The sequence below is a fragment of the Psittacula echo genome (genome assembly GCF_963264785.1).
Source record: "Psittacula echo genome assembly, chromosome: 22".
Classification (NCBI taxonomy): domain Eukaryota; kingdom Metazoa; phylum Chordata; class Aves; order Psittaciformes; family Psittacidae; genus Psittacula; species Psittacula echo.
Window position 1 is genome coordinate 255,297 of NC_137758.1, and position 68,170 is coordinate 323,466.

At 53.2% G+C, this 68,170-nt stretch overlaps 6 protein-coding genes across 13 annotated transcripts in view; 3 read left to right on the forward strand and 3 right to left on the reverse strand.

The window, feature by feature from the left end:
- The first annotated feature begins 725 nt into the window (after window positions 1-725).
- On the forward strand, window positions 726-26,606 carry HIPK1 (homeodomain interacting protein kinase 1). Of its 6 annotated transcripts, none has more exons than XM_080633084.1 (17): window positions 726-1,045; window positions 1,748-1,827; window positions 2,210-3,287; window positions 8,542-8,665; window positions 10,854-10,973; window positions 11,670-11,756; window positions 12,297-12,481; window positions 12,723-12,885; window positions 13,256-13,478; window positions 14,322-14,443; window positions 15,813-15,947; window positions 18,481-18,623; window positions 18,793-18,975; window positions 20,190-20,405; window positions 20,699-20,937; window positions 21,292-21,428; window positions 22,145-26,606. In XM_080633084.1, exons 2-17 carry the CDS (start codon window positions 1,761-1,763, stop codon window positions 22,628-22,630), a joined length of 3,708 nt encoding a protein of 1,235 aa, XP_080489210.1. In that variant the 5' UTR covers window positions 726-1,045; window positions 1,748-1,760; the 3' UTR covers window positions 22,631-26,606. The 6 variants fall into 6 exon arrangements, with proteins under 6 accessions (XP_080489210.1, XP_080489211.1, XP_080489215.1 ...); XM_080633085.1 differs by having other exon boundaries at window positions 18,484-18,623; XM_080633089.1 differs by lacking the exon at window positions 18,793-18,975.
- A 1,318-nt stretch (window positions 26,607-27,924) lies between these two features.
- Window positions 27,925-29,931, forward strand: OLFML3 (olfactomedin like 3; the record flags this gene model as incomplete). Its single annotated transcript, XM_080632942.1, has 3 exons — window positions 27,925-28,032; window positions 28,464-28,749; window positions 29,147-29,931. 3 exons carry the CDS (start codon window positions 27,925-27,927, stop codon window positions 29,929-29,931), a joined length of 1,179 nt encoding a protein of 392 aa, XP_080489068.1.
- Window positions 29,932-34,426: 4,495 nt separating this feature from the next.
- Window positions 34,427-35,958, reverse strand: LOC308229125 (glutathione S-transferase 2-like; the record flags this gene model as incomplete). Its single annotated transcript, XM_080632955.1, has 7 exons — window positions 34,427-34,528; window positions 34,612-34,707; window positions 34,953-35,053; window positions 35,134-35,215; window positions 35,301-35,365; window positions 35,740-35,815; window positions 35,923-35,958. The coding sequence occupies 7 exons, from the start codon at window positions 35,956-35,958 to the stop codon at window positions 34,427-34,429; spliced, it is 558 nt and encodes a 185-aa protein (XP_080489081.1).
- A 957-nt stretch (window positions 35,959-36,915) lies between these two features.
- Window positions 36,916-42,914, reverse strand: AMPD2 (adenosine monophosphate deaminase 2; the record flags this gene model as incomplete). The annotated part of the gene is made up of 17 exons (XM_080632976.1): window positions 42,870-42,914; window positions 41,744-41,874; window positions 41,447-41,515; window positions 40,921-41,032; window positions 40,636-40,822; window positions 40,067-40,208; window positions 39,877-39,966; window positions 39,448-39,577; window positions 39,169-39,363; window positions 38,899-39,030; window positions 38,661-38,824; window positions 38,413-38,539; window positions 38,113-38,276; window positions 37,903-38,023; window positions 37,646-37,819; window positions 37,219-37,329; window positions 36,916-37,131 (listed from the first exon to the last, which is right to left on the reverse strand). Exons 1-17 carry the CDS (start codon window positions 42,897-42,899, stop codon window positions 36,916-36,918), a joined length of 2,295 nt encoding a protein of 764 aa, XP_080489102.1. The 5' UTR covers window positions 42,900-42,914.
- A 3,488-nt stretch (window positions 42,915-46,402) lies between these two features.
- GNAT2 (G protein subunit alpha transducin 2) lies at window positions 46,403-49,951 on the forward strand (the record flags this gene model as incomplete). Its single annotated transcript, XM_080632992.1, has 8 exons — window positions 46,403-46,520; window positions 47,213-47,255; window positions 47,356-47,497; window positions 47,630-47,787; window positions 47,879-48,007; window positions 48,281-48,410; window positions 49,278-49,431; window positions 49,761-49,951. The coding sequence occupies 8 exons, from the start codon at window positions 46,403-46,405 to the stop codon at window positions 49,949-49,951; spliced, it is 1,065 nt and encodes a 354-aa protein (XP_080489118.1).
- Window positions 49,952-53,112: 3,161 nt separating this feature from the next.
- GNAI3 (G protein subunit alpha i3) overlaps window positions 53,113-68,170 on the reverse strand; it is a 23,807-nt gene continuing 8,749 nt past the window's right edge. For all 3 annotated transcript variants that reach the window (XM_080632664.1, XM_080632665.1, XM_080632666.1), the window contains exons 2-9: window positions 67,387-67,429; window positions 67,157-67,298; window positions 65,371-65,528; window positions 58,037-58,165; window positions 56,360-56,489; window positions 55,290-55,443; window positions 54,194-54,402; window positions 53,113-54,114 (exon numbers count right to left, since the gene is read on the reverse strand). In XM_080632664.1, the coding sequence (XP_080488790.1) occupies window positions 54,212-54,402; window positions 55,290-55,443; window positions 56,360-56,489; window positions 58,037-58,165; window positions 65,371-65,528; window positions 67,157-67,298; window positions 67,387-67,429 (947 nt within the window). In that variant the 3' untranslated portion in view covers window positions 53,113-54,114; window positions 54,194-54,211. The remainder of the gene's footprint in view (window positions 54,115-54,193; window positions 54,403-55,289; window positions 55,444-56,359; window positions 56,490-58,036; window positions 58,166-65,370; window positions 65,529-67,156; window positions 67,299-67,386; window positions 67,430-68,170) is intronic.

Consider the following 68,170-nt stretch of genomic DNA (forward strand, 5'->3'; position numbering starts at 1 on the left):
ATTGGAAAAGGCCTTTAAGATGATCAAGTCCAACCCTTACCCCAGCACTGCCAAGGCCATCACTAACCCTTGGTACTGGGGCAGGGATGGTGAGTGCAGCCCTGCCCTGGGCAGCCTGTTCCAATGCCTGAGCACCCTCTGGGGACCAAATTGTTCCTCAGCTCCATCTAAATTTCCCTTGGTGCAGCTTGAGACCGTTTCCTCTTGTCCTGTCCCTTGTTCTTAGGAGCAGAGCCCAGCCCCTCCTGGCTCCATCCTCCTGTCAGGCAGTTGTAGGGAGCGATCAGGTCTCCCCTGAGCCTTCTCTTCCCCAGACTGAACCCCCCAGGTCCCTCAGCCCAGTCAGGGATCTCCCGCTCGCTTTCCCCCTCCGCTCCGGGCCGCACGCTGCCTCTTCCGTGCTCGCTTAACGCACGCCGGGCGGTGGGAAGCCACAGCGGCTCGCCGGCCGCTCCAGCGGGGCACGGGCTCCTGGAGAGGATCCTGGGCTTCGGGTATCGAAGCGGAAAGCGATCCCCACGGAGCCGCCTCCTCGCAGCTCCGGCAGCCGCCAGCGCTGAGAGGGTAAAGAGAAGCCGGGTTCAATGAAGACCGCCCCGGGCCCGCCGGGCTCCGGCCTTAGCCCCGCCGCTTCCGCCTCGGCGGCGCCGGCGCGGCCCCCCCTTTCCGCCGCGCAGGCGTCGTAGGGGAGGAGCGCGGTCACGTGGTGGGGCTTGGGCCGCCTGGCCGGCTCAGGGCTCGGCTGGCTCAGTCTGGCGCGGGGGTCCGGGAGCGGCGCGGCGGGAGCGCTCGGGTCCGTGGCGGCGGCGGCGGCGGCGGCGCAGGCCAGGAAGGGGGGGCCCAAGCGGGCCCGGGGCGGGGGGAGTGCGGCGGAGCCTGGCGGCGGCGGCGAAACAGCGGCCTGGGGGCTCCCCCCGGCGTGCGCGGGCCGAGCGGGCCGGGCCGGCGGCCGCGGCGGGGGCTATGACGCACCCGTTGCGGGGCTCCGCACCCCCGCGTGTCCCGCAGGCAGGTCCGGCGCGCGGCTGAGAACGTCCAACCGGCGGTGAGTTCCACGGCTCGCGGGGGGGGGTGGGTGTGGGCCGTTGGGCCCCTCAGAGCCTCACAACGGGCTCCGGCCCCGAGCAGGACGCGGCCGGCGGCGCTTCCTCCGCTCTGAGGGCTCGGAGAGGCCTCTGCGACTGCGGTTTTTGCCTCGCTGGTGGCCGGCCATGGAGGGGCCGCCCCGACGGCAGCTTTTGTGCCGCTTGCGGCGGGACACGGGGCGCCCCCCTCGGCAACGGTTTCTTGCCCCCTGGCTGCGGGGCTTGGAGGGTCCCCCCCGACGGCGGTTTCTCACCCGCTGGTTGCGGAGCATGGAGGGCCCGCCTCGACGGCGGTTTCTTGCCCGCTGGCTGCAGGATATGGAGAGCCAGTCCCCACCGTCCTATCTCCCCCCATCGCGGCAGGACACGGAAGGCCCCCCTCGGCGGCAGTTTCTTGCCCGCTGGCAGCAGGGCTTGGAGGGCCCCCCCCGACGGCGGTTTCTCGCCCGCTGGTTGCAGAGCACCGAGGGCCCGCCTCGACGGCCGCTCCTCACACTCTCACGGCAGGGCACGGAGGGCCCCCCTCGGCGGCGGTTTCTCGCCCGCTGGCTGCGGGGCACGGAGGGCCCCCCTCGGCGGCGGTTTCTCACGCGCAGGCTGCGGGATCTGGCCGCCGGATCGGACGAGGAGGCTAGCGACGCGTTCCTCATCTTCACCCGCAGGTCATGGCGTTCCATGTCATACATCTTCCACGGAGTGTGTGGTCCCCATGGGACACGCTATACCACCGCGGTCAACATCTGTACGTTCGGTTTGGGTTTATTTTTACACTTGTAGGGAAATAGAGAGGGGAATGAACGGTATTTTTGTGGTGTCTTCCTGCTTCCATTCCTCAACACTGTTGTCCTATTTCACGTCAGGGTTTCTTTAGCCTTCAGAAAGCTAGATAAAGGGCTGTCTGCTTCTTACGCTGTAGGCAGTGAGGTAAAATGCTGTAATTCCACTGCAGACCTTGCTCTGTGGATGCCCTTAGGATCAGCCGTTCAAAAGGCCACCTTCTTAGGTGGTAGGTACCATATGGTGCTTAGAAAAACACTTCTGTTTCTTGTGCAGATGGAGGATCTCATTGTATCGCTACCTGCTGCTATTGAGCAGTCCTAATGAGTTCTCCTCTCCCTTTTCAGGTATGGCCTCACAGCTGCAGGTGTTCTCCTCTCCGTCAGTATCCTCGAGTGCCTTCTGCAGTGCCAAGAAACTGAAAGTGGAGCTCTCTGTCTGGGATGTTTCAGGACAGAGCAGTAGTGACACATACTATACCCACAGCAAAAACCTCCCAGCAGCCCAAGGGCAAGCAAGCTCCTCTCATCAGGTAGCCAACTTCAGCATCCCTGCTTACGATCAGAACCTCCTGCTCCCTGCTCCTTCAGTTGAGCACGTTGCAGTTACAGCAGCTGACAGCACAGGCAGCAGTGCAACAGCGTCCTTCCAGAACAGCCAGACCCTAACACGTAGGAGCAACCTTTCTTTACTGGAACCATACCAAAAATGTGGATTAAAAAGGAAAAGTGAAGAGGTTGACAGCAACGGTAGTGTGCAGATAATTGAGGAACATCCACCTCTCATGCTGCAAAACAGACCTGCGGTGGGTGCTGCGGCCACAACCACCACGGTAACCACTAAAAGCAGCAGTTCCAGTGGTGAAGGTGATTATCAGCTGGTCCAGCATGAGATCCTGTGCTCTATGACAAACAGCTATGAGGTCTTGGAATTCCTGGGCCGAGGGACGTTCGGGCAGGTGGCAAAATGCTGGAAGCGTAGCACAAAGGAGATTGTAGCCATCAAAATCCTGAAAAACCATCCTTCCTACGCTAGGCAGGGGCAGATAGAAGTGAGCATCCTCTCTCGCTTGAGCAGTGAGAACGCTGATGAATACAACTTTGTTCGCTCCTATGAGTGCTTTCAACACAAGAATCATACATGCCTTGTATTTGAGATGCTGGAACAGAACTTATATGATTTCTTAAAGCAAAACAAATTCAGTCCTTTGCCCTTGAAATACATCCGGCCAATTCTGCAGCAAGTGGCTACTGCCTTGATGAAGTTGAAGAGCTTGGGTCTGATACATGCTGACCTGAAACCAGAAAACATCATGTTGGTGGATCCTGCACGCCAACCCTACAGAGTGAAGGTGATCGACTTCGGTTCAGCCAGCCATGTGTCTAAAGCAGTGTGCTCCACTTACTTGCAGTCACGTTATTACAGGTGAGTATTGACACAGTGCTCGCTTTCATATGCTGTGTGAGCAAAGGAAAGCTGCTCCTGATGGTGTGCTAGGGGTTTGTTTCTGCACGTAGGTAATTCTTCTGCCATTAGGTCAAATTCCAGTTGAGGGGGGAGGAGGAAATGATCAGTCTGTCCACTGTTCTGCACGGTTCCTGTCCTGTGTGCGTGTGTCCCCCAGATTTGTATGTAAATAAATAGAACTTCTGCTTTGTGAGTGTGACAACATGCAGTCCAATAGCTCCCTTTTCCCCTGTATTAGTGCAGTAAGTTTTACCCTGTTGCTAGCTTGTGGTGATGTGTCTAGTAGCAACCTGGGGAAGCAGTATGTGGCTACTAAGTAGTGAATTTTTGATAGCTTGCCATGATCTGAAACGAGTCCATTAACAGTGGTCATTTAGAAGGGAGAAAAGTCGAAAGAATTCCTATGTCTTTTTGTCCTGCTTTTTTTTCTGGTTCCATCTTTATCTGAAGCCACTTTGTGAGCACATGATTTCCTGTGTCAACCCTGCCTAAGTCATGCTTTCATGAGACCTGTAGCTCTTTTAAAACCCTGATGAGCTACATCTCTGCTTCCCCTAGAAAAGTGCAGAAATGGCTTCTCCTCAACTCCTGTCTAAGAATGAAAAACTATGGGCAAAAATGGTAAAACTCAAACTGTGCAGCTAAAGCAAGCTGTGCTTTTTCTTTCAGTTATTCCTCCAGCATGGTTCTGTTAATAGTGTGTATTTCAATCCTAGTAGCAGTGAACTTCAATAAATGGATGCAGAAAGAGCTTGTGGCGTCAGAGGGACGTGAAAAGTCTGTGTTAGGATGGCTTTCAGTGGAATGTGAGCTCCCTTGACACAGAACTTAACCAGTATCTAGTCCTTCCAGCTGAGACAAGACAGAGGACTCGAGACACTCCACCCCACCCTGTGTCTCTGCCCTCTTTGATGTCTTTCCCACATCCTCTGAGCTTCAGTTTAAAGCTTGTAGGCTTGGTCTGTTCATTCCTCATACTCCTTGTATTCTTGCTCCCCTTTGTTTTGAGGTTGGTTTTTTATTTACTCCCTGTTACACTGAGTACCTGTGCTTTTTCTTTCACTTGTTACAGGCTTTTCATCCGTTCGTGATCTTCACTCAGCTCATTGGCACCAATTTTCCCAATTCTAAACTATTGATTGTTAATTTCTGTAACCTCTATGTGCTATAGCTCTGTTAAAATGCTCGCTATCTAAAATGCATTACCAGTTCTGTTGTTGCTTTAGGAGAGGTGACCACTGGTCAAGAATCTGCTCTGACTTGCAGCACATGTGAGCACAGCAGTTTGGGGAGGCATATAGTGCTTTCCAGTTTCTGTATCGCTAAACCCAGATTTGGCTGAGGCAAAAGCAGCAAGGGATGATAAGTATCTGAAAGGGTTTGCTGGGAGGGAAGCTATCTGCTTCACTTTTGTGTGCAGCACTGAACTCCCAGCCACTTCCACCTCCCTGATGCAGGGTGGCTGACACTGTCAGAAAGGCAAATAACCAGAGAGTAGCTGGTGTTTAAGGCTGCTTGACTGAAGGCAAGAATGCTGTGATGTAGAAATCTAGTATTTAGTGATATGTAATTACCTTAAAGGAGGTGATTACTAAAATCCATAATCTAGGAACTGATGGAGATGGTGTACAGACCAGCTTATGGCGGGAGAACTGGATTTCTTAATCACGTTCACAGTAAATTGGTGTTCACACGAGTTCCAAGGTGGATTTTTTTTCCAGTTTAATAAAACAGTGTAGACTGGTTCTCTGTCAGCTATTAAGAATAATCATCATCTTCTGTGTTCACTTTCTTGGTTTTAATACCTGTCGCTGGCATTTATGTAACCTCTGTCTCCTGTAGCAACCTCTAAACCAGCCAAGCTCGGGCACTGTAAGGTGAGGTTTCCGATATACACACCCTGAAGGAAAAACCTTCCTTTATTAATTATGCCCAGTGCTGCTGGAGGGCATTTTGTCCAACAGCCCTGCTCACTCCATGTTCCGACTGTGTTGCTGGCAGTTGTCAGCCTGCCTTGGCCTCCGCGAGCATCACTCCGTTGGGATGGAGCATGACTTAAAGTGTGAGCAGAAGTGCCTATGAAGAATTCTGTGGCTCCAAAGCCAGGCATGGACTTCTGACAGCCGTGGTTTATGCAGTGAGCAGTTTCTGTGGCAGTCCTGAGATCTATTAGCAGTAATTCCTGACCTGAGAGTATGTGCATCCTACATCAGGTGAGAAGGGTATGGATGCTTTTGTTCTCCTTGGGGAGGATAAACAATAGAAGAAAGCAGACAGCTTGCATAAAAGAAATCTTTGGGAAGACTGTTCTCCCTGCTGTCCACAGAGTGAGGGTTACTGGTGTCCCATGGTATGTGTAAGTGCAGCATCATATGAGTCCTGCTCACATCCCTACCTCCTGATTCCTGTAGAGGCACCTACAAATTGAAGCTGCTAAGCTGAAGGACTGAACAATCTGGACCATGAGAAGGTGGCACTGGGTGCTGAGGGAGTGCAGGGTGCACCAGTATCCCTTTCTTACCTCTCCTTTGGGCTGCATGGCCCACTTCTGTCCCAGTCATGTTGGCCTGGGAAGCAGCAGTGCATGCTGCCAAATGTGACTGCTTGCTAGCCCAGCTGTGAGTGATGATCATGGCTTACTAGTTTCAGTTGTACAAGCTTCATATTGCTATCATCCTTCACAAGGTGGAGGGCTGCAGACCCAGGTGTCAACGTGGTGTGTTCTGAAATGTTTAAGTCTCAGATTTTTCCACCACTGCTGGGAATCCTGCTCTTCAGAGACTGCCTGAGCCCATTTGCCAGCTTTGGAAGTCAAGAGTTTGGCAAGCGTGTATGCAAAGAAGGAATGTTGCTCATTTCTATTTCCAAGGGCTTAAGATAGTAAAATCACTTTAAGCTCTGACAGACCAGCTATGAAAGTGACCTCTGCCAGTTGTCCTGCTCAACCTACACAAGGCCACTAATTACAGTGGTGTAAAAGGAGATGAGAGAGTCTGATTTATCAGCTCTGTCCTGCAATCAGAATGAAATCAGGTGGCTCTTGGGAACTTACTTAGTTTCAGGGAATAAAATGCATAGAGTTCATCATGCTATCATTTTGGTATTGAGGTTTCAGAATACCTAAGTTCCAGCATGTAGTTAAAGACTTAACAAATGTCACATCCAGCCTTTGGTGCCACTCATCTCTTGTTCCATTGGAATTTTTGGTGGGATTCTTTTAATGGACTTGTGAAGTTTTAAGCATGCTCTGCTTGTTCACAAACCACTTTTAGTTTGTTTGCCAGTCCAAACCAAGAAAGCTTACACATGCAGCATTCCTTATACGGCAGGTTTTTATCCTATCTGGACTGGAAATTCCTACATAAGTAGGATAAGCAAGAGGATCAATACAGTTTGATGGTGACTGATAGACTAATGTGTGAGTGACTGTGTTGTACTTGCTGTGCTTGTGAAGAATAAAGTACTACAGAAACGGATTCCTCTTGTTTGCATGTGTTAGCCTATAGAACGTTGATCTATTCTGGCACAGCTCTTTGAAATACAGGTATTTAGCAGGACATTCAGCACTCAGATATCTTAATAATTACCATATTTGCATAACCATTTTCTATTTTCATGTAAGTGAAACCGTTGCAAAGCTTCCTTACTGCCAGGGATAGACAAGGTGGAAGCAGATCAATGACAAGGAGAGTGAGTGTCAGGATGTCTTCGCTTAGATTATCTATTATTATCATTACTAAAGGTACATCATGGCTCTGTCTGGGGGGGCTCAGGCGTAATAGAACCTCCTTTCTTTAAAGCTGAATGATAGGGAAGAGCTGTGGGCTCACTGCAGCAAACATCTGGTTCATCTGTCTTTTCTTGCTGGATCTTGTGCTTTTTCAGGGGCAGCTGTGTGTTTGTGTTGTTGCTAATGGTAATGGTGTACTCCCCTAAAACAAAAGCTGTATTTGTGTCACCATGACACAGTGTGAGTAACTGGAGAGTCACTTCTTGCCATGTACAAACAGAGGTACGTTCAGGTGGAACAGCTGAGGAAGGCAAGTGTAGGATCTGCCGACACCTGTGTGTTGTGCAAGCCCTGTTCTTTAGAACTCTGTAGAAAGATCAGAACTGGTTCCAGAGCCTTTATTTCTGTTAAAAAAAACCCAGAAATTTCTGGTTTTTATTTTATAAGAAATTTCTGTTTCTTATTTCTGTTAAAAAAGCAGAAATATCCACGCTGTACACAAGGAATGCCCCACAAACTGTGGGATGCTCCCTGAGTCATGACCAGAAAAAAGGACTCGTCTGTCTTCCTTTGTGCTTGTATTAGTGATGCATGAAGAAGATCAAGGGTTTCGTGTTTCCTGTACTTTCCAGAGTAAATTCCCACACCAGCTCACCCAGGGGTTTTTTGCAGCACTTGGGTTTGATGCTCTATGCAAATGTATGACCAGAATTTAGCCTGGCTGAATGGCATTGGTTTGTTTCAGAGCTGTGGGTAGGTGAAGAGTTGTACTAAAGCATCCTTTTGTTTTATGAGTCAGTTCCAGACAAAAATCTCCCTGAAATTCCACCCTGTTGCAGAAGCAAACCCTGCTTGGAGTTTAATTTTTTCCATCCCCTTCTCCTAAAGGCTAGGCCAGGCAGGTAAGTTTTGCATTAGGTGTGGTTCAGTGCACAGGAACCTGTAATACAACCTTGCAAAGCCATCACAACCTCCGGCTGTGTGCTCTCCATCCATTTTAAACTGGAAACTCCAAACAAACCCTGGATGAAAACCTGCTGATAGAAACAGAGCAGCTCTGAAGGGAGATGACTTGCTCTGCAGATGCTGTTCTTTTCCAGGTGGAAGCAGGCAGCCTCCTGCAGCTGGTACCTGGGATCTTGAGACCTTCCTCTGAGAAGAGTCATTGTTTTGCCAGAGCTTTTTTTGTCAATGCTGTTAGGGCAGGTTGTGTGCTGTATAACTTCATAGCACAGTTGTATAAAGGCCACCTAGGAGTTGGAGGGCACCATGGCAATAAAGCAAATCCAGCTGTGCCACTAAGTGCTAAAAAGGTTGGGATCTGATAGGCCACTGGAGGAAACATCTTCTGCTTTAAAGTGAAATCGCTTGGTTTCACAGGGATTCATTTGTGCTTGGAGGAGAAAAGGAGTAGTATTATCCAGGGAAAAGAGCTGCATGCTTTCAGTATCAAAGACTTTGCTTTTTCTTTCTTTTCAACAGAGCTCCTGAGATCATACTGGGTTTACCATTCTGTGAAGCTATTGACATGTGGTCGCTGGGCTGTGTGATAGCTGAGCTGTTTCTAGGCTGGCCTCTGTATCCAGGAGCATCTGAGTACGATCAGGTGAGAGCACATGGCAGATGTGGGAATGTTCAAATGAAACTGCAATGATCTGCCTTTGGGCCCTCTGAAGCCAATGTATCCTACATCAAATTTCATCTGGTACAAATCACTGTTGTCTGACATCTTAAGTTCATTTTCCCTCTGTGATATTCCCATTGTCTGTTTCTGTTGTACAGAGAACCAAAGAGTTCTGTGTGGTTTGACATGAGTTGCATGTTGTTATCCAATGCATGAGTGAATTTGTACTTAACCCCCTGGCTTCCAAACCCAAAAGCTGTTGAAATACCTTCCAGTCCAAGCAGAAGTGAGGTGTGTGTACCCTGGCTTGGAACGCCCTCTGTAATTTCACCATGAGGGCAGTTTTTCCATGTGGAGACAGAGCAAGCCCATCATTCCTGTTCTGTTAATACCTACAGCAGACCTCATCTTTAATGCTAAGTGCGAGCTCCAAGCTGTCTCTGAAATAAAAGGGCAAGAGTCTGAAAGGGCATCTTTAACTAATTAGGTCTTTCCATGGGTACAGAGCATTATTACCTTGGCTAGTCAGCTGCCTTTAAAAGGGCACCGAAGCCTATATGACAAGTTTTTGGAGGGTGAGTTTTCCACTCTGGTTTTTATGGTGGTATCTTATTACAGTGCTTGGTATAGTTGTGATAAAACACATTAAAACTTACTAAGGTTGAAAACTTGTGTTCTATCTTCCCAGCACTGCACATTTCCAAAGGAAACACAGTGGTACTTTAATAAGCAGAATGAGTTAGAAAAAGCCTGAGGTAGGGCATGGGGGTTTCCTTGCACACGGAGTTGGGTGTAATTCTGAGAAGCTTATCTGGGCATGGAGGCGGGTGGGGACGAGGTGCTTTTTCCATTGCTTAATAGCTAGGATTTTGCAGTCCTTTGAGGCAGGGTGAGGTGTGACTTTGTGTCCTTGCTTTTGATACTTGAATTGCCCTTGAAAATGAGGATGATTTGCTTCCATGAGGTTCTGCAGCAGCAAGCGAAAGTTCAGGCAGAACTTGTGAATGGACCTCTCCAGGAATGGAATGAAACCCATCCATGGGATGGGATGGGATTCACAATCCCCTTTTTAAACACACTTTGGCTGTACAGCCCAAGAGTTACGTTTTACAAACCTAGCAAACCTCTTAGCTGAACTGTATAAAAGGTAGTCACCTGCAGATGCTTCAGATCAACCCTGGCAGAAAGTGGGTCCGTAAATTCATGTGGATCCCAAGTTGTACCAGTGAGTTAAGTGCCCTGCGATCTTCAGCTGGTTTTGGTGCAGTGGAATAGCAGGAGATTTGTAAAGAAGGAATGAGATGTGCTGAAGGACCTATAACTGATGGTTAGTGGGGGGGGTTCCCTTCAACTTTTAAATAGACTCCTTTGAGTCATGACAAAGGCGATGTTCAGTGAGAAATATGACATCTGGGGAAGCAAATACCATGAGAAATTTGGGCAACATTTGGAATATTTTAGAAAGCTGGTTATTATGCTTTTTCATAATGGCTATTTTCTTTTCTTTTGAGCATACCTTTGTCTTTGGTAACTCTTTACCAGTGTCTTATTGATGCTGTCACAAATATTCAGGTGCATTTACCAAAACTCTGAGCCATTTTTTTGTTGAATGTAAGCTATAGTAAATGGTTTTGAAGACAAAAGAATCTGATTGCGCTAAAGGTTTGGTCTTGCTTGGACAGTGAGAGCTTTACCTCGACATTATCCTGGAATCATGTGCCTAGGCTCTCTGTAGCCAGTCATGGCAATGTTGCTTGGATACTTATGCCTTTAATTATATATATGCACATGATAACTGCTGTGGTATTTTCTCTCTCAAAATGTGTACTTTTTCTGTTGCTGATGCAAAAGCCTATTGGTGTTATTTTCTCCAAGTCTTAAAAGCTTGCAGTCTTGTAAAGTCTAAAGCTTACAGCTCACATATACTTGGGCAAAAAATAAGAAAGATGTATTCAAAACCTAGAATTTCTGCAGACAATATGATTGAAAAAGTTAAGTGTCCTTATAAAGGCTTGAGATAGTCCCCTTGATTTTGTAGTTTCAGTTACGTGGGTATTCTTTCTTTACAGGGAATTTCCTGTTTGCTATGAACAAATCACGCTGATGATTGCTCTATTGGGTCTGAGTTCTTTCTATGGGGAGTCCTCATTCTTGCAATCTTTTTTCCTAGATCCGTTATATTTCACAAACTCAAGGCTTGCCAGCGGAGTATCTTCTCAGTGCGGGAACGAAAACAAGCAGGTTCTTTAATAGAGATCCGAATTTGGGATACCCACTGTGGAGGCTAAAGGTTTGTCTGGTTTGCATTGCTGATTCTAGTCTGTTCATTGAGGACCTGATTTCAGTTCCCACCGAGGTTTAATGTCCCATGAAATCCTTCTGAGTGGAGATTGGATTTGAAACGCTGTTCAAGTACGGCTGATCTGGGTGTTTCATTTTAGAGACTACAGAGCTGGTACTGGTCTAACAATAGCAGCTGTGCATGATAGTACCAGCAAAGAGTGGGTGTTAAAGTAATTGAGATAATGGTTACTTATTATGGCCTGCTCATTCTTGGTGAAGTATGTCATCTTGTTGTCATCTCTTGACAATACAAAGAGTAAAATACAGAGTATTTCGTGATGGTCTTTGTTAGTTTAACAGAAATCTATTAGTGTATTCGCAGAGGATGGGAGAAAAATCAGATGTGTGCTTGATTTGCCTTTAAAGCTGAGCAGCAAAAGGAAGAGGGTTTAAAATACTTAGAGCCTCTTCTCTTCCTGAGTCAGAAATCTTCAGTTCTTCTGGCTAATGCGCTGTCAGCTTTGCAATGAATGATCTTTCCAGATGAGGAAATGAGAACCCAGGGCTGGTTTGGTTTGGCCTCCTGGCACGTGATTTATCTTAATGCAGGCAAAAGATCTCCTGGCTGTGCCCTTTACTTGCAGCTTTTTCTTCATCGATATGCAATGTTTCAGTTTATGTTAACAAATGCTTTCTTTGATAGACCCCGGAAGAACATGAGTTGGAGACAGCAATAAAATCAAAAGAAGCTCGGAAATATATATTCAACTGTTTGGATGATATGGCGCAGGTGCGTGGAGACCTTGTAACACTCAGATACTGTCGTATCAATTACATGCATCATTGGGACTAAAAATGAGGCTCCTGTGCTGAAGCTGTCCTGTTCCACCTGCTGTTGAGAACACTGATGCAGGTTTGCCATGGTGCCAGTTTGCATCAGGAATCACTGTATTAAAGACACGAGGCCTTGAATCTTAAATATGTTGGCCTCAGTTTTCAGTTGCAATTACCTCTGTGCAGAGAATGCAGAATCTTGTCATTCTGATCTGGTAGCACCTTACAGCCCCGCACATAGAAAGAGGGCATGTTGCCAGGCAGTGGAGAATGAATCCTGGTTGCTATCTATTGAACAGACCAACTTCACATTAAGTTGAGAATTCCATGCATAAGTTTGACTCCTTTTATAGGATGAGCAAGAGAAAGGTTGGTTGGTAGAGCTGTGCTACCTAAAATTATTATGCTGGCTAAGAGATAGAAATGTGAAGTTACTGAATCGTTGGGTAGCAATTAATTTGATGTTTGTGTGACCTGCTCTCATCTGATTTTCAAGGTGAATATGTCTACAGACTTAGAAGGAACTGACATGTTGGCAGAGAAGGCTGACCGAAGGGAATACATTGATTTGTTGAAGAAAATGTTGACAATTGATGCAGATAAGAGAATTACTCCACTGAAGACTTTGAACCATAATTTTGTTACAATGGCACACCTCCTGGATTTCCCACACAGTAATCAGTAAGTTCTGCTTTCTGTCAATGCTGTTTTCTGCAGTTTCTGGCTGATCTGAAAAAAGCACTGGCATGGATAAAGAGTGGAATGTTCATAAGATTCCTTTTCATGTTTTAGGACATTCTTTGTTGGTTAAAAAAAGCCTCCAGAAACTAAACCTAAAGGCATGTACATAAAGTTGGGAATCTCTCGTGTCTCTCTTGTCCTGTTTTTACATATCTAATACTGTCCTGTCATTCTGTTTCAGTGTGAAATCCTGCTTTCAGAATATGGAGATCTGCAAGAGAAGAGTTAATATGTACGATACAGTGAATCAGATTAAGAGCCCGTTCACGACTCATGTTGCTCCTAATACAAGCACAAATCTCACAATGAGCTTTAACAACCAGCTCAATACAGTCCACAACCAGGTATGGATCTTTGAGACATTTTATACTAATCAAAGAAATGGAAGAGTCTAATTCCATGCGTTCAGGCCAAGTCCTGCAAAATACTATATTTAAATTGCTGTCTAGAATTTGTAGTCTTGAATTTTAGTTTTCCAAAACTCAGGCCGAGGCAGTCTCTTTATTTCACTTGATCACATTTGCCTGTCAGTTCAGCAGTGTAAGTAAAGTTGGTGCAATTCATGTTTTTTCTCCTTTGTTGTCTTGTGGCTTTTACCTGAAACCTTTTTCCTGATGCTTGGTTTGTGATGCAGTAGTGATGGTTCCTGTTGTTTGTTTTATAACACATAGAAATGACGAATCCAATGTTTTGTTTTCCTTTTTTCATTCCTAGGCCAGTGTATTGGCTTCCAACTCTACTGCAGCTGCTACTCTTTCTCTGGCAAACTCGGATGTGTCACTGCTCAACTATCAGTCTGCTCTGTATCCATCATCTGCAGCACCAGTTGCAGGAGTAGCACAACAGAGTGTTTCCCTGCAACCTGGAACCACCCAGATCTGCACGCAGACTGACCCATTCCAGCAAACGTTCATTGTTTGTCCCCCTGCTTTTCAAAGTAAGTGGAAAAAACCCTTTGTGTGAGACTGTAGTTTCAGTTAGGTAGGAATTAGAAGGTTTAATTTATACTGGATTGATAAAGTACAGAAGACTGCCCTGTGAATGCCTCAAGTGTAAGTGCAGAATCAGGTCAGACGTGTGTAGACAATTTCGTCCTCTTCCAGGTCATGCTTGAACAGGTGACAGTATCTTGCCTGCCTAGGTTGCAGTCTTCATCTGGTCGCTCAACCAGTTTTTCCCCCCAAACTGAACACAGCAGCATTCCACAGAAAGCAGCGAAGAGAGGAGCCAGAGCTATGTTAATAAAAGAAAGTGGTGTGCTCTGGTTTTTGTATGTCAGGACTGAATATCTGGCCTTTCAAGTCTCAGTTCACAAGCACCCGTGCAGTGGTGTAGTTTGCTAGCAACACATTGTTACAGGCTGCAGATAAGTGAGTTTAGCTGAGTCCTGAAAGTTCTCTATTTATGCTTAGATCTGCATTGTGTTATTATGGAGGGGTTTATAGGAAATGAGCACTGATCACTGATAGCATAAGGTTTGAACTTGGTCTCGAGGAACATAGAATTAGATATCTGTGTTCCTGAAGGCAAGACTGTGGATATGAGGAGAGCCAAGCTTTTGAGGACTGGTTGTCCATACTTGTGCATTGGCATACTGGGACTGCAGAGGTATTTGCTTCAGTTGGGGTTTTATTAATATGCTTTTGTCAAAGGGAATGGCTTTTCCTTCTCTTCCTCTGACCCTGTCTTCCACCCTTATCTGGTAGGGATTTGATTTTGGAAAGAAACTAAAAAGAAAAAATAAAGCTGCTCAGCATTGACGTGTTCTTGTCCTCCACAGCTGGACTTCAGGCAACAACAAAGCATTCTGGATTCCCAGTAAGGATGGAGAATGCTGTCCCAATTGTACCACAAGCACCTGCAGCGCAGCCACTGCAGATCCAGTCTGGTGTTCTCACACAGGTAAAAACCCAACCAACCCAACCCCATAAAGTTCACTGCAATTCCTACCACCATCCAGGAGAACCTGGCTGCTCCTCTGGTGCTGGGATGAATGCAGGAGGTCCTCAGAACACTCCAGCAGGTTAAGTGTAGGTCACTTCTAAGATAGTGTTTTGGTGTGTTTTTTTCCTGAAATATTTAAAGTCAAATCTATTTTATAGAATCTATTTTAGGAGCTTGATTTAATAATGAGAATAAATGTGGAGTTTTCAGCTGCTAAAACCAGGCTGCTGTTAAAATGTCATCTTCAAATCAGCAAAATGATTTTTGGCTCCTCCTCATTGTTAATGTGAATTTGTGTAGCTGTTTCATATCTATTTCTGTTGTTTACAGTTTAAACAATATGGGATAGCAAAATGCACAAATAATTATAAGAAAATGCTATTTTCACATCAGTAATGTGCTGTAAATTAAAACAATTTTATATGCCAAAAGTACTGCTTTAATATGTAGGGAGTCCCCAGTGAGTCCCAGGTTTTATTCACTGACAAATTCTAATTGCCTTTATATTGAAGTGCACGTTTATTTATTTGCATAGTTTTAGTTCCTGCTGACATTAACACAGACTTCATTAGTTTTACTCTCCATGCAGTGTATTGTGCTTACTGACCTACTTGTAGAGGAGTAAGTTTTAGATTGTTCAGTCCAAATGATTTTGGTGTCAGTTTGTGATCTCTGGTTTGTTTAGCGTAATAATACAGGTAATGGTACCCAAAAAGCAGAATACACTTGAAGGAGGCCCATCTGAATCCAAACTCTGCTTTTCCTGAGCCTGCAAATTGGATGCTAAGAATTAGTTTTAATTAGACATTTGATATACTAATATGTGCCTTGATAGTTTTATTGCAGATAACTTTGCTCTTTCATGATGCAAAAGACCTATTGTGCCTTGTATTAAATTCCTTAGCTTATATTTTTCCACAAGGACTGTATGTGAATTGTGAATTTGGAGGGATGATAGTAAATGTGTCCTGCCAGGGGTGCAGTTGGTGTTATGGCTAGTGCAGTATACAGAGTGTAACTTGCTCTCTGAGACCCAGCAAAATGTTAAATAGCTGAACACCATCTCATTTTTTAATTTTTAACTGTGTCATCGGAGAAATCCTGTTCCCAAATTCCCCGTTCCTTGTGTTCCCCCCAGGGACATGTAAGTGCTTAGAGGAACATGCCCAGAGACTCTGGGTGTTGGTTTCACTGCATCCATTAATTCTGGAGTCTGCTCAAGCACCGTAGAATGCCAGTGAGGTGAAACCTTCTCTGAATCTATTGCTGAACCCACTTATCATGCCTCAGTACGTGTGTTTCACTCACTGCCTGATCTACATTTCAGGGAAGCTGTACACCACTAATGGTAGCAACTCTTCATCCTCAAGTAGCCACCATCACGCCGCAGTATGCGGTCCCCTTTACTCTGAACTGCGCAGCCGGCCGGCCAGCGCTAGTAGAACAGACGGCTGCAGTACTGGTAATTGCCTCCCTTGATTGTGTTCACTAACTGAGTTTTTGTTTTAACTTCGACTTGCAGAGGGCATGGAAGCATGTGCCATCTTGTGGCTGTGTTCTTGCTACATCTTAATGTCTCGTTGTTTTCCTCCCCAACATTGCTGAAGCACTGTCTGACTCTGACGTTTAGTGTGGCTCTGTAAAGAATCCAGATCCATTGACAATTGCTTTTACTAGCTTAGCATTACAAAGCTCTTCTAAGCTATACTGTAGAAGAGTTACAATTGTTCTTGTTCTTCGCTTACTCTCCTATCTTTGTCTTTTGATTGTTGAATACAAAGGAATCAGCCTTTAGCTTGACTCTGCTACAGGTACCTGGATGGCCAGAATTTGAACTACTTGGCAAGTTAGCTACTTATTTTATTTTCAAGATGTGTCAAGCTGCTTTGCATGTAGAAACGTTTCAGGTCATTGAGCACAGGCTAAAAACTCTAATGACAGCAAATTCTTTAATGTATTGCTTTAGCAGTCCATTTCTCTGAACTTCTGGTGAGCATTGACAGTAATTTTCTGGCCTTTTGTTATTTATAGCCAATCGCAGGTAGCTTGCTTCATCCAGATAAAGATACTGTTCTCCACAGATGCTTTCAGTTCATATGTATTTCTTGGTTGAAATTAAAGGTGAGCTCTAGTATCCAAAATGGCACAGCAAGCTTTTAGGCTATTTGGAACAATTTCTTAAAAGGTTGGGGGAAAGGGAAGAAACACATCTTTAAGTGTGTATTTCCAAAATTGTCCTCTTCTGTATTCATTTGGCACCTGCATCAGAACAACTTTGCAAGTGCCACAAAGAAGTCATTGTCAAACTCCAGAATCAGATAAGTGAAGCTTATGAAAACATTGCAGTGCACTTAAGTGCTGGTATCCTCACATGTCTTTCAAAGCACATTCCATTATGTGACCCATGTTGTTTTTTTGTGGCTTTCAGTAGTAGTTTGAGTGTCATTTTCTTCCAAGAGGGAGACATCTGCTGAAGTGGAATTTGCTTGAGTCATACCTGCATTGAAATGAAAACCCACTCGTTTGAGTTCTTGTGAACCAACTTAACTGCTCCCTGTTTCTGAGGATGGGAAGGCAGAAGAGTGGTGTTCTCCTGGGTCACAGCTCTGAGCTGAACAGACCCAGGGCTGGATCCATTTTCCTCCTTGTGAATTTTGACTGCTGAAAGGCTGCAGTCTGGGCTCTGTAAACAGCAAGGGGTGACCGTAGCAGAGCTTGGGACACAAGTGGCTTGTTAGTGATGTTTTCAAAAGCGTATTTGGGCCTCTGATTCAACAGGCAAATTCTCTTCTCCTGTGTGTGTGCAGTGGACTTGGCATTCAACTCCCCTGTACAGCAGTGGAGATCAGAGCCAGCTCTTTCCAGACTATGAGCCTGGATTCTGAGTTTCTCTGGAGGACTTCCTATTTCTGTTTGGATTCTGGGAGCCTTTGGCGTGATTTTGCTCACCTTTAGTGCTTCCGACACTTCTCCCTTGCTGCTTCCCCTGAGTTTGCATTAGCCATTTGCTAAGCTTTGCGTATTTTTGTCCTTCTTCTGTCAAAGCAGTTCGTCGCTTGGAAGGCCCGATTTCTGCCTCTCATTGGGAACTTAGATCTTGCTGTATTAAACTCTCTGCTTTGTCTTGTGCAGGTGTTGGCTTTTGGAAAGACGCATGGTGTGACTTTAACTTATTTCTCTTTATTTTTAATGTTGTTATTATTATCATTATTCCGCTTACATTGTCAGAGGTTTTAGCAGCTCTCTGCTTTGAAGGCTTCTTGTTTGGAACTGGTATTTGTAGTAAGTGGATCTGTTACTTGCAGAAATACTTTATTTAAAGCAGCAGGTTTATGGTTTTGCAGTGTAAACTGCAAGACAGAGAGCCGTAGAGCTTCCAAATCATAGAAATACTGTACTGCCAAATTTATTTGGGGGTTTGGTTTTGGTTTCCCCCCAGAAAAAACCTGCTTTTTGTCAATCTGGACTTGAACATTGATAATATTGATGAATCGACAGTATCTTCTGCATATCTCCCTTTTGATTAAATACTTCAGTTGAAGCGGGATGCATTCCTGGATAACAACACTGTCTCAGCTCTCTCAGTGTGAGCCCTCTAAGGCAGAAAACCCAGAAAGGACCAAATTGGTTTTGTATTTTGGAATCCTTCTGCAGAGCAGCATGCGTAAACTCACATGCAGAAGGCCTGAGTACTCATGCTGCACCTGACAGTACAATATATGGCTGCATTGTGCAGTATTCTGCACAATGTTAACCCTCTTTTCCCCAGGTGACATCTGTGATACGAAAGGTTAGCAAAGCATAGGGGAAGCTTGTTGCTCTGGTTTTCTTGTTCTTTTACCGTACTGAGACCTTTTGAGAGAGCGCAAGTGTTGTGCCGTTATCTCTGCAAGCTAACAATCTACACGAGTGTGTTTATTGCTTGGAACAAACCTCTTCCTCCCGGTAGGAGCTGAAGTCTAGTGAACCTGTGTGTCTTCTTTGTTGTTTTGCAGCAGGCCTGGCCTGGGGGAACCCAGCAGATTCTGCTTCCTTCCACGTGGCAGCAGCTCCCAGGGGTTGCTTTGCACAACTCTGTTCAGCCAGCGGCCGTGATTCCGGAGACCATCAGTGGCAGCCAGCAATTGGCCGACTGGAGGTAGGGAATGTGCAGGGTCCAACTCTGTGCCAAATGGGAATATGTGCTGTCCTGGGGTAGCACAGAATTTCTCCCTTCCCTTCAGAGTCGAGCAGGGGCTCGGTCCAGATTGCTGTTCCTGCAGTGTAGTCATGGAATCTGGGGTTGTTCTTGGTTTTTCCCGCTCCAGGAATGCACATTCCCATGGAAATCAGTATAGCACTCTCATGCAGCAGCCATCGCTACTGACCAACCATGTGACATTAGCCACCGCACAGCCTCTGAGTGTTGGAGTTACTCATGTTGTTAGGCAGCAGCAGAGCAGCAATGTTCCAGCAAAGAAGAACAAGCAGCCAGCACCAAGCGTGGCGAAGTAAGGCTTCCTTTTCCAGTCCTAGAAAGATGTGGGTGTATTTGTAGATGTCGTGGTTTAAGCCCAGCTGGTAACTCAGAGCCATACAGGCACTTGCTCACTCCTCCTCCTTTTTTTTCCCCTGCTCCTGGCAGGAAGGGGAGGAGAATCAAAAGAATGTAAATCCCATGGGCTGAGATAAGAACAGCCCAAATAACTAAAGTATAATACAAACCTACTACTGCCATCACCACTAATAATAATAATGCTAAGGGAAATAATCAAGGGGAGAGAATATAAAATTAAAAGGGAAGGAAAGAAAATAAAAACAATAACACAAGTGATGCCCAATACAATTGCTCACCACCCACTGGGTGATACCTGGCCCAACCCGGGCAGTGATCTGGGCCTTCCAGGTCACTCACCCCAGTTTTCTATCCTGGGCATGACATGGCTATGGATATGATATGGATATCATATGAGATATGGAATACCCCTCTGGCTAGTTAGGGTCAGGGGTCCTATCTCTGCTCCCTCCCAGCTTCTTGTGCCCCTCACTGGCAGAGCACGAGAGACTGCAAAGTCCTTGATCAGGGTAAGTGGTACTGAGCAACAACTAAACCAGCATTGTGCTCAGAGTAAAGCCAAGAACACAGCACTGCGCCACATACTAGGAAGGAGAAAAGTAACTGGTACAGCTGAACCCAGGAGAGTGGAGGTTGCCTTTATGATGTGAAAAACTGATGTTCTGATCCCAAAGGCATCCTCTAATCATGTAACTTTTTAACGTGCTACAGTTGCTTTTAAAGATGTGGTCGAAAAAGTGTCTGTACTGTAAATGATTGATGTAAATGATACTAACTTCAGTGAAAGTGCAAGGAACGTAGTTCACGAAGTGCTTTACTGTACTGGTCAAAGGGGGGTTTCTTACACACTGGGGGTGTGTCGGTGCCATAGCAATACAAGTGATACAATTGGCATCTGTTGAACAAGGGGTGGCAGGTTTCTGGCGGTGTTTGGATGAATCAGTCCTCTTCAGAGCATCACTGTGTTGGTCCCTTCTGGGATGTGCTCTGTGCCACTCTCATGTATGAGTGTACTGAGGTTCCCTTTGTGCTTTTCAAGATGTTTGTTCTTGTATGTGTGCTTCAGCCTGCTGGAGCCTGCCTGTTCTCAGTGCTAGTTTGCCCCTGCCTGCTGCCATGTAGTTGAATGCTGCTCTGTTTTTCCTTCAGGCCCAGCTCAACTGTAGAGACTGTGCCCTCCCAGGTTTACTCGCTCATTGGCAGCAGTCCTCTGCGCTCCACCTCCTCCTCTTCCAATGTGCTCATCCTAGTGCCAGAGCAGCACCAGCCCATCGTGATCCCAGACACTCCAAGCCCGCCTGTCAGTGTCATCACCATTCGCAGTGACACTGATGAAGAAGAGGACAGCAAATACAAACCTGCCAGGTAGGAAGTCTCTTTAAGCAGCCAGTACTGGTTTGTCCTGATCTAAGCCCAAGCATCAAGGATTGTGGAGAACACTCCATGCAAAGCCCTGGCTCCAGGCTAAGAAGCAGTGCCTGAGACAGAGAAATCTGTGTCATGTTGCTGTACTCTTTGTGTTTCTAGTTAATCAGAATTCCAGCTGACAAGGAGGGAGGGTATGAGATCCCAGAGGGAGATTTCCTGTATCTTGTGGGAAAAGCTAGAATATTTCCCATCTGTTTTTTGTTTGGTTGGTTTTTGTTTCTTTCCTGCAGTTTGAGCATGAAGCAGAGGTCCAATGTGATCAGCTACGTTACTGTTAATGACTCCCCTGATTCCGACTCCTCCCTGAACAGCCCCTATGCCATAGACACGCTTGCCTCTTTGGAGAGCACAGGCGGTGCCCTGGAGCTGCCAACTAGAGAGGCAGCTGACAGCTCCAGCTCTCGGAATATCATTGTGCCACCACTGAAGACACAGCTCAGTGACTGCGTTGTAGCTACCCAAGTGTCAGGTAGGTTTTTGCCATGGCTCAGCTGCTGTATTATCCCTGCCACCTTTGTCCTTGAAGTTTTAGAGTATCTGCGTTGGGTCTTCAGCAGCTTTAGGTTTCACAGCTGCTGTTCTGAGAGTGCAAGCCTTGGTCTGTTTTCAGTTTCATTGATAGATTTCCCTTTCACGTATGTTTGGCTTTTCACATTTAGAAATATCTGTAAATATTCCTGATTATTTCTTGTATGGTCAGATTTTAAATCAGAATTGACGAAAAGGCTTTGTTACAAGAATGTGTTCTTTGGTTGCCTAAGCTGGTTAGACAGGGCACAGCACTTAAGAGGGAAGAATGGACTAAGCTTTTGAAATCTTTCAGGCATCCTGAGCAGTACCAGTAAGACCAAGCCAGTGGCCTCCATGAGTGGGCAGTCATCAAGATGCTGTATAACACCTACTGGGTACCGCTCACATCGCGTGGTAACAAACGGTGTGCAGCCTCTCAATCTCAGCCAGGTAAGCACTGTGTGACTTCTGCTGACCTTCGAACATGATGCTTTAGAAACACTATGCTGTATGGGAGGGAGAATCAGCTTCAAACAACTGAGGAGAACAGTTCCCTGAAGCTGATTGTATCTTGTAGGTATGCAGGGTAAAGTCTTTAGGGGGTATAGGTGAAGTTTCTCAAGGCAAAGAATTCTTTTATTAAGGCTGGACCTTGTGTCTCAAACTAAGAACTAGCACCTGACTTCCCTTGAAACTTTGAGATTAGTTTCACTTCAGTTTGTGTCACTCCTCTTGATCTTTTGAGTCAAGCTGCAGTAGCCATTTAGAAGAGAGGAAGTGTTACACCTCCAGGTCATTTCTGGTATGGGAACAAGGTGGGCTTTGCACTAAAATGACTGCACCCACACTGAGGTGCCAGAGAAAGGATGTGTGAGGAGTTCAAGGGCTGGGTCAGTCTTAGGACCTGCCTGTGCTTGTACAGCTGTGTAGTGTCGTACCCCAGATATGGCAGTTTGATCCCATTGCAGAGGAAAAGTGTAACCTTTGTTTTAGAGAAGCTGCAGTAACCCTTCTCAAATCTGAGGGCTTCACAGAGCTGGGAAGGGAGGGTCTGCAGAAGTGTCAGTCTTGCAGCTAGAACAGAGGTGTTGATCAGGAGGCTCTGGCTGACCCCTTCCATGCTCACCTTCTGAGCCACTAACCTTATTTACTCCTTCTCCTTACAGAACCAGCAAACAACAGTGCTGGCCTCCCAGGAGAGAAGTGGAAATGCTGTCCCACGTAGGCAGCAAGCTTATGTGGCACCCCTTGCATCGACTATTTCTCAGGCTCCCTATGCGTTCCAGCACAGCAGCCCGGTGCATCCCCACCTTGCAGCAGCAACAGCAAGTGCACATCTGTCCAGCCAGCCACATATGTACACTTATGCTCCAACCACTGCTGCAACCCTGGGCTCCACCACCTCCATTGCCCACCTCTTCTCTCCTCAGGGCTCCTCACGGCACACCACATACGCTGCCCATCCCAGCACGCTTGTCCACCAGGTCCCGGTGAGCGTTGGTCCGAGTCTGCTGACTTCTGCAAATGTTCCACCTGCCCAATACCAACCCCAGTTTGCTCCCCAGTCCTATATTGGTGCTTCCAGAGGATCTACTATTTACACTGGATATCCACTGAGCCCAACAAAGATCAACCAGTACTCATACTTGTAGTTCCCAGAAAGCAATGGGCTGGGGGTGTTGGAGAAGAAATGTTGGTGAACATTTACCTGGTAATGGCTGTCTGACTTTTTATTTCTCTTGTTTCCCCGTGTTTTGTTTCTTCTTTGGTTTGCGTGTATGTTGTTCAAAACCAGCTCTAGCAAGTTCAGTCCTTGACTGAACAGCATGCTTTGTCACCAGAACGTTAGCGTTACCGGGCTTGGTTAGTGTTACCAACTCTAATTCAGTATTGCTAACACTAACACACAGCTTTTAAACTTTTATTTACTTTTATTTTAATAGATGCTTTTGAAAGCTTTGTGGTCCCATTTATATGAAATTGTTCTGTTGTGCCAATCCAAAGGGCAGAGAACATCCATGTCCTGGCAAACAGACCCTGAGGACTATTTTTAACAAGAAGACTAGCAGATTATATTTTAGCAGCTTACACAAATCCATCTTTCCACTCAAACTGCAATGCATGTTTATCTGCTGGAGCAGTTTTAAAGCCAAGTGTCATAGTTTAACGTTTGTTCTCTCATTCACTTTGTCTCTAACAACATTCTTGGTTCTGCAAAAGCCATTTCCGTGTTACTGTCAATGTGTTTTGTTTACCGCTCTGCTTTGTTTAAGGACTGGTCAAGGCAGCTGCCTCCTGTAGCGATGTTACATATTCAGGAGTCCATGTAAACTCTGAAACCCCTTTTGTGTTGACAATTAACGTGTCTCCATAAACCAGCTGCAGTTTCATTGCATTCATCACACAATTCTGTTTCTCAACCTGCATTCGAGCTCTCACTGTGTAACAGAGCGCAGCAGCTTTGTCAGGATGCTGCCATCTTCAGCCGAGACCAAACAGCGCAGCATTGCTCTAAACTTGGGTTTCTCTTAACTTAGGAGATGCTGGCCCTAGACTGGAGCTGGATTCCTTCACAGAAGCACAGGGCTTTTCTTTGTTCTGTTTTTCTTAATCCTCACGTGATTCATTGAGGAGGGAGTTGAATTTGACATACAACGAAACATCACTGTATTGATGTGTACAGCTTTTTATACTCCTGGATATGTCAACAGCTACTTTAAAGCACTCTTAATAAGACTTGTATACAGTACATGCATGTAGGAATTGCAAAAAAAACAAAACAAAAAAGAGAGAAAGAAAAAGGAAAAAAAAAAGGAAAAAAATCCAGATTTTAAAGTTTATTACTGAATTTAAAACTATTTTAGAAGTTTTGTATTGGTGGTGTTTTAATATTTTACATAAAATGAAATATGTACATATTGATTAGAAAAATATAACAAGCAAAACTTCTTGCTAACCCCAAATGTTCTGTCTTTGTAATCAAAATGTGTAGTGATTATACTTGAATTCTGTACTTAGTGTTTGTCTAATTCTTAAACGTTCCTGGGGATGGAGTTTGATGTATCCTTTGTATTTAAACCAAAATGAATTGATTAATGTTGGAATGTATGTGATATAATGCAATGGTTAGAGCTCATCACTGTAGCACTGAGAGAGGAGTAGAGCTTCATGAGAGACAAGGATACCTTCTGATTTGTTTTGCACAGGTATGTGTGATGAAGAGTTGTTTGGTGTGTCCCCTTATTGTAGTGCCTTAAATGATGATGTAGTGTGACTAGAGTTTACAGTGAGCTTGCCTTATGAGGGACCAGCAAGCCCCCGTCGAATTGAAGCAATTCACTAAGCTTATCACAGCAAGAACAGCAGTATGTTGCATAGGTGCATTGTTCTCAGTTTTAATGCTAATATCATAAAAAAAAAAAAGGAAAAAAAAGGAGAAAAAAAAAGCCTTTTTGTTTGGAGTGAAGCGATGTTTCCTTAAAGCTTTTCCTTGACAATGGCACATATACTGTTAAATGTCTGTCAGTGCATTTCAAATAAGGTAGTGCTGGGAATGCATTGGAATGTTTAGTCTAATACTGCCCAAGTGATTAAATCTGTGCAATCACTTTCTCTATTAGGTTAGTACGGCATTGCCTTCCCCCACGTTAAGAGCAGACAGTTCTTGTAAAATATTGCTAGCTTGGTGATAGAATTATTTATACCAAAGAGAGCCTGCTGTAAAGCACATAATACCATTAACAGTTTTATAATGCTACTGCTAATGTGGAGTTGTTGGGAAGGTTTGTCAGCTGTAGCCCTAGTCAGTGTTCAGAGGAAATGCTCATTTCCATCCTCAGTATGTAGATTAAGTATCTTGTCCAAGTGGATGCTCAACTGGCTCGAGCGGTCGTGTTACTGCAGCAATAAGAGGTTTTGGGAGCCATGAATCCCAGTTTCTGTTCCGTCCCGGTGGAAAAGCGGCCAGTTCTCCGAGTGCCAAGAAGTGCAAAGGCCATTTCTGGAATTCCACGTTATTGATAGAAGAGAGTCTGGACTGACCTGGAATTGAACTGTTCAAGGCTTGGCATCTCTTCGGATGGAAGGATCGAGGACTTTGGAACTGGACAGTAGCACTGGTGATGTTGTTCAGTGTGTTTTCAGTCGGAGCCCTTCTGTAAGCGTGCGGATACCCAACCGATCTTGCTCTGCCATGTCAATGGTGTAAACGATGCTCTCTGTTGCTGTAGGCACTTTCTTACTTTTTTCCATAGTACGTTGCTTGTGTTCAGTACTTGCCTTGAGATACCTCTGGGGTACAGAGTTGTGCCTTTCCATCAAAAGGCAATTCCTCTGTTTCAGGAAAATGTAACTCCCTGTTTCACAAACAGTGAAGTGTTTCCCATGAAGTCCTAACAGGAAAAAAAGGACTCTAGCAAAGTCTCCTAATAATTTTGAGAAGAACTTGCCTGCTTCCCTAACAAAAAGCAATTCAAATGACCATTGGGAGTCACTAGGACATAATTAAACCCAATCAGATGTGTTCACAAAGCGTGGGGTCATCCTTCCCGCTGCCCAAGTTCCCAAAAGAACAAGGAGGACGAGTTGGAAACGACTACATAAAAATACCCTGCGATTCCTCTGTGATGCACAGCGTAAACCAGGCAGACAAAAATCCCCATCCTAGGAGGGCCAGATTTCACCTCTGGATCCCAGAGATCTCAGTATGTGTTGCCCAATTTAAGGGTGCTGTAGTCAGCTCTAAGGAGACCCTCACCTATCCAGTCTCCAAATTCAGTTCAAGAATTGACTCTCCTCATGGTCTTTAATGTATTTGAAACCAGGTTGGGATTCACCTGTTGAGGATTTGATTACCATGGTCCCATCTAGACTTGTCTATGTGGTTCTTGACCTGTAAACCCAGTTGCATTACCTGATCTGTGTTCACAGCTGTGATAGCCACTGCAGAGGCAGCTTTGGAGGCTTTCCTGCTTAGCACCTAATTGATGGGATGCAGTCATTTACCTCTGACTCGGCGTTTTCTTTTAGTACATGAAACTAAATTGCTTCTAAATGACAGGATTGGCACAGCCCTGCTTCCTTTTCTTTTGATTTCAACTTCTGAATGGTTCCGCATGTCCACATGGTTGTTTGTTGCTAAACTTTATATAAGGTGTGATTTCCAATTCAGCTTGAAATATATCTATCTCACTACATGTAGCAGTACATTATATGTAATGTTAGTATTTCTGCTTGAATTCTTGATATTGCAATGGGATTCCTACTTTATTAAATGTATTTGATATGCTAGTAACTGTGTAAAACCTAACTTTCTTTTATGGTTGTGCTCTTCCTTTTTACAAGGCGCTAGATACAGGTAGTTTCGGATAATTACTGAGCTATGTTTGTATTGCTGATGTACTTAGGGGGTATGTAAAAATCATTTTAACAGAAGAAATAGCTATTTAAAGATTTAATACTAACTATATGGGAAAAGGGTCCATTGTGAAAACATAGTTTATCTTTGGATTCAATGTTTGTCTTTGGTTTTACAAAGTAGCTTGTATTTTAAGTATTTTCTACATAATATGGTAAAAATGTAGAACAATTGCAATGCATCAATAAAAAGGGTTAATTTTCTGTACTCTATTCATTTGGTCACTTTATCTATTAATGGGGTTTGGCAGATGCAGTGTGGAGTCAGCCGGGCTCAGGGTCCCTTGAGCTCCGTGGATGGGAGCAGGGGTCAGGGAGGGATCAGGACCATCTCAAGTGAAAACACTTCCCCATCACCCTGGTTTGTGTTCATAGACGCGATTGACTTTGCACATCTGATTTAGGTGCTGTGAGCACTGCTGGAGGGGGCTGTGCAGCTGTGTGGGCATCCGTCTGCTCCGGGTCCTGCTGGGGGGTGCCAAGAGCATCTCCTTTCTGGTTTGGGGGAGATCATGGAATGCTGGGGTGGGTTGGATTGGAAGGGACCTTAAAGCTCGTCCCTCTTGTGCTGCTGCCCCAGAGCTGGATCAGGGCTGCAGGGGGGGTCTCCCCTGACCACAGCAGAGGGGCAGGATCCCCTCCCTGAGCTGATGCTCCTGCTCTGGGGGTGCACCCAGCATGCGGGGGGGTCTGGGCTGTCCAACAGGATACAGGATGCAGAATGGATGCAGGCTGCATTGGGTGGCACACTCACCTTGTGCGCAGCACCGCAGCATTGTGCATGGATGTGACCAACCTTCAAGAGCCAGGAAACCCAGGGGCAATGGCTGGTGCCCTGACTGGTGTCAGAATCACCTCAGGGCTGGCTGCATCCTGGGTGCTGAGCTGCAGCCTCCACCCATCACACTGCATGCATGGGGCCATGGAAGCTGTCCCATGGCTCTGCATGGGTGCTCAGGCAGCCTCAGGAGCAGCTCCTGTCTGATGGGGCAGCCCCTGGCTGGCTGATGGCAGTTGATGGAGGATGCTGGATGATGATGGATGTGGAGGATGCTGGATGATGGCAGTTGATGAAGGATGCTGGATGATGATGGATGTGGAGGATGCTGGATGCTGGCAGATGATGGCGTTGCTCTGGAGGACCACGCAGGACCCAAGCAGTTCCCAGCTCAGCAGCTAGGACAGGGAGTGCTGCAGGCACAGGGCACTGGTGGCTGCAGTGCTGGCCCTGCTTGGACTCCAGCAGCCATGGCACAGAGCTCAGGTTGGCCCCATGCTGTGCCATGGGCTGTCCCCAGCGCCAGAGGCCATTTCCTTTCCTTGCTGCTCGTGGCTGCTGCAGTTCTCCCCACTCCCCGCATGCCACAGCTTGCTGGGCACACACCAGGATGCGAAGGGGTTAAGGTGCCTGGGGCTGGCCTTTGGGGAAGGAGCAGCCTCTCCTCCCCTCCGCACATCTGGATTCAATGAGGGATTTGGGAGGCCGGAGCATTCCTGAGCATTGACGTGGAGGCTGCACTCTCTGGCGGCCATGGGGCCCTGGCGCTGCCTGCTCCTCCTGCCGCTCCTCGCCGTGGCCCTGCGAGCCCAGCAGCAGCAGTTCATGGAGTACGTGGAGCGGCGCCTCACCCTCCTGGAGGTAGGGCAGCCCCACTGCACCCCATGGCAAGGATCCCAGCCCCTTCCCCCTTAGCGGAGCTGGGAGCAGGCCCGGGGTGAGGAGAAGCTGGGATGGGGACAGAGCAGAGCTGGTGCGGGGTGACCCAGTCCTCACTGCCCAGTGTGAGCATCACAGGCATGGGAGCATGGTGGGCACGGGAACGCTGCGGGATAGGTGAATCATTGGAGGGGAGGCATCACAGGTCTGGGAGCATCACCACTATGGGAGCATCACAGGTGCAGGAGCATCATAGGATGGAAGGTTGGAAAAGACCTTCAGTACCATCAAATCCAACCGTTACCCTAGGAGCATGGCAGGATGGGACCCAGGGTTGCGGTGCCGTGGGGCTCCAGGGGGATCGGGTTGGGCTGTGAAATGCAGAGAGCTCAGCGGTCCCTTTGCTGCCCTAGGAGAGGATCTCCCAATGGTACGAGCAGAGCAGCCGCTACTCCACGGAGCTGCGGGACTTCAAGAACCAGGTGCTGGGGATGCTGGAGACAGCGGAGAAGGAGCGGGAGGTGATGCGGGTGGAGGCGGAGGGCGCAGCCGTGCGCGTGGAGCGGCTGGAGCGGGAGGTGGATTACCTGGAGACGCAGAACCCCGCGCCGCCCTGCGTGGAGGTGGACGAGGCGCTGATGGAGAAGCAGGCAGCCACGGCCAAGCAGAGGAAGAACGAGAAGTACAGCAAGCTCACAGGTGAGGGCCACCACGGCTCCATGGGGACGTGGTCCAGGGTGCTGCTGCCCCAGGCCTTCACAGCCCACCCATGCTCTGCCCTGGCCATGCACCGTGCTATGGAGTCCCAGCAGGGCAGCTCTTGGGTGTCTCTGGCACAAAATCCTGCATCCCTGCATCTGCCTGGGAGCCCTAGGCTTCTCCAGAGCCCCTGGGGACAGGGCTGGGATGAGGGTGGCCTCCCCTGCTTGTGGTGCGCAAGGGGACTTGTAGATACCACCAGGATGCACAGCATCCTCTCCACCTGCCGAGGCCTGGGGGGGGACACGCAGCACAGGAGCTGTGTGAGCAGGCAGGAGCCGTCCCTGCTGCGGGGCTGGGTGGCTTCCAGGCTCTCACAGCTGCCCCGCTCTTGCAGACTGCAGTGACACCATTGGCAGTGTCAGAGCCATGAAGATCCTGAAGCGTTTCGGCAGCTCCTCGGGGCTCTGGACCAAGGATGCTGCAGGGAGCACGGAGAAGATCTACATCTTCGACGGTACTGCCAACGACACCGTGTACGTGTTCCCCCGCATGCGGGAGTTCACCCTCTTCTCGGCCACCCGCAAGGCTGCCCGCATCAAGCTGCCCTACCCCTGGGTGGGCACCGGGCACCTTGTCTACAATGGGCACCTCTACTACATCCGCCAGCAGGGCTCCTTCCAGGTGATCAAGTTCAACCTCGCCAACAAGACCGTGGTGGACAGCTCAGTGTTCCCAGCTGAGGAGCAGATCCCCGTCTTCGGGCTCTCCCCATTCACCTACATCGAGATGGCCGCGGACGAGGAAGGGCTCTGGGCCATCTACGCCACCAAGGAGGACGAGAAGAACATCTGCCTGGCCAAGCTGGACCCGGCCTCGCTGGACATCGAGCAGATGTGGGACACCCCGTGCCCGCGGGAGAACGCGGAGGGCGCCTTCGTGGTGTGCGGGGCCCTGCACGTGGTCTACAACACGCGTCTGCCCAGCCGCTCGCGCGTGCAGTGCGTCTTCGACGTCAGCGGCACCTTGTCCCCCGAGGATGCTTCCCTCGTCTACTTCCCCAAGCGCTACGGCTCCCACTCCAGCATGAAGTACAGCCCCCGGGAAAGGCAGATCTATGCCTGGGATGACGGCTACCAGATCATCTACCGCATGGAGATGAAGAAGAAGCTGGAGGTCTAAGGGGTGCCCGCACATCTGGCCACCCTGCCTGGGCAAGCCTGGCTTTGCCTGTCCCACCCCATAGGGCACAGCTGGCCCAGCACGGGATCCCATCACTGTGAAATGATGAAACGCTGGACCCCCAACCCCTGGGCACCCCCCATGCGCCCACCCCAGGCATCTCTGCCTGGAGCACCCTGCAGAAACCCGGTCTTATTTAATGAGGTGTTGTTCTCTGTGATGTGATGAATAAACACGATGCAGCAAGCTGCAGGCACTGCTTGGGGGGAGCGTGCGATGCTGGGGCCAGGCTGCCAGAGCCTCGAGCTCCGCATTGTCCCAGGGTCACCCCGAAAGGCGCTTCCCAAGGTGCAGGGCTGGCCAGAGCAGCAAGGCAGCTCCTTGGGTTGGGGGGGATTGGGCTGGGACTGGGGGCAAGGGCCCTGGGCAGGGATTTAAGCTGAGTTTCAGGCAAACTCCTGCTGCAGCAAAGGTTGCTCTGAGCATTGCCAAGGCCGTGGCGAAATCTGGGAGCAAAAGGAAAGGAATCTCCCGCTGTCCCGTTGTCATCTGAAAGGACAATGGGAGATTTGAATCGCAGCCGGGCTCCAGATGTTCCTGGTTTTCCCAGTTCACTTCCAATGAAGCAGTCACCTTCCCGCTGCCACAAGCACTTTCCATAAGCCCCTTGGTCCCCCGAGCCCCTTCCCATCCCTGTTTCACCAGCACTGGGTTCCCGCAGCAGCCCAGAGATGGGGCAGGACAGGGCAGATGTTGGGACCCTCCTTGGGATGGCAGCTCTGGTCCCGCCAGGGCTCAAGGGCCCCATCCCCAAGCCAAGGGCTGGAGCTGCAGCAGGCACCTATTGGGCACTGCGCGATGGCCATCCTGTCCCCACTGTGCCACCGGCAGCAAGCAGCGCACACGCTGCCACTTGGTCTGTTGGACCACGATTTGGTCTATTTCTGGCCAGAGATGCTGTGAGCCCCCCAAACCTGGGTTTGCTGCAGTTTATTCCCATCCCAGCATCCTGGGACACAGAGGATGAATTAAGAGGTGTTCACAGGTCATTGAGCATCGCTTTCCCCATCAGAGACCAACTCTGGGGCAAGCACTGAACACATGGAGCTGGGAGTCAGTCCGGTGGTGTTGGCTCAGGTCCCCCTCTGGGGCAAGAGGCCATTGAGCTGCCTGCGCACCCCAAGGAGGTGCTGGCCCCGTGGTGAGCACTTGTGGGGCTGCCAAGGCCGCCTGCTCTCTCAGAGCATGGCCACACCAGCCCCACATTGCCATCAAGCCCCACAACACATCGAGGCGAGCTGCGATGCGATGTGGAGGTGATGTGGTACTTGCTTCCAGTTCTTCTGTATTCCAATGAAATCTGCCTTTTGGTTGCATGAGGAAAGTGCTTAAATGCACCCTTGGAATGACTGGAATTGGGTGGTGCTGAAAGTTCAACGCGGTGCAAGTCAAGTAGAGCAATCATCCCAGTGTGAAGGACTATGAGAAGCCCCAAGTTAATTTACAGCCCTTTTCAGATCCATAACTGCTGTAAGAAACATCATTTCCAGACCTTATAAAGGATTGTGCCAATGGTTTCTCCAGCTTGAATGAAAACTGAAGGGGCAGCGATGGTTCTGCACCAGGAACCACCTTCTCAACTGAAAGAGTCTTGCAGACTCTTACTCCCATTGAGGCACTGAGCAGGGCTTGTGCTGAGCATCACTGGTTCAGGAAGGGGTTTGGTGTCTTTGGACAAACCTGACTCATCAGGCTCCATCTTGCTGTCATGAGAGCCCACTGGGAGCATTGCGTCCAGTTCTTGCATGCGAAACAGAAGGAGCTGTTGGAGCAAGGCCAGAGGAGGCCAAGAGGATGGGCAGGAGCTGGAGCACCTCCCGTATGGAGCCAGGCTGAGAGCATTGGGGCTGTTCAGGCTGGAGAAGAGAAGCTGCGTGGAGACCTCAAAGCAGCTTCGGTGTCGGAAGGGGGCTACAAGGATGCTGGAGAGGGACTCTTCATCAGGGACTGTAGTGATAGGACAAGGGGTAACGGGTTCAGACTGGAACAGGAGAGGTTCAGGTTGGAGATAAGGCAGAAGGTCTTCCCTGTGAGGGTGCTGAGGCGCTGGCCCAGGGTGCCCAGAGAAGCTGTGGCTGCCCCATCCCTGGCAGTGTTCAAGGCCAGGTTGGACACAGGGGCTTGGAGCAAGCTGCTCTAGTGGAAGGTGTCCCTGCCCGTGGCAGGGGATGGAGCTGGATGAGCTTTGAGGTCCCTTCCAACACAAACCAGTCTGGGATTCTATCACCTTGTGTGGTCGGAGGGGCATGAAGATGGCCTGGGCTGCTCAGGGTTACCCCTGGTGCCAGAGTATGGGACCAGAGACAGATCACAGGTTTAGATGGCAGAGAGAGGCTGGATTGCCGTGCTGGTGACACCATTGCAGAGCTCACCATGTGCTGGTGATGCTCAGCACCAGCTCTCAGTCCTGGCTCCTCCACTTTGGGAGCAAGGGCTGGACATGCACACTCTGTGTCTGCGGTCCAGGATGCCCTCGTGTGGGTACCAGAGATGCAGTACGCAGATGGAGGTTTAGATGGCAAAGAGAGGGTGGATTGCCAGGATGGTGGCACCATTGCGGAGCGCACCGCGTGCAGGTGATGCTCAGCACCAGCTTTCGGTCCTGGCTCCTCCACCGTGGGAGCAGGGGATGGAGGCTTCGCTTTGTGAACCGTGCTCTGGGACGCCTGGCAGAGGGCACCAGAGAGACGGGAAGCAGAGGGGGATTTAGACCGCGAAGCTACCGGGGGCTGCCCTGTTGGTGGCACCGTTGCGGAGCTCAGCGCGTACCGGTGATGCCAGCAGTGGGAGCAGCGGCCGGACCCTGATCGCTGTTGAGGCCCCCATGACCCCCGCAGTGTGCGCTGGGTTCGCTTTTGCCCCCCCCAGTCTTTATTTTGGCTCCCCCCAGTCTGTATTGGGGTCCCCCTTGACCTCCCCCAGCCTGCATGGGGGTCCTCCCCGTACCCCCAGTATGTATTGGAGTCTCCCTTGACACCCCCCATCTGCATTGGGTCCCCCCTTGAACCCGCAGTCTACATTGAGGCCCTCCCTTGACATCCTCATTTTGCATTGAGGCCCCCCACTTAATCGCCCAGCCTGTATTGGGCCCTCCTTGACTGCCCCAGTCTACAGTGGGGACCCCCTTGACTCCCCCCAGTTTGTAGTGGGGACCCCTCTTAGCCCTCTAGGTCTGTATTGGGGACATCCCACCCACACAGTCTGTATTGGGGTCCCCTAGTCCTGTAAAGTGCACAGCCTTTTCCTTGATCTCCCAATCTCCATAGGGGAGTATGAGGCCTCTCTTGTGGCCCCCCCAGAGCACATGGGGGTCCTCTTGGCTTTGGGGAGCAGGGCTCTCCCATTCTGCACAGTGATGCTCTTATCCTGTGGGCCATGGATCCCTCTGTGACCCCTCCTAAGCTGTTTGGGGTCCCCCTTATCCTGGGGTGTGGGGGGGGTTTGTCCACCCCTTGTGTCCCACAGTCATCACGATAGTCCCTCTTATCCAAGGGGGGGTAAATGGGGTAACAGGGTGCCCCTTCCCCTGCTCCCCCCCTAGGAGTCACCCCCCCAAATAGCGGGGATCCCGACAGCCCCCCCCTTCCCAGCAGCTCCCAGCACTGGGTGCACCCCCATTGCAGCAGGACAAGGGACAAGGGGCAGCCCACCCCCCCCAATTTATTCTGCAGGAAGTGGGTTCTAGGGGGCCTGGGGGGGTCCCCCCCATCACTCCTTGGTGTTGCACCAATGCGCCCTGCGCCAGAAGACAGGGGTCTTCATGTAGCGCCCCGAGTGCATGTAGGCTGAGACCTTCTCCAGTGCCTGAGGGGGGACAGCAGAGACAAGGGTAGGGATGGGGACACTGAGAGAGGTGTCAGGGATGGGGATGGAGGTACCAGGGATGAGGACACTGGTGTGTCGCAGATGGCAAAAGGGGTACCAGGGTGCTGGGGACAGAGATGGGGACACTGGGGTGTCATGAATGGAGACAGGGACATTGGGAGGTCGCAGATGGGGATAGGGATATTGGGGTGTTGGGCATAGGGATGGGGACACCAGGGTGCTGGGGGTGGGGACACTGGGGATTTAAGGATGAGGCTTGGAATGTGGACATTAGGGTGGACTGAGGGATGGGCACAGAGACATCAGGATGTCAGGGATGAGGATGGGGTACCAGGGTGTTGGGGACAGGGATGGGGACACTGGGGTGTTGGGGATGGGGCCACCAAGGATTCGAGGATGAGGCATGGGATGGGGACACCATTGTGCCTGGGATGGGGACTGGGACATTGGGATATTGGGGGCAGCAATGGGAACACCAGGGTACTGAGGACAGGGACGTTGGGGTGTCCAGGATGGGGACACGAGGGACTCAGACATGAGGACCATGGTGTCTGGGATGGGCACAGGGACATTGGGGTGCAGGGTCCCGGGGTTCGCTCACCTCAAAGCGCTACAGGAACTGGTGCAGGGTCCCCCTGAGCTCAGGGCAGTTGGGCACAAACATGCGCTGCTGGTCCAAGACATCGTACACCACGAAGTCCACAAAGGTGAGCTGGGGACAGTGTGTGTGGGGGGACGGACACTGGTGTGTGACAAGGACCCCCCCAGGGACCCCCCCAGCACCTCCCCACCTACCTTCTCCCCTGCAAACCAGGGCCGGGAGCCCAGGAACCGCTCCAGCTCCCGCAGCCTCCCCAGCAGCTCCTCCAGATATCCAGGCTTCAGCTTCTCCTAATGAGGGGCACAGAGGTACAGCGGGGGCTGCACCCCCAAACCCCCCCCCAGCACTCGTGGGTGCCGCCTGCAACCAGGCAAGGAGACACCCCCGATGCCCCCCCTTGTGCCTCGATGGGGACAAGACATTGAGGGTGACAGGACCCCAGTGGGATGAGAGTGGTTTGGGGAGGGTTGAAGAGGGTTTTGAGGGGGTCCCCAAAGGGATGGAGCCCCCCCCCCCATCGCATGGGGGTATCCACAAAGTCGGGGCTGTTGCACATCAGTACAAATCTCATGCGGAAATCCATGATGTGGTTCTCCAACACGTCCACGCGCTGGATCTCCTCCTCCGTCTCACCGCCTGCGTATTTGGGGGGTCGGAGACATCAGACCCCCCCCATCCCGTAAAGGGGACCCCCCCATGCCCATTCCTGCACTCACACATGTTGTGCGTGCGGGCAATGTAGGGCAGGATGGCGTTGCTCTGGGTCAGCTTCACTTTCCCATCGATGAGGTAGGGCAGCTGATGGAGGGGTGACAAGGGGGGGTCACCCCTTGTGTTCCCCCCCCTCCTCATTTCCACCCTCCCTTCCCCATCCATCACCCACACTGAGGAGGTCGAGCCCCAGTTTCTCCTTCTCGTTGGTCCATTCACTCATGGTGAAGTCAGGAGCTGCGGGGGGGCACACACAAAGGTTGCTGGACCCCCCCCTCATGGCACCCTCATGGATGCGGGGTGCCCATTGTGCTCCAGAGCAGCCACGTGTCCCATCCCATGCGGGCACCCCCGGAGGACTTTGACCCGCGTCCAAGGTGCAGGGTGGCAATTTTTTTTTGGGGGGGGGGGAGGTAACGGAACAGGACGGGACACAAAGGTGACCCCAAAACCTGGCAGGAGTTTTAGGGGGGGCACAGGACAGGGAGTGAAACGGGGGGGGTCCCGTCCCGTCGTCCCCCCCCCCTACATCCAGGCTGGGTCAGACCCAGCATGAACCGAAGTCCAAGGGGGTGGATGGAGATGGGGGGAACCCCCCGGATCCCCCTTACCCGGCCCCATGTGGTACTGCCTCTCCTCATAGGGGGTCTCAGTGTACTCCAGCAGCAGGCGGATGGCTTGGGCCAGCTGGGGGGGGGGAACCCACCTTTAGCACCCACAACCAGCATTCCCCTTTAGCACCCACCTCTAGCACCCACCTCTGGCACCCACCCCCCCGTTCCCCCCCAACTCACCCCACGGACATCCCAGTACCCCAGAGTCACCACCATGATGGCACCAGCTCCACAAGCTCTGAACAGGAACACGGAGCAGGGAGCTGCCCCCCTCAGCACCTCCCCTGGAACCCTCCCCTTTACCCTCCCCTCTGGCATCACTGGGTGCAGGCTGGGTGCCAGGGGCACCACCCTATGGGGCTGGCAACCTGCATGGCCACCCCACCACCACCACAATGAAATCCAGGTGTTTTACTTAAATACTTTATTTCCATGCTGGGACAGGGCTTTTCGAACGGCTTTTCTTGGGACTGAACGTTTATTCCATCATTGCCACCATGTATTCTCAAGGAGCATCGGCCACCGGCTCCATGGGTGAGGACAGGACCGGGATAGAGGGACACAGGGGTGGGATAATGTCACACAAGGAAGGAGAAGCCTCTTCCAGCCCGATCCGGGCCACAGCCAGCTCCTGGAGCAGGAACAGAGTCACTCCAAGCCCTCTGCTTCCTCCCTGAGGAGGAGGATGGAGCATCCTCCACCGGGCACCCTGTGTCCACGTGGGTGCGCAGAGCCCAGGTCTGGGTCCTTGGGGTGCTGCTGGCTCGTCCCCATGTCCCCATGGGGTGAGAAATGGACGGAGAGGGGCAGGCAATTAAAAAGCAGCAGGATCTGGGACCTGCTGCTGGGCTGGGTCCCCCCCCAGTGTCCCCATGCCCAGCACTGACATCCCCGTGCTGTCACTGCATCCACGAGGTGAAGCCAGAACCCTCCCGTGGTGCCCGTAGTTGTGGCATCTCCTGTCACCTCATCCCTGTGCCACCAAGAGCAGGGACCACCACAATGAGGAGACACCAGTTAAAAACCCCACCAGGAACGGAGAGAACCCCACCAAAGCCCCTTTGGTGGCACAAAGGGGCACTGGGGACTGTCCCCATCCCCTTCCCAAGGGCGGGAGGTAGCAGGAGGATGGCACCAAAGCCCTGGAAGAGGGATGCGGGTGATGGAGGGGAGTCAGTGGGTACCGAGGGCGGAGGTGATGGTGAGAGCATCCTCCTCCTGGATGGTCTCCAGCTCCTCGCTCTGCACCGCCTGCGTGATGAGGGTCAGCTCCTGGCACAGCGTCTCGAAGCGGTAGCTCACGCGGATGTCGGGAACATTGGTCCGACGGATGTCGTTGCCTTCAGGACCCTCCTTCAGGTAATGGGGACCCAACCAGTAGCTCTTCACCTGGGCACAAGAGCAAGGAGGAGCTCCCGCATCTCTCGCACCCATGGGTGCTGGGATGGGTCCCTGGGGGACATGGAGGGGGGGTACCTTGTGGGAGAAGCCACTCATGAGGACGCTGTTGCGGGCCAGCTCGCACATGTCGCAGGAGCTGAGCTTCCAGACCTGGGTGGCGATGCTGTACTCCTCCATCAGTGGCTCCTGGGTGGGGACACAGCCTCAGCACCCACCCATGGGTGCCCCACAAAGAACATGGAGGTCCCCAGCATCTCCCACCCTCCCTGGACCATCAGCATCCTCTGCAGCTCGTTGGTTTTGAATCACAGAATGAACCAGGTTGGAAAAGACCTTTAAGATCAAGTCCAACCTTTACCCCCGCCTTGCCAAGGCCATCAAGACCCTACCTTGCTCTTGGCCACCCCCAACTCTGCCCCATCACCGTGGCTTGGTTGGTGGCCACCCTGCCGCTGGTTTTGGCGGGGTTGGTGGCCTGCGACCCTTCCATTGAACCCCTCACCTTGGTGAAGTGGAACTGGAGGGGGTCATCGGTGGACAGGGACACCATGAGCCCCCGCGAGAGGTACTCAGGCAGGGGATTGCGGTGGTAGCTGAGGAAGAGGCTGTTGTTGCTGAGCGGGGACATGGCGATGCCGATCTGTGCCAGGTAATAGAGGTACTGCAGGACGGGGGCCTGGGGGGGAATAGCTGGGTGAGGACAGGTCCCAGACACACACCCTTCTGTCCCCCCACCCATGGCACCCTGTCCCTGCCCACCTTGCGGAGCAGCAACCCATGGGAGATGTTCTCTGAGACCATGAAGCCCGAGACAAGGTGATGTATGGGCCCGGCCTCACCGCAGTGTGGACGCAGGACAAAGGTGTGGAAGCCTCTCTTCCTGCAACGTGGGGTTCACCATCAGCGTCTGATCCCCCCCCGAACATCCCAGGCCAGGCAGAGCTGCCGGAGACCCCGAGGTGTCCCTACCGTCGGAGGTGGTTGAGCACCGTCATGTTGGCATACATGTAGTACAGGTAGTAGGAGTAGGGTGGGTTGTCCTCCTCCACCCAGCTGCCCGGCAAGGGGCTGTCCAGGTTGAAAATGTGATGCTCTGGTTTGGATTCATCATCCACGCTGTCGAAGCCGTCCACCTGCAGAAGGGACAACCCACGGTGGGATGGAGGCCCCTTCAATAGAGATGCTCCAGCCCTCAAGCAAGGTCCAGGCTGGGGTTATGGGTGTCATTGGTGTCCCCATTCTGCCCCTGGAGCAGGACACGGTGCTCACGTGCTCCAGGAAGAGGTGCAGCTCTGGGTGCTGGGCAGGGTGGATGGTGGCCTCGTAGAGGGGCAGGAAAATGTTCTCCAGCATCTCCTGGAAGTTGGCCAACTGCCTCTTTGTGCGGTAGACATCACTGCAGGGGGATGGACCCTGCTTAGAGGGTCCCATCCCAAACCCACCCCAGCCATAGAGGGGTGTCCTTGGTCTCCCCACCCAGCACAGAGCCCCAGTTGAAGGCATCTCCTGGTACTCACAAGAGCCGGGGGACCTGCACGAGCCAGCGGACATTGTTGGAGTGGACGCGGTGGTTGACGGCCCAACGGGCCAGCTTGTCCCACTCGTCCCGGGAGCGGCCGTAGATGGAGAGGCGCAGCTCCGCGTTCTGGTACTTGCTCTCCTCCAGGTCCGACATCACCTCCTGCCAGGGACAATGTCAGCCCTTGGCCACCATGGGTGCCAAGGGAGACGAGGGACATGCGGAGGGTCCCTCACCTTGATGATGTGGGCAAAGTACTTGCCCGAGACGCGGTTGTCCGTCTTGATGAAGATCTCCCGCAGGATGGACTCGCCAATGGGGTTGTACTTGGCGTTGAACTTGTCGAAGCGGTGGAAGGTGTTGCGGTCCTGGCAGGACACGGACGTGAGACCCCAGAGCCACCACAACATCCCAGTGCAGAGTCCTCAGCATCACCCATCCCATCCCTGCAGAAGATGGGCTGGAGGCTCTGCTCATCGCCAGGATGTGGGGTGTCCCCCCCATACCGCGTGGACATCCAGCGTGTCCACACTCAGGTCATAGGCGGTGAGGTTCATTGTCTCGAAGACCTCCTTGAGCGTCTGCTCCTTGCCCTTCTCCACATGCACAATCTCATCCAGGTGCTTCTTCATGGCCCGCTTGATGAAGCGCAGGAGATGCTTCTGGTTCATGCAGGACGAGGCGTGGATGTGGGTGTCCACCTGGAAGGGCAGAGGCAGTGCTCAGCCCCGAGAGCCTCCCAGTGCCCCCTTGCTCACAGCAGGAGCCCAGGAGCCAGCAGGTACCTTGCGGATGTTGTAGAAGTCGCGGTGGGGCACCTTCTTCTGGGCCGCCAGCTCCTTCATCTCATTGAGCAGGACGTGCATCTGGAACTTGGAGCTCAGGTACTGCAGCCGGCGGTAGCAGAAGGATTTGCTGCCCAAGGTGAGGACGGGGGTGTCAGAGGAGGAGAACATCCAGCCCCAAAAGGCTGGTGCCCACTAGGATGAGGGGATACGGCTCTGGACTCTGGGACCCCTCTCCATGTGCATGGATGGATGCACGGACATTGGAGCTGCTTTAGGACTGTGTGTCATAGCCACCACCATGTCCTCTGGTGCTGTCCCCAAGGCTCTTCCCCTCCCCAAGGCATCCCTCTGGCGGGACCCCCCCCAGGACACCTCCATAGTGGGACCCCCCCCCGGACACCTCCATGGAGGGACCCTTCTCCTTACATGGGCCCATTGATGATCAGAGCCATAAGGAAGTTCATGTCAGCGATGAACTCCTGCAGGTCGGGGTATGGCAGGTCCAGCTCCGTGCTCCTGGGGGGACAGAGGTGGGTTCATGCTCCAGGGTCACCCACCAGAGTCCCCCTCCAAGCTCATCCCACCAGCGAGTGCCTGCCCCGTGCCGGACACTCACTTGTCGGTGAGGTCCTGCTTGGTGTAGACGTGCACCACCCCATTCACCATCTTCAGCCCGAAGCCCAGGTCAGCCGGCATGGTCTTGGGGTCCCACATCTCATAGGGGTGCTGCTCGGCAAACGGGGGGTGCACAGGGACATCTGCAGCCAAGAGACACCCAACCAGACACGGGTGATGGGATGGATCCACCAAAGCCCCTCTAGCATCCCCATCCCAGCATGAAGACCCCCCAACATCCCCATCCCATTGTGAAGAGTCCCCCAACATCCCCATCCCATTGTGAAGAGCCCCCCCAACATCCCAATCCCAGCATGGAGACCTCTCCAGCATCCCCATACCATTGTGAAGACCCCCCCTAGTACCTATCCCAGCATGAAGACCCTCCAGCACCCATCTCACCATGAAGACCCTTTCAGCACCCATCCCAGTGTGAAGACCTCCCTAGCACCTATCACAGCATGAAGACCCCTCCAGCATCCCACCATAAAGACCCCTCCAGCACCCATCCCACCATGAAAACCCTTCCAGCACCCATCCCACCATGAAGCCCCCCCATCCCACACTCACCGGCCGCTACGGGGGTCTCAGGCACCTCCTCATAGCCACGGGTCTCCAGGGGTTTCTCGGAGAGCTCCTGCAGGTACCGGGCTGTGGTCTTGCAGAAGCTCTGCAGGGACAGCCCCATGTACTTCTCCCGCAGGAACAGCGCCTTCACCACGCTCTTGGCCGCGTCCAGAAGGTCCGTGAAGGGCACCTGAGGAGCAGGACACCAATAAAACCCCAGCCCCACGGTGGTGTTGGTGCCTTGAAGACCTTCCGCAGGTCCTGGTTGGGGTTTGGGGGGGGTCTCACCCCACATTTCTCCTCCCCAGAGATGGTGACCCGCTGGAACTCCCGCTCCAGCAGCGCCTCCCGCTCCTTGGGGATGTGGTCCACCAGGTCCTCGCTCTGCTCCTTGAAGAGCCTGTGGGCAGGGATGGTGTGGCACGGTCTGACCCCATCCCGGCGTCCCCACAGAGCACCCACCCCAGGGTCTGCATCCAGGAGGCTGATGCTGTCCCCAGGCAATGCCACCGCCAGCTTTGGGCAGTTGAGTGCCACTGATGGTGGCATTGACCCCCCCCACCCCAAGACCCATCCCTTGGGCCCACATGAGCACAACAAAGAGTTGGGGGGGAGGACAGAGAACGCAATAACTCGTGACAGAGACAACTCCCAAGCGGAGACAGGAGGGACGGGGACATCCTGCAGGACCACCCCAGATACCCTCAAACCCCCCCTGCTTTGGGGGCACTGAAGGATTCAGTGCCATGAGAGTGGCTGGGGGGGGAGCGGTGGCTGTGTGCGTGCTGGGGCCGCGGGGACCCCGGACACTCACTGCAAGTCCGCGGCACTGTCAACTTTCAGGAAGTCCTGTTTGGCTCTGAGCAAAATGTCGGGCTCAAGCCTGGGGACAAGAGGACGCGGTGGGGACGTGGTGGGGACAACGGGGACGAGAGACAACACCCCCCCCCCCCCCCATTGAACAGCAACCACACAGAAACCAGCAGAGCCACACGGAGAAGGGGACAGGCAGCGCGACAGCCACGGCAGCAGGACACAAGGGGCCGGTCCCCGTATGGGGACCCTGGCCCATGGAGGGGGGGGTAAGCGGGGACCCCCCCTTGGGTCTCACTTGACGTCCTGGCTGATCTGGCGCTCCAGGCGCTGGCGCCGCTCCTCCAGCTGCTCGATGGGGCTTTCCTCGGGGAACTCGTAGGGAGCCGAACGCATCTCGCTGTCAGCCAGGGAGCGACAGAAGAGCTCCTGCGGGGAGGAGGGAGGGATGGAGGGAGGGGGAAAGGGAAAGGGAAGGGAAGGGAAAGAAGGGGAAGGAGAAGAGAGAAAAGAGAGGAGAGGAGGGAGGGAAGAGAAAGAAGAGAGAAGGGAAGAGGGAAGAGGAGAGGAGAGGGGAAGGGAGGGGAAGGGAAGGGAAGGGAAGGGAAGGGAAGGGAAGGGAAGGGAAGGGAAGGGAAGGGAAGGGAAGGGAAGGGAAGGGAAGGGAAGGGAAGGGAAGGGAAGGGAGGGGAAGGGAGGGGAAGGGAGGGGAAGGGAGGGGAAGGGAGGGGAAGGGAGGGGAAGGGAGGGGAAGGGAGGGGAAGGGAGGGGAAGGGAGGGGAAGGGAGGGGAAGGGAGGGGAGGGGAAGGGAGGGGAAGGGAGGGGAGGGGAGGGGAGGGGAGGGGAAGGGAGGGGAGGGGAGGGGAGGGGAAGGGAGGGGAGGGGAAGGGAGGGGAAGGGAGGGGAAGGGAGGGGAAGGGAGGGGAAGGGAGGGGAAGGGAGGGGAAGGGAGGGGAAGGGAAGGGAAGGGAAGGGAAGGGAAGGGAAGGGAAGGGAAGGGAGGGGAAGGGAGGGGAAGGGAGGGGAAGGGAGGGGAAGGGAAGGGAAGGGAAGGGAAGGGAAGGGAAGGGAAGGGAAGGGAAGGGAAGGGAAGGGAAGGGAAGGGAGGGGAAGGGAGGGGAAGGGAGGGGAAGGGAGGGGAAGGGAGGGGAAGGGAGGGGAAGGGAAGGGAAGGGAAGGGAAGGGAAGGGAAGGGAAGGGAAGGGAAGGGAAGGGAAGGGAAGGGAAGGGAGGGGAAGGGAAGGGAGGGGAAGGGAGGGGAAGGGAGGGGAAGGGAAGGGAAGGGAAGGGAAGGGAAGGTAAAAGGAGAAGAGAAGAGAAGAGAAGAGAAGAGAAGAGAGAGAGAAGAGAAGAGAAGAGAAGAGGAGGAGGAAGGCAGAAGGAGCCCCCCCCGGGACGCGCTGTGCTCCGGGCCCGGACCCACCTCTGCGATCTCCTTGCATTTGCCATCCATGGACGTGCGCAGATCCACCGGGAAGTGCTTCAGGCAGTGGGAAGGCCCCGGCAGGGACCGTGCTGACTGCAGGGGCCGGGAGCCAGGCCCAGCCCGCAGCTCTGCAATGGGGCAGCCTGAGCGGGCAGAAGGGGTTAACCAGCCCCTCCATAGCCCCCCATCCCCACACTGCTGCTGGGGGGAAACTGAGGCAGCTCCAGGGCAGGAGGGACCCCCCCCATCCCCCCCTCCATAATGAATGAGGAGCTCAGGATGGGGTCAGGACACCCCTAGCATGGGGGGGGGCAGGATGTTGGGGTCCCCCATCACACACAACCCCCTTCTCTCAGGGCTGCTCCATCCCCCCCATCCATTCATCCTTCTGCCCCCCCAATCCAGCAGGAAAAGCACCACTGCGGGGGGCACCCCCGAACTGGGAGGGATGGGGAGCAACACCCTCCAAAACAAACCCCATTGCCCTGACCCCCCTGAGGTTGAATTGAGGCACCACTGAGAGCACCCCCTGCCCTGCATGGGGGGGGTGATGAACCAGGCCTCCTGCCCCCCCCACAGCACCCATTGTTGAGGTCTGGGGTGGGGAAACTGAGGCACGACCCCACCATGGTGGGTGCTCACTTGCTGGCAGCAGTGGCAGCCAGGGGCACCATGGGGACACTCGGGGTGTCCTGTGCCACTGGGATGTGCCCATCACCCTGTGACACCCACCCGGGACACGCAGCACCCCATGTGCCACCCCAGCAGCACCCCAAGCCCCCCCTCCCCCAGGAAAGGGTGCCATCTCACCTACCCCTTGCCACCATCACCCTGTGCCACTGGAGCCCAGTGCAACCAGCACCCTGGTGCCACCATGACCCTGTGCCATCATCAACTGGTGCCACCATCACTCGGTGCCACCATCACTCTGGGTCACCATAACCCGGTGCCACCATCAACCTGTACCATCATCAGCTGGTGCCACCATCACCCTGTGTCACCATAACCCGGTGCCATCATCACCCTGTGCCACCATCCGGTGCCACCAGACCCCTCCCAAGCACCCAGCGCCACGGTGCCAGCCACAACCACCCCTATGATGCCACATGGCGCTGCCCCCCCAAACCATCCCCCTTGACATCCCCCCCACCCCAGGGTCTGTCCTCTTCCCCCCCCCAGCACACAGCACCCGCTGCGCCACCGCTGCGCCGCAGAGCCCCCCCTCCATCACCCCCATTGCCAGAGCTTGGTTGGGGGGGGCGACACCTCAACACCACTGCACCCATCAGCGGAGCAGCCCAGACACCGCGGTGATGGTCACACACCCCACCCCCCCCCCAATAACACAGACACCCCCATAGCACCCACCCCATAGCCCCATCATTGGAGGGGGGGCCCCCACCCCGCGGTGGGACGGCGGTGGCGGTGGGGTGGGTGCGTGGCTGCGGGTCTCACCTGCGGGGTTGGGGGTCTGGAGGCTGCCCCGCTTCTTGAAGGGACACTTGGCCGGGGTGGCCGAGGCCATGGTGGCTCCCGGAGGGGGGGGGCGCTGGGGCTGGTGATGGCGATGGTGGCTCCGGGGGGGGTGCCCCGAAGGGGGGGTCGGTGCCGCGGTGGGGCCGGGCGCTGCCAGCCGCTGGTTGATGATTGATGCGCGGGCGCCGGCGCTGGACCAAAGTCCCCCCGCGGAGCGCGGCCGGAAGCGGGGACGAGGAAGAGGATGGGGCGGGAGGAGGATGTGGCGCGGCGGGAGCAGGAGGAGGAGGAAGGAGGCTTCTGCTTGTGCCGCCCGCTGCGGCTGGGGGCAGGCACCGACCCCCCCCCGCACACACACAGATGGTGTCGCCCCCCCCCATTCCCCGAGTGGCAGCGGCACTGCCAACAATGAGGGGTTCCCCCCGCCCCGGGTGGGCATCGCGTGTTGGTACCCCCCGCGCTGCACCCCCCCGGCAGGGGCCAGCGCCCCCAGGAGGGTGTCACCGTCCCCAGCCCAGCACAGACACTCCCCTCCCGTCAGACATTGTACCCCCCGTCAGACATTGCTCCCCCCCATCAGACATTGGACCCTCCCATTAGATATTGGACACCCCCATTAGACATTGCACCCCCCCATCAGACATTGCACCCCCCCATTAGATTGTTCCTACCTGTGCTGGCTCCCGATGTTGTGGCCTCAAGTGCTGGGGGTGCTGGGGGTGTTGGGGGGTGCCGAGAGCTCCCGTTCGAGCTCCCTGATCCCCCCTAGAGCAGTGGGAACGACACTGGCCAAGGCCCGTGCCCCCCCCCCCCGTGCCCAAACGGGACAAGGGAGGTGACGCCATCCATCAGGGCCACCTCTGTGCCAGGCTGGGGGCACGAAGCCGGGGGGGTCACGCACACAGCTCTGGGCTATGGACAAAGCCATGCCCCCACCCCGGGCCCGCCTGTGACACTGGGAGCGGGGTCTGGTTTGTTAATTGGACCCTTCATTAGCGCCAGGGTCATTAGAGGCTCAGATGGGGCTTTGTGTCCCATCAAAGGGACGGCGGGGACAGGGTGTCCCAGTGCCCCCATGGCCGGGGGGACACAGGATGGGGGGACACAGGACACCAACGAGGGGACATCGAGACCCCAATGGGGTGCAGTGATTTAGGGCACCCTGAACCCAAGCACCAGGGACCTGCAGCACCCTTGGGGGGCTCCCACATCCCAACAGCGGGGTCCCCACTGCAGTGACACCCAAACCAGGCCCAACAGGACATGGGGGGGACAATGGGGTGTGGGGGGACCCTGTTGGATGGGTGCTGGGCTGCAGAGGGGGGTGCTGAGCTCACAGTGGGAGGAGGAGGAAGGCTGAGCAGGATCCCATTAAAGAGCTTAGACAGCAGGAGGGCGATGGGTGGCGCCCATGGGTGCTCATTACCCCATTAACTAACTCATTCCCCACCCAGGCACCCCCTAGTGCCATGGCCCCCTGTCACCAGCACCCAGGGGACCCCCCCCAGCTCCCAGCCATGTCCCTCTGTCACCCCCAAGGGACCCCCCAAGCTTGTGGGGTGGGGGGACGCAAGCAGGAGGTGACCCCGTCCCTGATGCCAACCAACCCATGGGGAGACACAAGCCATGGACATGGGGGTCCTCCAACCCCATGGGACACAGGGTGTCCCCATGGTGAGGGGGGGTCTCACTACTTGTCTCCCCCTTATCTAAAGCCCTATGGCCACCTCCCCGAGATGCTCCATTGGTTTTTCCCCTGAGCCCTAATCTTTGCCATCTTGGGCTAAGTGGATTTCCTGGGTCACATGGTGAGATAAAAGGTCCCCAAATCCCAGGCTCCAAACAAATCAGGTTATCCATGGGGAATTAGAGGAGAGCCCGCCGGGACGCTGCTGCTCGGGGGCACCCCAACGCCAGGGCTCGGCCTCTCGGGGCTCCTCTTTCCTCCTCCATCGCCCATTGCCGTTCCCAAAGGAGAGCTGGAAAAGCCTGGGGACCTCGAGGAGCTCGAGGCGTTAGAGGAGGAGGAGGAGGAGGTGGTGGAAGACGAGGCCATGGGGAGCGGGGCCAGCGCCGAGGACAAGGAGATGGCCAAGAGGTCCAAGGAGCTGGAGAAGAAGCTCCAGGAGGATGCAGATAAGGAGGCCAAGACGGTCAAGTTGCTGCTGTTGGGTAAGGGTCCGCAGGAGGATGCAGGAGGGCTCCCCCCATCCCTTCCTGCCATTGGGAACCCCCTTGATGGCTGGGCAGGAGAGAAACACAACCAGGGCCTGGTTGTCCACAGCCCATCACCTTCTTCCTCATCCCAACAGCTCATCTTCCCTGCAGCTCAGCACCCTGAGGAGCTGCATGGTTGTGGCATCAGCTCCTGGTGACAACCAGAGGGGTGGCAGGGACAAAGGGGACAACGCAGGGATGGGACCAGGACACCAGGTCCCACATCCCATGGGGGGGTTCTTGGGGACCTCCTGCCACCAGCACCCCAATCCCTGACGCTTGGGGGGGACCCTGGGGACTGTGGGGTGACAGGGAGGGGTGATGGGGCCTGATCCTGGAGGGGGGGGCAGGTCAAGGCGATTAGCACCTAATTCTAAGCAGCTTCCTGCGCTGTCCTAAGCCGCTTACGGCGCCAAGGCCACCACGAGAGGTGGGACACTGGGGACCGGTGGTGGCCTGGGGGTCCCCAATCACCCATGGGGGTCCCCGGGCTGTGGTCCAGCACTGGGTGCAATAGGAGCAGGGGGGTGGTGGCACTGGGAGATGCAGGACATGGGAGAGCGGCCCTGGTGCCCATTGCTGTGGCATCAGGCCTGGGGTCCATCCCACCCTGCCCAGCACTAAGGTGTCCTCCCACCCTTCTCCAGGGGCTGGTGAATCAGGCAAGAGCACCATCGTGAAGCAGATGAAGTGAGTACGGCCCCAGGTCCCCACTGGGCTATGGTGGATGGCACCCAGGGTCACCCATCCCCATGGTGGCCATTCCCACTGTGTCCCCCCCATCCCTCAGGATCATCCACCAGGATGGTTACACGCCCGAGGAGTGCCTGGAGTTCAAGGCCATCATCTATGGCAACATCCTGCAGTCCATCCTGGCCATCATTCGCGCCATGTCCACGCTGGGCATCGACTACGCCGAGTCGTCCCGTGCGGTCAGTTGGGGGCCACCATCATCCCCGTCCCCCCCGTGGCGATGGGGTCTGGAGCCCCACGGTGGGGTTTGGGCACAGGGAGCCCCAGTGGGATGGTGGCAATGGTGGCAATAGCAATGGTCCCTCTCGCAGGACGATGGGCGGCAGCTCTTCAACCTGGCTGACTCCATCGAGGAGGGCACGATGCCCCCTGAGCTCGTGGACTGCATCAAGAAGCTCTGGAAGGATGGGGGGGTCCAGGCTTGCTTCGACCGCGCTGCCGAGTACCAGCTCAATGACTCGGCCGCGTAGTGAGTGGGGTCAGGGCATGGGGGCAGGGGACACATGGGGACGTGGGGACATCAGCAGCGCCTCACATCCCCTCCTGTGCCTCCTCTCCAGTTACCTGAACCAGCTGGACAGGATCACGGCCCCTGACTACCTGCCCAATGAGCAGGACGTGCTCAGGTCCAGGGTGAAGACCACGGGCATCATTGAGACCAAGTTCTCCGTCAAAGACCTCAATTTCAGGTGGGTTGGTGCAACCCCCATGATCCCCCCATGATCTCCCCCATGGTGTCCCCCATGTTCCTCCCCAGCCCCAATGGTGGGGAGGGGTTTTGGGGTGAACCTGATGCTCCAGGGACCACCAACCCCAGCTGGACAGGGATGGTTGGTTACCGCATCCCTGACACCGCTGAGGACAGGGTGCGGGCACCATCACATTAGGAGTGCTGGCATCATCACATGGGGGGTATCAGATCAGATGTGCCCCCCCTGACCCATCCTTGTTCCCCCCCCCAGGATGTTTGATGTGGGAGGGCAGAGATCGGAGCGCAAGAAGTGGATCCACTGCTTCGAGGGGGTGACCTGCATCATCTTCTGCGGGGCGCTGAGCGCCTACGACATGGTGCTGGTGGAGGACGATGAAGTGGTGCGTTGGGGTCCTAGAGGTGCCCGGCTGCAAGCCGGTGGATGAGGGAGAGCAGAGTTGATGGTTGGGGGGGATACAGAGGGAAGGGACCAGCACTTGGTGCCATCTGATGGGGGAATGGGGTGGGAGATGAGGGATATTGCTCGTGGGGACACAGGAGCCCCATCCCTGGCAGTGTTCAAGGCCAGGTTGGACACAGGGGCTTGGAGCAAGCTGCTCCAGTGGAAGGGGTCCCTGCCTGTGGCAGGGGTTGGAGCTGGAGGAGCTTTAAGGTCCCTTCCAACCCAACCCCGCCGTGGTTCCATGGCACAAGGCTGCTCAGTGAAGTCCTCTGGGTGCCCGGTGGGAGTCACTGCTCCAGGAGCAGGCAAAGCAGCTTCATGGGCAGAGGAGGAACGTGAGAGCCCCAGGACAGGGCATCCCTCAGGAGGAACAAGGGAAGCGGAGCAGAAGGAGGCATCTTCCCTGCCACGGGAAGCAGGACAAGGCACATCCATCCCCATCCCCCTGAAGAAGGCGCCTGCTGCCATACAGGTGGAGGAGATCCCACAGGAGCATTCCAAGTGATGCAAGCACCTTCCGCAGGGCTGGGAGCTTTCCCTGGATAACGTTCCCAAAGCGATCACCAGAATCCTTCATTCCTGACCATCCCAGGAGCTGGCAGGAGGGATCAGAGCATCACACAGCCCGGAGCTGCTTAACACTGCTCCTGCCTGAGCACCACTTGGATTTATCCAGCACTGGGATGGGGTTCAGATGGGAAGAGGGACTCTGGGTGAAGGCAGCACAGGCAGGACAGCGAAAAGCTCTTCCCTTGGGAATGGGGGGGGGGTTTGGGGGCTGCAATGGCTCCGTGTCTCCTTGCAGAACCGCATGCACGAGTCCCTGCACCTATTCAACAGTATATGCAACCACAAGTTCTTCGCCGCCACGTCCATCATCCTCTTCCTCAACAAGAAGGACCTGTTCGAGGAGAAGATCAAGAAGGTCCATCTCAGCATCTGCTTCCCCGAATACGACGGTGAGTTGGGGGGTTCCCCCTCCCAGGAACCCCCGAAGTGTCCAAACCACATGGAGATGGCATCTTGGGTTGGGGTTATGAGGGGAGCAGTTGTGTTTCTGGAGGTAGGAGCAGAGGAGAAGCAGACATGGCCTAGGGAAGGTGCTTGGAAGGATTGGAAAGGGTTAAAATGGGTGTGAGGAGCCTGCCTGTGTGCAGGCACCACCGGCCCTTCTCCTCCTCCTCCTCCTCCTCCAGAGGAAGCTTCCAACAGAACCCTGGAGCATCCCCACATCCTGGCCACCATTCCCATGGGAGCAGCTCAGCAGCACCGTTTCCTCCCTCCGCAGGTCCCAACACGTTTGAGGACGCAGGGAATTACATCAAGACCCAGTTCCTGGATCTCAACATGCGGAAGGACGTGAAGGAGATCTACAGCCACATGACCTGTGCCACAGACACCCAGAACGTCAAGTTCGTCTTCGACGCTGTCACGGACGTCATCATCAAGGAGAACCTCAAGGACTGTGGCCTCTTCTGAGCAGCGGGTGGCAGGTACCCAGGATGCTAAAGGGGATGGGGAGGTGAAAGGGGATGAGATGGGGCAGAGCCCAAACAATGGGGTGATGGGAGGGGGCTGTGGCATCAAACACAGGGTGGGAATGGCTGCCTGTGGAGGAAGGATCAGGGAATCCCGGATTGGTTTGGGTTGAAGGGAGCTCAAAGCTCATCCAGCTCCAACCCCTGCCACGGGCAGGGACACCTTCCACTGGAGCAGCTTGCTCCAAGCCCCTGTGTCCAACCTGGCCTTGAACACTGCCAGGGATGGGGCAGCCACAGCTTCTCTGGGCACCCTGGGCCAGCGCCTCAGCACCCTCACAGGGAAGAGCTTCTGCCTAAGAGCTCATCTCAGTCTCCCCTCTGGCAGGTTAAAGCCATTCCCCTTGGCCTGTCCCTACAGGCCCTTGTCCCAAGCCCCTCTCCAGGTTCCCTGCAGCCCCTTTAGGCACTGGAGCTGCTCTCAGGTCTCCCCTTCAGGAGCCTTCTCTTGTCCAGGCTGCCCCAGCCCAGCTCTCCCAGCCTGGCTCCAGAGTAGAGCTGCTCCAGCCCTCACAGCATCTCCGTGGCCTCCTCCATGGTTGGACGGGGCTTGGAGCACCCTGCTCTAGTGGAAGGTGTCCCTGCCCATGGCAGGGGTTGGAACTGGGATTCCATGATAAACCATGCACCTCAGCAGTATCAAACCTCCCATTCCCACATCACTGGTGCTGCTCCAGTTTGCAGCTGCCACCCAGCCTTGGTCCATGGCAATAACTGTACCCGGGGCCATTCCACACCCACTCTTCACTCACCCTTGCAGCTCAGCACCACAAGTTGGGGTTCATAACCCTCCCTTCTCACCCCTGTGCTCACCCGCTTGCCTCATCCCCATCCCCAAGCACACTCCAGCCACCAGCTTCAGCCCTTCAGTTGTTCAGGGAACCTCTGGCACTTCCCTCATCCCTGAGCATCAATTGGTGTAAATGCTGGGGGGGTTCTGCCACTACATGGGGCAGGAGAGTTTAACCCAATGAGATTTTCCCATCATGGTGCAATGAGATGCTGGTTCTCTACTTCCCCCCTTCCTCCAGCTTCCCCATGGAGTTGGAAGGGGTTTAACCTCCTCTTCTTCCTTCCCTCCTGCTAGAAGAGGACAGGACTTCATCCCCATCGCTGTTCTGCTGCGCAGAGCCAAAAGGATTAACCAAAACACGCACCTACAAGGTCCTTGGAGCCCACTTTTTCTATGTCCTGCCCAACCAAGTCACCTCCCTTCAGCCCAGGATAGGACGGGGCTAAAGCTGAATTTCCTGCTCCCTTTTGTGGCCCTTTCCTCTTTTTCCTTGTTGGTTTCAAGAGGCCAGGTTGGACACAGGGGCTTGGAGCAAGCTGCTCCAGTGGAAGGTGTCCCTGCCCGTGGCAGCGGTTGGAACTGGATGAGCTTTAAGCTCCCTTCCAACCCAAACCATTCCATGACTCCATATGAAGCCATCGTCCTCCCGAGCCAGCAGCATCACTTGGGGAGCAGGGCCAGACCCTCCCCTGCTGGGTTCTTCCCTTCTTCCAAAGCTGAATTCCTCAATGCAGGAGTTCTGGGGGAAGGCAGAGGGAGGGCGACCCAGGGGAACCAACCCCAGTCCTTTGGGAGAAGAAATGATGGGTTTGGGGTTGGTTTTGTGCCCCAGGTTGGAGTCGATGGTGGGCAAGCGAAGGCAGGAGCAGGAGCATTGGGCTCTGAGGGAGGTGCTGATGCTTATGGGTGGGAGGAAGAGGAAATGGTGACACCAGCCCCTCTCTGTGCGCTGTAGAGCTCCGTCTGCTCTTTACTGGTTGTAAATAAATGCTGGTCCCTCACATCTGCCCCCTCGCGCTGCCACATCCCCTGTACAGCTTCATGTAACTGCAGGACATCCAATAAAGGACACAGGCATCACCTGCACGTCTGTCATTTCCATGCCTGCTCCCAAACCCCATTCCTTTGCCCAGGAGCTCCAGTTAAGGAGCATTTCACACTCTTGGCGCACCAACACCCACAGCACAGGGTGGAGATGCTGCTGTCCTCTTGGGCACCCAAACCCTTCCCCACCAAAGCACATCCCTACCTGGGTCCTGCCAGGGCTCTGCTGCAGCTCCAGCAGCGGTCAGGGAACACCACGGTGCCGCAGGGCAGTTCCTGGTGAGATCCCCCCCAGCTCTAGCAGGGGGAAGCTGCAGCGGAGCCTCTAGCGCTGGCTGGAAGGGAACTGTGAGGCAGGCAGAGCTCTGGAGAGCTTCCAGAGCACAAATGCACTCTGCTGGCACTCAGCAGCACCACAGCAGCCCTGGAGTGCTTGATCCAGTGCTTCTGGGCAAGCGTCTTCCCAATGGGTTACATCCGCATCATGGAACAGGGGCTGGAGTAGTGAATGGGGCAGTGAATGAGCAGTGGAGCATCTGCAATAATCCTAATGAAGGACCAGATGTGTCCAGCTTCCAGCTCTGCACCACAGCCTGAGCCCTCGGGAGCAGCAGACCCAGAGACTGGTTTGGGTTGAAGGGAGCTCAAAGCTCATCCAGCTCCCACCCCTGCCACAGGCAGGGACCCCTTCCACTGGAGCAGCTTGCTCCAAGCCCCTGTGTCCAACCTGGCCTTGAACACTGCCAGGGATGGGGCAGCCACAGCTTCTCTGGGCACCCTGGGCCAGCGCCTCAGCACCCTCACAGGGAAGAGCTTCTGCCTAAGAGCTCATCTCAGTCTCCCCTGTTCGGGCAGGTTCAAGCCATTCCCCTTGGCCTGTCCCTACAGGCCCTTGTCCCAAGCCCCTCTCCAGGTTTCCTGCAGCCCCTTTAGGCACTGGAGCTGCTCTCAGGCCTCCCCTTCAGGAGCCTTCTCTTGTCCAGGCTGACCCAGCCCAGCTCTCTCAGCCTGGCTCCAGAGCAGAGCTGCTCCAGCCCTCACAGCATCTCCGTGGCCTCCCCTGGACTCGCTCCAAGAGACGGAGCACAATGAACTCTCCCATCTGTTACTCCCATTTCCCATGGGAGCACTTCTCTTCTTGCCCCAGCAAAGCACCAAAGCGGGGGAGAAATGAAGAATGAACTGGAGACCAGGTTAAACCGTTTACTCACCATTTTAATACTGCCAACAACTAGAACAGATGGAAACTGTACACGTGACAAACCGGGAGAAGTCGATGCAATGGTTCAGCAAAGGAATATCCTGAGGGCTTCTGACTGTTACTACAGGAAGAACGATGGCAAAGGGGAGTTTGGCACCACATATACAAAGTAAAGGCATGCTTGTCCATAAGGATTGGGAGGCTCCAGACAGAAAAGGCCATGGGGAAAATGCACAACAGAATTGCCCACCGCTTCCACCGAAACCCACAGCAGGATCTAAGGGGTGAGGAGTTGCTCTGTAGCAGCACATGGTCCCCAGCCCCTTTGGAGCTCTGGTTCCTCTCCAAGGGGGGCAACACATTCAGCTTGAGGCTGATCCCATGGAATGGATCAGCATAAAGCAGGCTCACCCCTAAAGCCTCCTCCTGCTGCAGGAGCTCCTTTGGGAAGAATGGCAGGAGAATGGGAACACGTTACATATCAGAAGAAGCCATTAAGAGCTCTAAGGATCCTTTAAGTAGCTGCAGATATATTAAATCCTGACCATATCAAGTGTTAAAAACAAAGAGTTCCTGCTAAGAGGAATGCTTCCTGCATGACCTGCTCACGTGTGCATAGTTAAGTGAGTAGTTTTTGTTGGGTTTCTTTTAAGGTTTTTATTCTGAAAACAAGATTTGCTTGCAAAGAAAGAACTGAAAACCGGTAAAGTTATTGTTATCCTGATGGAAAAAACAACCTTAAAACCAGACTAGTGGCGGCTTCTTAACCAAAGAAAAGAGAGAAAGCTACATATTGAAGGCCTGGAATCCAGCACCTCAACTTTCCAACAAGCTGTACACATCCGAGACAACACCATCGGAGCGACGTCGGGATGAGCCCGTCACACAAATGGTTGCTCCACTCCACCCTCACTCCACCAAGGAAAAAGGTCCCTACTAGAGAAGATTGTGCTAAAGAATGCAACGTTCCTCATGCTGGTTTGCGTTGCCCTGGTCCCCTTCATGCTGCTGCTGTCCCCAGCGAGGCAGCCAAGAGGCTGGTTCTCAAGTCAGCGCATGGAATAAACTGGGATGGAAGGAAAGAGGGAACGTTTAGGGAGGTGCCAGGCAAAGCCTCAAGCCCCAAGGTACGAGCCCATCGTTACCTTCTGCCCCTTTGCTCCTCAGTAGAGCCCACACTCCTTCAGGTTGTTTTTAATGATAACATCTGTGACAGCATCAAAGACAAACTGCACGTTCTTGGTGTCGGTGGCACAGGTGAAGTGGGTGTAGATCTCCTTGGTGTCTTTTCTTCTGTTCAGGTCTTCAAACTGACACTGGATGTAGGCAGCTGCTTCCTCGTATGTATTGGAGCCTGAAAAAGAGAAGATCCCTGTCTTTGGCCAGCACTTGACGGCACAGAGATCTTTTAAGCACATATTAAGCCGCTTGCAGCCATCTGCCTTATCCATCTACAAATCCAAATCCACCATTAACCCCTTCTAGTAAATCTGGAGGCTATTCCCAGCTCCTGCTCAGTGACCTTGGACAAGTCCCTCCCTGCTCCAGCCTCCTGCCAGAGATCACTGGAACCAGCTGTCGTGCTTCATGCCATTCATCCCAGGTTGCCCAGAGAAGCCCGAATCCCTGTGTCCAACCTGGCCTTGAACACTGCCAGGGATGAGGCAGCCACAGCTTCTCCGGGCACCCTGGGCCAGCGCCTCAGCACCCTCACAGGGAAGAGCTTCTTCCCAGTATCTCATCCAACTCTTCCAGTTGGAAGCTGCTTCTCCTCATCCCATCCCTACATCCCTTGTCCCAAGCCCCTCTCCAGGTTTCCTGCAGCCCCTTTAGGCACTGGAGCTGCTCTCAGGTCTCCCCTTCAGGAGCCTTCTCTTCTCCAGGCTGATCCAGTCCAGCTCTCTCAGCCTGGCTCCAGAGCAGAGCTGCTCCAAACCTCTCTCCCAGCCAAAAAGCAGAGAGTGCCCTTGCTGTGATGGAGAGCAGCACGTTGCTGTTTGTACTCCAGGCTGTGAAACAGCACGACCAAGGCTGCTCTGAGCCACAGACATGAACGACCACAGTTCTTCCAGGAAAATGAGCTATCAGCTAACAAAGAGCCCAAAGACTCTGCCCAAGAGACAGAGTTAAGGGAACAGAGAAGAACTGCTTTTGAGTTATCCTGGGTTGCGTCGGGTTCAGCTGACTCATTCCTGGCCCTGGTGACATAAATCCATGGCTGTTTGCTGAGCCCTGCCTCACCTGTGTACTCTGGATAGCAGATTGTTAGTGGGCTCTTCTTAATCTTTTCCTCAAACAGGTCCTTCTTGTTCAGGAAGAGGATGATGGATGTGTCTGTAAACCACTTGTTGTTACAAATGCTATCGAACAGTTTCATACTCTCATGCATCCGGTTCTGGAAAATAAAGGGAGAAGGAGGAGGTGTCATTCCAGAGGTGTTAGGGGAGGATGGGGTGGGGACAGACAAGATCTAGTGCAGAGGCCAGGCTAAGGAGGAGGAGTCATAAAACCTCAGCCTGGTTTGGGTTGGAAGGGACCTCAAAGCTCATCCAGCTCCAACCCCTGCCACGGGCAGGGACACCTTCCATTGGAGCAGCTTGCTCCAAGCCCCTGTGTCCAACCTGGCCTTGAACACTGCCAGGGATGGGGCAGCCACAGCTTCTCTGGGCACCCTGGGCCAGCGCCTCAGCACCCCCACAGGGAAAAGCTTCTGCCTAAGAGCTCATCTCGGTCTCCCCTCTGGCAGGTTCAAGCCATTCCCCTTGGCCTGTCCCTACAGGCCCTTGTCCCAAACCCCTCTCCAGGTTTCCTGCAGCCCCTTTAGGCTCTGGAGCTGCTCTAAGGTCTCCCCTTCAGGAGCCTTCTCTTGTCCAGGCTGACCCAGCCCAGCTCTCTCAGCCTGGCTCCAGAGCAGAGCTGCTCCAGCCCTCGCAGCATCTCCATGGCCTCCCCTTGATGTGTCACTGACATCTTCGCTGCCACCAGAGCATGGGCACAACCCTGAGCAGGGTCAGGTCACTTCCTCGCTCTGCAACTCCCCCAGGACGTATTTGTTTGCATAGAGATGCACGCATACCCCAAGGGCAACAACTCAAGGCACCTCCCTGCAGCGAGGGCCTGGAGAGCATCTCCTTTATGCTTTCCAGGGCAAGTCACTGCAGGCTGCTGCGAGGAAGTGCTCATCTTCTGATGAACAGCACAGCAGTAACAAGAGCAGTGAACCAGAATTCCACCCACCCCCATGGAGGACAGCTCTGCGCGTGCTTCCACCTCCCTTCCAGCAGCCTGCTACCGGTAACTCCTCAACATACCATTTCCTCATCCTCGGCCAAGACAAGGTCGTAGTCGCTGAGGGCCACGCAGAAGATGATGGCTGTCACACCTTCGAAGCAGTGGATCCACTTCTTCCGCTCTGAGCGCTGCCCACCAACATCAAACATCCTGGGGGAGGCAGAACAACCAGCTCAGAGACCACGAAGACCTCCCTCCCCAGCCCCACCACATTGCAGGGGATGGAGGAGGCTCAGCTGAGGCCTCTCAAGCAGCACTGGGGGAATGCAGCCTTCCATTAGTGAGGCTGAGAGGTCTGGGCCCCCCGTTCCTCAGGAGAGAGGGTTTTCAAAGCAGAATTCCCCTTCTCCAGAGCCACTCCAGCAGGAAGAACTGGCTGTTACCTACGTGGCTGCCCATGAGCCTGCTGATTCACCAGGGCACGCTCGATTTCCTTAGCAACAATCTATGTGCTTGAGTGGCCTCCTAACATCCGACTCAGCTCTGGCAGTTCACTGACACTGTAGCTTAGGAAGGCTTAGCTGGAACTGCCTGAACACTCCAACTGGGAGCAGGAAACTACTGGGGTTTAGAAGCAGTTACATGTGTTCAGTAACATTATCTGGAGCTGCAAGGCTGCAGAGCTGCTCCCAGCAGTCCTGGCTCTCCTAAAATGATGTCCTTTGAATCGTTTCCAACACCCTGCTCAGCAAAATGCTCTGAGCTGCTCTAAGGTCTCCCCTTAAGGAGCCTTCTCTTCTCCAGGCTGAACCAGCCCAGCTCTCTCAGCCTGGCTCCAGAGCAGAGCTGCTCCATGGCCTCCTTTGGACTTGCTCCAGTAGCTCCACATCCCTCTTGTGCTGCTGCCCCTGTTCTCCTCCAAAACCATGCAGCAGATCAGGTGTTAAAAGCAACTTTGCATTTCTGCTGTTGCTCTTTCAAACTGTCTTCAAACACAAGCTAAAAATCAGCAAACAGACACTTATTTAAAGGCTCTGAGCAACAGAGACTTAAAAACATTGCCACAGATAAAGGAAACTCGGCCAAAGTTTCCTTACATCCCATCAGAGAACACAAGTCACACGTGGGGCTTTGGGCTGGGTGGCAGGAGCACATTTGCAGTCCAAAGCAAGGGTTGTCTCATGAGCAAAGAGCAGGGAGCAGAGCTAAAGGGCAGGCTAGAGCCACTACAGAGGTCAGCAGGAGCTCCATTAGTGATACATAAAGGGACACTGCCACGTCCAGGCTCGACACCTGAGCCCGGCGGACCTGAATTTAGAAGGTGGAGAGGACAAGGAAGTGCCATCCTCCGCAGTGGCCTGTCCCCAGCGTGCTTGCTGCATGTCAGGCAGCACAGTTACCATAGAGAACACCGTGCAGCCCCGAGCCACGACTGGGACTGCAGGGAGAGCTCCTGCTTCAAAGCAAGGGGTTAAATTCGCCCTCAAAACCCACTCAGTGTCCTTTTAGTATGTTTGTTGGCTCCTCTAAATGAGCTTTGAGTACCTGTGTCTGTGTTTCCAACATAAAAGCAGCTGAAAAGAACAGAAGAAGGCAAAGAAAAGTCAAACCAGTGCCTCCAGTGAGCGATGCTGCTGGAGAGGGAGCAAACCGGAGGCAGGAGGACACTTAGGGCCCAGTGTGGGACCTGCCACTGGCACCACACACTGAAGCCAGCCCTCCAGCCCATGGGGGAACAAGCTCTGCCCTTCACTTACTTGAAGTAGAGGTCCTTGAAGGTGAAGTGAGTCTCCACGATGCCGGTGGTTTTAACTCGGGTGCGCAGAACGTCCTGCTGGGTGGGAATGTAGGTCGGCTGGGATATTCGATCCAAGTCATTGAGGTAACTAAACCAGGAGACAACACAAGATGGGCTATTTTAGTGTGCTGCTCACCATGAATCTTTTATAAACTGCAGAGAAAGGCAGCACAGAACCTATCCATCACCTGCCCCCGGTACAGACCATGCCCTGAGCAAACCCCCCCCCACCCCGGCTCTATCCTAAGGGCTGGTGTTGTGGTGCTTTCGGGTTTAACCCTTCCCCACGTGACCTTGCAGCTGGGAGTGAAGCTGATACGCAGCCAGCACAGGGCTGCTGATGCAGAGGCCATGCCAAGACTGGTATCTCTTGGGGCAATCCATAGTCAAGGTCTTTCGTCTCAAAGCTCAAGGCAATAAATCCAACGGTTCACTTTTAAAGGGCAAGGAGACACCAAAGGAAGCAGGGGGAAAAATGAAGCATCGGGAAGAACTCACAGGACAGGAGGATTCATTCACTTCCAGCAGCAACAGGGAGCAACCTGATGTCTGCTGGAATAAGCCACAGCTCCACAGCATCAAGTCAATGAACCCACTGAGACCCCAACTAACTCCAGCTACAGCAAATGCAGCCCTGAGGGGAAGGACTTGGGGTGCTGGGTGAGGAGAAGCTCCCCATGACCCAGCCCAGAACCTCCCCATGTGCTGGGCTGCACCCCTAGAGCAGGAGCAGGGCAGGGAGGGGATCCTGCCCCTCTGCTGCGTGAAGGGAAGACCCCCCCTGCAATCCTGATCCAGCACAAGAGGGACCTGGAGCAGGTTAAAGCCATTCCCCTTGGCCTGTCCGTACAGGCCCTTGTCCCAAGCCCCTCTCCAGGTTTCCTGCAGCCCCTTTAGGCACTGGAGCTGCTCTCAGGCCTCCCCTTCAGGAGCCTTCTCTTGTCCAGGCTGACCCAGCCCAGCTCTCCCAGCCTGGCTCCAGAGCAGAGCTGCTCCAGCCCTCGCAGCATCTCCGTGGCCTCCTCTGGCTTCGCTCCAACAGCTCCACGTTCTCCTGTGTTCTTGTTCCCTTCACCTTTGTCCAGGTGTAGTGGAACTTGACCAAAAGCAACAAACCCACCCTGGAAAAGCAGGGTCTGAGCTTGTGGTTTCCAGCGCCTCCTCAGCCACAACTTGCCAGAGTCTGTCTGAAAGCTTGAACATGTTCCCCACCAGCACTGGCTTCAGAACTGAAAACACACCTCAAGCGCCTGCCTACAGCCCTCAGAGGCAGAAACCCTTTCCACAGCCTCCTTTACCACCAGGCTCCTTCCTTCATACACTGAGCTTGCAACACCACTTCCCCCCCTTGGATCCATCTGTTTACAGAGCCAACCATTTCTCATGCCGCAGCACCACTGTGCAAACACACGCTTGCAGAAGGATGCTTCGGGGTTTTGTTTCCCTTCTCCCACGGAAAATGAGGGTTCAAGTACATAAAAAAGCTGACAAAAACATACAGTGGAATTTGGGTTTGTCTTAGTGCCCCTCCAAGAGTTCCCAGAACAGCAGGGGAAGGCCAAGTGCAAGGTCCTGCACATGCATCAGGGCAACCAAGCACAAATGGGCAGAGACTGGATGGAGCAGCCCAGAGAAGGACTTGGAGGTGCTGGGTAATGACAAGCTCCCCATCACCCAGCCCAGCCCCCCTGTGTGTTGGGTGCACCCCCAGAGCGGGAGCAGCAGGGCAGGGAGGGGATCCTGCCCCTCTGCTGTGCCCTGCAGAGATCCCCGCTGCAGCCCTGATCCAGGCTGGAGCAGCTCTGCTCTGGAGCCAGGCTGAGAGAGCTGGGCTGGGTCAGCCTGGACAAGAGAAGGCTCCTGAAGGGGAGACCTGAGAGCAGCTCCAGTGCCTAAAGGGGCTGCAGGAAACCTGGAGAGGGGCTTGGGACAAGGGCCTGTAGGGACAGGCCAAGGGGAATGGCTTGAACCTGCCCGAACAGGGGAGACTGAGATGAGCTCTTAGGCAGAAGCTCTTCCCTGTGAGGGTGCTGAGGCACTGGCCCAGGGTGCCCAGAGAAGCTGTGGCTGCCCCATCCCTGGCAGTGTTCAAGGCCAGGTTGGACACAGGGGCTTGGAGCAAGCTGCTCCAGTGGAAGGTGTCCCTGCCTGTGGCAGGGGTTGGAACCAGATGAGCTTTAAGGTCCCTTCCAATGCAAACCATTCCATGATCCGTGATCCTGTGGCAGCCTGGCGCTGGTTCAACAAGGATCCATCATTCCCAAGCCACCACAACTCCTGCCAGCTTCAGCATCAGCCCATCTCAGCTCTCAGAGATGCGGGCTGCAGAAGCAGGATGCTCACGGCCTTCAGCGGGTACAGATAACAGCTCTCCCCTCCTCCATACGCTCACATCAACCTTGGCATGGGATTTTCCTAACAATGCCCTCATGTCTGCTTGCAGCACTGGAAGGAATCCTTTCAAGGCCAAAATTGGCTCTGAAGGCTTCATACAAAGCACTTATTATGAAGAGTGAAGCAGAGCTGGGGGAAGGGGATTGTCACCATCCCACTGGTGACAGCAGCCAACAGAGCAGAGAGAACCAGGTTTGGTACCGAGGGGGCTTTCAAGCACCATCATCACCAGCACTTGTGCTGGCTGGGAAACACAAACAGCATTTGTCCTGCAGAGGAATTCATCATCCTTAGGCAAAGGCTTCCTGCAGCGAGAGGAAAACAGGGAAGAGCTGGTGAAACCTCTATTTCATGGAATCACAGAATCATGGAATGGTTTGAGTTGGAAGGGAACTTAACGCTCATCCAGTCCCAACCCCCTGCCATGGGCAGGGACACCTTGCACTAGAGCAGCTTGCTCCAAGCCCTGTCCAACCTGGCCTTGAAATGTTTAAATATAGTTTAATATTAGGAATATTTAATATCTGAGCAGGATTTAAGGAATTCCTTTCTCTTGCCTCCTCTCCCCCCTCATCCAGCTTGGTTTTGGCAGCTGAAGCAAAGCAGAAAACAAGGGAACAGTGAAAAACTCCATGGAAAGGGAATGTTGTGGGTCCCCTTTAGCAATGCAAATGCTTGTCTGGGTCAGTGAGGGCAGAGGCACCGTCTGTGGCACAGCCCTAAGCTGAAACAGCACATGGCAAACCCTGGAGCTGTGATCCCGAGGTGGTGCTGCACACTGGGAATCACAAGGAAGTGCCTGGAGGACCACGCTCTGCAGCTGGAGCTTGACAGCAAAGAGGAGAAGGGAAAAGAAACCCACATCAAAGGATGTAGGCTTTCTCCAGCAGCGTGTCAGGGAATCCAGGGCAAAGCTGTCGCTTGGGACCAAGACAGGATATGCCAGAAGGGAGAAAGGGGGATCAGAACTGATGTTAATGGCCTCTGACTGCAGAGAATTAATCACCTCCAGTGTGTGCAGAGTGGTGCCTGCATGGAAGGGGAAAAGCAGCAACTAAAATCACTTAAAGCATTAGAGCAGCTCCCAGTGCCTAAAGGGGCTGCAGGAAACCTGGAGAGGGGCTTGGGACAAGAGATGTAGGGATGGGATGAGGAGAAACAGCTTCCAACTGGAAGATGGAAGAGCTGGATGAGATACTGGGAAGAAGCTCTTCATTATGAGGGTGCTGAGGCGCTGGCACAGGGTGCCCAGAGAAGCTGTGGCTGCCCCATCCCTGGCAGTGTTCAAGGCCAGGTTGGACACAGGGGCTTGGAGCAAGCTGCTCTAGTGGAAGGTGTCCCTGCCCGTGGCAGGGGTTGGAGCTGGAGGAGCTTTAAGGTCCCTTCCAATGCAAACCATTCCATGACTCCATGACTGTCTGCTTGCCGATATTCCCAAGGATCAGACAGAGATAACAGAAGAGATGAAGAAGCAGCACCGCACCTCAGCATCCCCTTTGCTGCACCACCAAGCAGGGTTTGCTCTTTGTTGCACCAAGCATCATGCACAAAGGAATGAAGCTTCCTCATGGCACTGAGTCCAGGTGAGAGCAGGGATCTATGGAACCATTTGCTCCCATCATAGTAAAGAAAAACGGGAAGCTGCAATAAGACAAGTGAAAATAGAGATGCTGAGTGTTCACTCCAGTGCTTGAACATCCACAGGTCAGACCAGGAATTACTCAACTGCTCTTCAAGACAGAAAATAAGGAGAAAACATGCAAATCCCTGTGCTTCCAGACAGATCCCCTGGATTTGTGTCACCTTTGGGAGCTCCCCCAGCCATGACACAGGGATTAGGACACCCCATTGCACTGGTTGCCTCCTCTCCAGCCTGCCAGGGCAGCCCTCTGATGGGCAGGATCCCATCTTGCACAATGGGAAGTGCTCAGCGAGGCAGGAAACAGTAGGAAGAAGCTTTAGGAACAATGTGATGCTGCTGTGCAAGCCCTTGCTCCTCCTGCCACCACCTCATGTCCTGACCTTCACAAGCTTTCACCCAGATGTTCCTCTTTTTGGCCCACTTTGGGTGTCTCACCGAGGCTCCGGGGCCTGATGTGGGGTGAGGAGCAGCCCCCAGGCAAACCAGAACCCACACCACAGCTGGAAAACCAGTGGAAACCACTGGGCACGTGTTTAAAGGCTGCTAACCCCGGAGTTTCGGGCCCATTGTAGGTGATAAGGAAAGGAGAGGGAAGCAGACAGGTCTGTAGCTGCACGATCATGCCCTGCACTGAAGGAACCAGCTCCCAGTGTTTCCCAACCACGGAGTTGCTGGGATACAGATTCAAACTAACACTGCTGCAGAGCAGCTTCCTGTGGTTTGGGGCTGGGAAACCAAATGCTCTGGTAGCAGAAAAATGTCCTCCTTGGGCTGCAATGTCTCTGCCATGCAGAGCTGTCACCAGCCCAACACAGCAATCCCTCACAGGAGCTGTGCTGCACGAACCAGGACAGAATCCAGACATGAGTTGGTGGGAGATGCTCAGGAATGGGAATGACCCACTGAAATCCAGCCCGGAAGGAGTCAGGTCAAGTGGACCCCCACTAAAGCAGGCTCATGCCCTCAGTTCCCAATCTGCTCTGCTCCTGAACCCTTCCTACCCTGTAACAGAATCAGACTGGTTTGAGTTGGAAGAGACCTTGAATCTCATCCAGCTCCAACCCCTGCCACAGGCAGGGACACCTTCCACTGAAACAGCTTGCTCCAAGCCCCTGTGTCCAACCTGGCCTTGAACACTGCCAGGGATGGGGCAGCCACAGCTTCTCTGGGCACCCTGGGCCAGCGCCTCAGCACCCTCACAGGGAAGAGCTTCTGCCTAAGAGCTCATCTCAGTCTCCCCTCTGGCACGTTAAAGCCATTCCCCTTGGCCTGTCCCTACAGGCCCTTGTCCCAAGCCCCTCTCCAGGTTCCCTTTAGGCACTGGAGCTGCCCTAAGGTATTGGAAGACTGCTGTTTTTTCTCCACTCTGCCTCCATTCTCCTCTTGCACAAAGCCAGGCTTCCTCATCTTCAGCTTCCTCCTTCAGCAATCTCAAGCATTGATGCTTTCTGCCCTAGATCTCCACTCAAGAAGTCCTTCCCTGTATCTTTTCATTAACTTACTCCCTCATTCATCCCCCACATCTCTCCTTCCTTCTCCCTTTGAAGCTGAGGTTTCCTCCTGGCATGCTGGAACAGCACACCCAATGCCAAGAAAGCCTCTTGTCAGCTCCTCACCTTGATCAAAACCCAAGATCCCTTGCCAAGGCGGTACAAATATAGCTGAATTCTGCCTCATTTTCCAGCTCAGATGTGCTCTGTGCAGAAGGAGCCTGCAGGCACCTGAGCTCTGACACATCTGAAGCTCCTTCCTAAAGAGCCTTCCCAAGCTCTTTTTTCAAAGGCTTAAAACCTGGCTCAAGACAGACAAGTTTACAGCTGGACATCAGGAGGCAAAACTCAGCCCAAACCATCCTTCAGAGCCTCACAGATTGGCTCTACAGAGACCAAGCTCGTGACTTCTTTCTGTTTATAAGCACCAACTGTTTTGCTCATTCAAATCAATCATTTCCCCTCCCTGCACTAACCTGACTCTGAGAAGGGCTGAGGCACTCACAGATTCTCATTGAGCAGCCAGCAGCAGCCCATTGCTCCAGCCAGAACTTTCCAGTTAGGAAAACAATTGCCTGCAGTTCAGAATGGGCACAAGCAGCAGGCTTGGAGCTGGGCTGAGTGTGTGGAGTGAGGCACAGGGATGGAGCGCGAGAGCTGCTCACGGGAAGGACACCAGGGCTGGGTCAGTCTGGAAAAGAGAAGGCTCCTGAAGGGGAGACCTGAGAGCAGCTCCAGTGCCTAAAGGGGCTGCAGGAAACCTGGAGAGGGGCTTGGGACAAGGGCCTGTAGGGACAGGCCAAGGGGAATGGCTTTAACCTGCCGGAGGGGAGACTGAGCTGAGCTCTTAGGCAGAAGCTCTTCCCTGTGAGGGTGCTGAGGCGCTGGCACAGGGTGCCCAGAGAAGCTGTGGCTGCCCCATCCCTGGCAGTGTTCAAGGCCAGGTTGGACACAGGGGCTTGGAGCAAGCTGCTCTAGTGGAAGGTGTCCCTGCCCATGGCAGGGGTTGGAGCTGGATGAGCTTTAAGGTCCCTTCCAACACAAACCACACCAGGGTTCTATGAATATTGATCTGCCAGTATCAGGAGTTGTTGGAAGTTGTAGCTCACCAGAAATGCAGTATAACTAGAGCTCAGCTCCAGCAGGCACTATTCCTTTCTGTGGGGATAACAAAGGTGGCAGAGCTCATCACAAGCTGTTAAGTTACTCTTCCACTAAACCCAGATTCCCCTAAGCACAACACAAGGAATGTGAGTTTTCCCTCCCTTCACCACAGAATCAATCAGGCTGGAAAAGCCCTTTCAGCTCATCCAGTCCAACCGTTCCCCAGCGCTGCCAAGGCCACCACTAACCCATGGCACTGAGGCCTCGTCTCCACTGTGTGTGAGCACTTGCAGGGACGGTGACTCCAGCCCTGCCCTGGGCAGCCTGTTCCAATGCCTGAGCACCCTTTGGGGAAGGAATTGTTCCTCAGCTCCATCTAAACCTGCCCTGGTGCAGCTTGAGGCCGTTTCCTCTTGTCCTGTCACTTGACCAGCAACCTCCTCTTAATACTACACACAAAGAGTAAAACTGACTTTGATGAGATCCAGCACCAAGTCCCCTTCTAAGCTCAGCCCCATGTAAACCAGATGAGAGCTTCTGTCCCCCCCAGCTCAAAAGGGGACCCTTCACCACCCAAGTCCCATCCTGCTTCCAGCCACCCCGGCCCTTCCAACACCGTTTGGCTCCTTGGGAAGAGCCCAGGAGCTGAGAATGGTTTCTTACTATGATGCAGAGTCATTGAGCTGATACTCCCTGGATCTGCTGAAGCAGGCTTGGACTCCAGCATCTCTCCACAAGCGTTTAATGACCCCAGCCAGCTCGGTGGTCATCACTCCCTCCTCTGCACTGCCAGCTAACACGAACAACTGACGTGCATCGTCCTGCAGAGAAGGAAGACCAAAAGGAATTAGGAGGAAAACCCACTGACACATCCACAAACACAGCAGGGTTCAACATCAGAGTGATCCCAGGGGCTGCAGGAACTGCTCTGAGGGATCATAGTCCCCCCTTCATGCTGTCTATCCACTCTTCTGCCCCCAAAGCATCAAGTTATTCCTCTCCTGCAGTTAGAAAGGCAAATATTGGGCAAGAAGGTCCAGCCCGTGGGGTGAGACTCATTGATCATGGGTGGCACAAACAGCTCTGTGGCTGCAGGGATCACTGCTCTGAAGTACCAGGCAGTGTTCCCACTGGAAACGTGACCTTTCGGGAATGTTTAAGATGAGGGAAGGATGCCAATGGGCTACTGGAGACTAATGAAGTGAGCCACAAAGGTTTTGCAGTTTAAACACTATTACAGAGCTGTACAGTACAGCAACAGGAATCTAAAGCAAGCATTGGGTGCTTGTGGGTTTAAAGCTTTGGGGACTTGCTGTTTGCTGCAACAGCTGTAAGGGAGAGGGGTTCTTTAATAAAGCTTTTCACCAGGAGATGGGATGGACTGATCAGGATCCGAGTGGTTGCTCTGGAGCATGAAACATCCTTCTCAGAAGCCTCAGAGCCAGACTTCCCTCTTCTACAAGTTAGAAGAGTCTGGAAGGGAAAGCCAGGCTGACCTCCATCCCCCACTGCTGCTTGCTCCTACGAGGAACAGACCTGCCAGCATCCTTCCGGGAGACTGCCCCATTCCTGGCAGTGTTCAAGGCCAGGTCGGACACAGGGGCTTGGAGCAAGCTGCTCTAGTGGAAGGTGTCCCTGCCTGTGGCAGGGGTTGGAACTGGAGGAGCTTTAAGGTCCCTTCCAACCCAAACCATTGTGTGATCTAGAGCAGCAGCCATACAACAGCCCAGGTTAATGGGCAAGACACGAAGCGTATCGGCTGAAGGGCACATCATAAGCTCAGAACATCCATGGCTGCATCACTAGAAGCAGGGCTGGTTACTTCCCCATACATTAACTGTAAGCAGGAGGAATTAGAGCCAGACAGGAAGAGTCTGAGGCTGAGCACCACTGCCTGCACCCATACACGCAATTCCTGCCCCTTACACGTTGCCAGGTGCCCCGACTTCCATTCTGCCTGTGCCACTCATCCACAGGGGTGTTAAAGGATTCTTGACTTCACTTTGTACCATGTGAAGTGTTGGAGGTGACAGTGGGAACAGCCCAGGGAATCGGCACAACTGGGAAGGTGGGGAAAACACCCAAAAATGAAGAGGAGGAGCAAGAGCAGTGAAAGCCATTAAGATTTATTTGGCTAAACATCAAGTTTAAGTGGCAGGATGCTGTGACACTGCTGAAGGCTGATGTTAAGCCCTTTAAAGCTGAGAATTTGATTCAAAATCATAGATTAGACTCAGGTTTGTGGGTTATGTATTTTTGGGGGACCATTCAAAGTTTCTTAACCATGCCCTCAGTGAAACACTCAACACTTGGCACTGATAACACTTAACAGATGACAAAAGGGCTTTTGCTGTTGTAGCTTGTAGCAGACATTCCCTCCTCTATCCAGGCTACATGAACACAACTCACAGCACAGCCTCCAACTGAGAGAAACAAGTGCAATACTTACAGCTCTGGCAACCTCCCCAAAGTCTATCTTTAGCCTGCCCATGGCTCTTATGATGGCAATGATGGACTGGATGGTATTGCTGTAGACGACCACTTTATACTGCTTGCACTCGTCCTCCGAGTAGCCATCCTCATGAATAATCCTGGAAGAGAAGAAAGCTGTCATTCCCAAGCCAAGCCAAACAGGCACCACGGATCTCTCAGCACCAAACCGCAGCCGCTCTCACTTACTTCATCTGCTTCACAATGGTGCTTTTCCCAGATTCTCCAGCACCTGGAAAGCACCAAAAGAATTCGTTAGCAACCATGTGAGATGAAAAGGCAGTGAGATCCCACTTGCACTTGTGCGCAGCTCTGGTGTCATCAGCATTAAAAGGACACGGAGCTGTTGGAGCAAGGCCAGAGGAGGCCACGAGGATGAGCAGGGGCTGGAGCACCTCCTGTATGGATGAGAACATTGGGGCTGTTCAGGCTGGAGAAGAGGAGCTGCGTGGAGACCTCAGAGCAGCCTCCAGTGTCTGAAGGGGACTATGAGGATGCTGGAGAGGGACTCTTCACCAGGGACTGCAGTGATTGGACAGGGGGCGATGGGTTCAATCTGAAAGAGGGGAAGTTCAGGTTGGATCTTAGGCAGAAGCTTTCCCTGTGAGGGTGCTGAGGCGCTGGCCCAGGGTGCCCAGAGAAGCTGTGGCTGCCCCATCCCTGGCAGTGTTCAAGGCCTGCACTTGGCTGTGAGCACGTTCACACTCCACAGCCTCAGCGCTTCCAGCCCAGGAGGAACCCAAACCCTCACTGCTCTTTTCCACACCCACCCTCCACATTCCCTGTATCAAGGGGCTGCGATTTAGAAAGCTGCAGCATGCCAAAGCAGCCGTGCTCAGCCCTGCGCCCAACAGCAGGATTCAGAAGAGCCTTTTGAACATAACCTCTGTGGCTTTTACTTCTCCTCTCATCTTTGCAGTCATTTCCTCCTTCGATCATCTGAAAACAATCTGCTGCTGCAGCAGCAACGCTC

Coding starts and splice junctions, on each gene's coding strand:
- HIPK1 (XM_080633084.1), top strand. CDS start 1,761: ATGTCATACATCTTCCACGGAGTGTGTGGTCCCCATGGGACACGCTAT. Junction 15,948..18,480: donor AACAGACGGCTGCAGTACTG/GTAATTGCCTCC, acceptor GTTGTTTTGCAG/CAGGCCTGGCCTGGGGGAAC. Junction 18,624..18,792: donor CAGCAATTGGCCGACTGGAG/GTAGGGAATGTG, acceptor TTCCCGCTCCAG/GAATGCACATTCCCATGGAA.